The sequence below is a fragment of the Podarcis liolepis genome (genome assembly GCF_965112155.1).
Source record: "Podarcis liolepis genome assembly, chromosome: 14".
NCBI classification, from domain to species: Eukaryota; Metazoa; Chordata; class Lepidosauria; order Squamata; family Lacertidae; genus Podarcis; species Podarcis liolepis.
Genome location: NC_139569.1, coordinates 45,209,990 through 45,282,078, shown reverse-complemented (window position 1 = coordinate 45,282,078; position 72,089 = coordinate 45,209,990). Strand labels below are relative to the sequence as shown.

General features: G+C 45.5%; 1 protein-coding gene and 1 long non-coding RNA gene across 2 annotated transcripts; both read left to right on the top strand.

The window, feature by feature from the left end:
- The first annotated feature begins 26,864 nt into the window (after positions 1 to 26,864).
- Positions 26,865 to 65,571, top strand: TBC1D21 (TBC1 domain family member 21). Its single transcript, XM_083475973.1, has 11 exons — positions 26,865 to 27,132; positions 32,322 to 32,429; positions 40,727 to 40,830; positions 42,373 to 42,467; positions 49,321 to 49,431; positions 50,418 to 50,518; positions 52,311 to 52,407; positions 54,304 to 54,401; positions 62,928 to 63,044; positions 65,051 to 65,140; positions 65,502 to 65,571. Exons 1-11 carry the CDS (start codon positions 27,040 to 27,042, stop codon positions 65,541 to 65,543), a joined length of 1,056 nt encoding a protein of 351 aa, XP_083332099.1. The 5' UTR covers positions 26,865 to 27,039; the 3' UTR covers positions 65,544 to 65,571.
- A 4,431-nt stretch (positions 65,572 to 70,002) lies between these two features.
- LOC310693766 lies at positions 70,003 to 71,192 on the top strand. The gene is made up of 2 exons (XR_014519380.1): positions 70,003 to 70,320; positions 70,635 to 71,192. It is a non-coding gene; the product is annotated as an uncharacterized lncRNA (long non-coding RNA).
- Positions 71,193 to 72,089: the final 897 nt, after the last annotated feature.

Here is a 72,089-nt window from a genome sequence, read left to right as displayed (position 1 = left end):
AGGGGAACTGGCCTCTATTTATGTCTATTTTTCCTTGCCTCCAATAGATCTCTGCAAGAGATGTTTCTACATTTAAAGCAGCTATATTTGATGAGGCAAATAAGATAAAGGGCAGTGCCAGAATTGTGCTCCTTAAGGTCCACAGGATCCACAGAGGCCTCTGTTGTTTCATCCTTTCAGAAACTAACTGGCGGGTCCTTCACCAGTTAGACCTGGGTGCCCTTCTCATAACAGGACCTGCAACATTGCTTCCCATACTGTAACACTTCCTACACACAGCCGCTAAGGTTTTCTCCGTGGCAGTCATCTCCTTCCTCCAGGGCTGGCCCAAGACATTTTGGCACCTAAAGTGAACCACAAAATGGCTCCCTCCTTCCTGCCAGGGAAGAAGGAGTGAGTGAAGATCTACATCAGGAACAGGATCTGCTGCTGCTGTGGATCTTGCCACCTGAGGCTGTTGCCTCATGTTGCCTTATGGGTGGGCCGGCCTTTCCTTCCCCCAGCCTTACACTTTAACTCTCCTAGCTCACCTTTGGGCTTACTAACCCAAGTCTGTTTCCTTAGCTTTCCCTGTACCTTGATCTCATCTCATAACCTGACTGCTCTCCTAATTTCTCTGTTTTGCTTTCCTTTCTCTGTAACCTGTCCACTGTCCTTGTTTGATAAATGCCTGAAATATCCACTTATCATGGATGGATGGGTAGATAGACAGTCCATTCCTGGGACCTCTCCCTGAAGTTCCCAACTCCTGCTTCTTAAGCAGCTGCTGTGAGTGTCTGGAAGATGCTTCACAGCTTTTGCCATCACATCACATCAACTCTGGCTCAACTGTTTCATCAACTGAGCTAGCAGGGAGATAAATAGCTCTGAAAGCAGCAGCTACTACGGTGCCCTCCTAACTGGAAGCCTTTGCCAATCAGGTGCCCTCCAGATGTGCTGGTTGGGGCTGATGGGAGCGACAGCCAAAAACAATGGCTCCGGACTGATGCAGGGAGATGCAGTTATTAGCAAGCAACACTCATGATCCAAATCAACCACTCCTTGTCAGGCTGTTTCATAAGGTTGCTGGTCTTTCTAGATTGCTGTTATTTGTCCAGCAGGAACAGGGACTACAGTTTTCCCATCCATGTGCAGGGTCCCTAACTGAACCCTGAGTAGTGTGCAAGACTCTCAAGAGTTCCACCTTGGCCAATACGCTGAGCACGTATTTCACACATCCTCCTGCAGAATTAATTCATTAAAAAAATTATTGATTGTCCTTCCACCTCTTACCAGCTCTTCAAAATTAGCTAAAACCTTCAACCGATTTTCATGTTGCATTTTTATATTGGATCTTCTCTGTTTATGAACAAAAAGCCTTGGAATCATTTCGGCACCAGGCAGACATTTAGGCTTTCCTCAGCATTTAGGCAGCACCAGTGATAACATATTATATAGTCAAATCTGTGACGCAGGTGGCACTGTAGTCTAAACCACTGAGCCTCTTTGTGCTTGCCGATCAGAAGGTCAACAGTTTGAATCCCTGCAACAGGGTGAGCTCCTGTTGCTCTGTCCCAGCTCCTGCCAACCTAGCAGTTTGAAAGCACACCAGTGCAAGTAGATAAATAGGTACCGCTGTGGCAGGAAGGTAAACGGCGTTTCCGTGCACTCTGGTTTCCATCACGGTGTTTTGTTGCGCCAGAAGTGGTTTAGTCATGCTGGCCACATGACCCAGAAAGCTGTCTGTGGACAAACACCAGCTCCCTCAACCTGAAGCGAGATGAGCGCCACACCCCATAGTCGTCTTTGACTGGACTTAACCATCCAAGAGTCCTTTACCTTTTTCACCTATCATCTGTTTTTACAATGTTGTTATTATATTATTATTTTTTGCCTGCTGGTACATTACTTTGGAACTTTTTAGTGGGAAGCTATAAACAAACTTAATAAACTGAACCTTACCTAAATCTATAACACCTAGTATTAATGGGATAGAATGATAATAGATTCATCAAATTGTAAAATTGATAAAATTGATGGGGATGCCAAGGATCATCTAGTCCAACCCTCTACAATCACAGCTGAAGAATTCCTGACAGATGCCCATCCAACCTCTGTTTTAAACCTCCAGTGAAGGAGAACCCACCACCTTCTGATAAATAGACCTTGCGTTGGCACAGTGTTCAAGTCAGTTCTTTGGCACTGGTGTTGCATAAGCATCCAATGAATTATTGTCAGAATAACAATGATGAACAAGAGCTTATTTACAGTCTAAGAAAGCAGGGGAGTATTGATGGTTGTCACCACTATCACATAGTATCATTGTCAAACCCTTCCTTTTGTGGAACACTCTGCAGTCAAAGCTGAGCATTAACGCTAAACACATAATTAATGTCAGAAGAGCCCTTTGAACCAACCACACATAAATATCACAAAGATGTTCATGTAGGAAACCACGATGGGGGCGGGGGGTGCTTTTGTTTTGACTGTCCATTGCAGGTGATAAATGTTAGGAGGAGGGATGCGGGGGAAATTCAATTCTCATTTAAAGGCAAACTTTGCACTTTCTGAAACAATACGTGAAGCAAAATGCTGTCATCCTTCAAATTGCCCGCTTCTCTGAATTTTGCAGTGCTGTTCTGCTGCCAAGTAATGTTTGCAAAAGTGCATATACTTGGGGAAAACGGGAATAAAAATGTATGTATTAGAGAAAATAACACGAAACTCAGTATATTAAGGGAAATTGCCTTTAAAAATGGCATTTTTGTTAAAACTGCATAGAAAAAATGAGCTTATAAATTTGCACTCAAATGCAGATAATTTTTATAAGGGTTTTTTAAAAAAAAGAATGCAGATTGCTGCAGAAATATTCAGAACTAAATTTAAGACTGGGAAAATGAGTTTCTCAAGTTTTCAATCTTACCTTCATTTCTCCATCCTAACCTAAATCTATAATGTGATTTTTGTGATTTTTTTTTAATCCTCCTGAAAATTCACCAGCATTTTAGTGTATCTTTTCCTTAACATGCACTTTTCTCAAACCAGTTTTTCCCAGTGCAATGCATTTTTGTATGCCGTTTTCTCTAATGAATGCATTTCCACGAACCATTTCACTCAACATATGCATTTTTGTGCAGATTACCTGGTTGGACAACTGCGCTGCAAAATCTGGGGGAGCAAGAATTTCAAAGGATGGCTGTGTTTCAGTTCTCATATTCCTTCAGAAAGTTCAAATCGGCTAGATTCACCTTTAAATGCAAACTGAATTGAATTTCTCTCCCCCATCCCTAGCTACCAACCATTATCTAGAAATGTGAGAGGAAGATTCAGCGCAGCATTTAATTCCTACTGATGCCAACAAGCAACTTCCTTCACTTCACCCGACTTGACTGGAGGAGCATCTGCTATAGAGGGAGTGATGAGTGAGAAGTCCCAGCCTGCAAAAGAATAGAAGGATGGGGTGGGGAGAGAAATAACTTTAAGATCCTTGAGAAGTTTTGTCTGCGTCACTTTGCTGCTGCTGCAGCCGTCCCACATCTTTCTGAACGACAATCTAAGGGACCTTGATGTTGACAGCGCACACCGAGAGACGTCCCTCAACCGTCCCTGCGCACACAGCTCTGATCAGCATCTGATAGGAAGATCACATTTGAGATGACGATAAAGGAGGTAGAACTGAGAACACGCCACTCAGCACGGCAGCTGAAAGGGAAAGCAAGATCAGTTTCGTTGCACCGTCGAGCTTTGGAAAAGAAACTTACGAGGAAAAGACAAACAAGACTCCGTTTCAGTGCAGGTGGGAGTAAGAAGGGATAAAACGGTAAAGGAATGGAACTATGTCTGATGGGCTTTGGCCTCTACAGGAAGGATGCTTTGATAGCATCCGTGCTACAAGTGTGCTTTCCTTCTCTCCCTTCCAACAAAGGGGGCCTTGAAGCACAGTTTGTTTGTTTGTTTGTTTTCATTTAGGGATAATGGGACCTGGAGTCCAATGGCATCAGAAGAACCACAGGTGACCCATCCCTGTGATCAGGAACACTGTGTTTTCTCATCCACACTTCAGTTAGCGTATGGTTACCAGATTTTTTTCAATGAATCCGGGGACATATTTTATTTTATTTTATTTTATTTTATTTTATTTTATTTTATTTTATTTTATTATTTCATTTCATTTCATTTTATTTTATTTTGAAGCTGAGTAGCAACAGGGAGTCAGTAGTGGTGATGATGAAGCAAAAGACCCTGACCCCAAGCATACATGCATATTGTATAAAGGCACAAAGCCCTTCTTTCGCACCCTGTGAAACATAAATACGCAGAGTTTTTTAAAAACTGGGCAACGGCCACCCACCAGTGACTCCCGAGCCTCCCCCAATCAGTCAAAACAAAGGGGGAAGGGGGCAGAAGACACATCATATGCGCACAAGACACATCATATGGGGACTTCCGGCGAGGAAAAATGGCGGGCGCCACGGCAGAGAGCAGCTCCTGAAGCCAGCCATCTGTATCTATTCACTGTTCATACAGGGAGCTTTGTCCACAATAAGGATAGAACCTATTAGGACTGGAGATGGTTCACATTTTTTACATGATCTTCTAAAATATAATGTCTTAAATCAACACAAGAAAAGAATAGACCAATGCCTTATTATACAAAAAGAAGTCAGGTAGAAATTTGGTCCAGTTCACGTTTTAATGTGAATTTACCCAGTTGTCACTTTTTGAAACAATACAGGAACCAAAATGCAGATATCATGTCAAATTCACATTTCTCTGAAATTTGCAATAAAATTCTTCAATCAAAAAAAAGTGTGCAGAACTTTGAGGGGAGCGGATATGTTTAAAAAAATGCTCATGTTACTGAAAGTATTGTACAAAATTGCATTATATTCAAGAAAGTTGCTTGTAAAAAATTGTGTATTAGGAGAACTGCCCACTAAAAGGCTTGTGTTTAAAAATAAATAAATGTGAAAGTAATGGAGGAATGTGGTGAGCTGAACTTATGACTGGAAAGAAAATGAGAAACGGACAAACCAAAATTGGCAGCTTCTTTCATCCCTAGAGACAACCTTACCCTTTGCGTGGCAATACTCCCCCCCCCCATTGTGAAATGAAGACACGGGACACAATATTTTAGGTTAATGGGCATAAAAAGGCCACAACTTTATTGATTACAGAATTGAAAGGTATTGGCTTTAGGCATTGGCTCCTATCGACTACCCGGCATGGTGACCGGGGAGGGTTGTCCACAAACCGTGGGGGGTCCTGTTGAAGTACGCCAACTAGGATCCCACGGGTGTCACCGCTCGGGGGCGTGCCGGAGGCCCTTACCTCCGTAGGTTTCAGACAAGGCAACGCCCCCCGGAGTCCTCTACCGGACTACCCCTTTATTTGGGGGAAGGTGATGGCGCTTCCTTCCCCCCCTCTCATTTGCATAACAATTCCCCCTGCCAATGCCTAACCGCCAACACCGGGGAAGTTGTGACGTTTGCTACGAGGTAGGCGAAAAAACCAAAAGGCACAAAGTGCGCCAACTTGGAAAAATTCCTACCAGGCTCCTTGCGGCGACCAACCAAAGTCCATAGCAAGGCCAAGACTAGCTAAAACCTAAGGGTGGGTGGGATGGGAAAACCTCTCTGGCACCCAGGTGTAAAGAGGGCGGTCCCCGGGCGTGCCTGGCCTTAAGTAGGCCAGGTCCCTCCTCCCCGGCCAGCTGATAGGCTGGCCGGTTCGGTGACACGCCCAGGGATTCCCTGTTCTCGCGCGGGGGAAAAGGCCAGCCCCCCGCGCGGGTGTGGGTGGAGCATGCCCGCAACCCCATCTCCTCCGAGTCGGAAATGGCTTTGGCAAAGTGTAAGCGTTTGCATTCTTGCACACATAATTTGCACTCTTGGTCAATGTTGCCATGATGTGCCAACATATCAGAAGGACACAAGTTACCATATAAACATCTGAAGGCAGCCCTGTATAGGGAAGCTTTTTAATACTTAATGTCTTATTACGTTTTTGTATATGCTAGAAGCCGCCCAGAGTGGCTGGGGCAACCAGGTCAGACGGGTGGGGTACAAATATTAAAAGTATTATTATTATTCCTGTTCCAGGGCAACTATTTCTCCCCCTGAAAGAGGCAGGGACTCCAAACCCAAACGTCCCATTCTTTGGCACTGTCAATAACACAGCTTGGCTCCCTAGGCAAATCATTTCAGCCTTCTGTGCTTCAGTTTCTTCCTTAGAAGGTAGATATGAAAATACTTTTGAGATACTCCAGATGAAAAGTGCTGTCAAAATGTACATGAATTATTATTGTTATTTACTCATTAATCTTGGATGAAAAGCAAGCTGCCCCGTTTCTAGGAAAACGTGTCCCTGGGTTTAGGAATCAAAGATCTGAAGAAGTAGATCAAGACAAAGTCTGTTTCTTTCACCACCAGGTTGTCCCCAATGGCATGAAAGCAAGAGAGTGCTCAAACTCTGCTTGTGGGCTTCCCAGAGGCATCTGTTTGGCCATCGTAAGAACAGGATGCTACACTAAATGGACCATTGGTCTGATCCAACAGGACTTGGAGGAATGGGTTTCTGTGCAGTCAGTTTGAAACTGACCCAAAATCCCCATTTTCCCTGTTCCAAGGGAGCATTTCTAAAATGCTCTAACTTGAGCTCTTGAGCCAAAACCCAGCTGTATAAACAAGTGCTCAAAGCTCTCTCCCTTATCAGTCCGTGACGGCAATGAGTGGCCTTGCCAGTTCCAGTAGAGCAGGGATGACGCGTATAGGAACAGGAACAACCTTTTATGGTCAAGAGTACAGAAAGAGGAAAACCCTTTTATGGTTAAGAGTACCGGAGCAGGAACATATGTGATGTCAACCTGCATGTATAAGCTGACGTGGCTGGATTCCTGGGGAAGGGGGAGAGGGTGCCTGGAGGATATATATACTGCATGAAATTTCTCATTTCTTTGGACTTGCTGTGGACTGACCATGCAAATGCCTTCTGCTATCCAGAGAGCAGAATAAACTCTTTCTCTGAATCAACCTCGGTGTCATTTGACTTCCTTCCTCCCTCCCGGGAGCAACGCAGACCCCACCAGTCGGTAAAGTCTAAGAAGGCTAGAGACTCTTCTCATGTTCTTGGTATGGTCAGAGTGTTGGATTGAGACCAGAGAGGCAGTGGTGCAGAATTTTGCTCTGCTGAAAAGCTTATGGATAAAGAACCTGAGAAGAACCCGCTGGGTCAGGCCAATGGCACTACTAGTCCAGCATGCTTTCCCACAGACGCCAACCAGATGATGTCAGGGACTGGGCAGAAGATGAATGGTGGAGACCACCTCCCCAGCCTGACCCTTCCAGAGAAGACAGTTCAGAATTACAACAGGGGTTGGAGGGAGGTCACAGCTCAGAGGAAGATGAGGAGAAAAGCTGGGAAATAATGGGAGAGGAGGAGGAGGAGGAAGAAGAAGGGGAACCACCAGTAGGGCAACAGCTGACAGACACAGTGTCTTTAGAAAGCATTCCAGACTCCCCCCCCCCCCAGAACCTGGCGAGCCTTGAAAGTAGTAGAGCAAAGGGCTCAGAAGCAAAGGGCCCTCAGCACCACCCATAGGGGAGATTATGACCAATGAGGAAGTGGGAGAAAAAGGGGAGTCACTCAAGACAATGCCATTATTCCAAGAGGCTGTGTTCCAACCCTCTCTCTGTAAATATTGAATAAAAAGCAGGTGGTAAGGACTTTTCCTTATCTTATCCGTTCCTGGCATCCTGCTGTGGGAGCTGCTTCCTCTGCTGGCTGACAGATGCCTGTGGGAAGCCCACAAGCGGAACAGGAACACAAGAGCACTCTCCACTGCTGCGATTTCCAGCAACTGTCATCCAGAAAGATACTGCCTCCAACAGTGCGTAGCCATCATGACTTGAAGCCATTGACAGCCGTATCTCCCATCAATCTGTCTAATCCTCTTTTGATGATGGTGGCCAAGTTGGTGGCCATCATGGCCTTGTGCAGCAGTGAGTTCCATAGCTTAACTATGTACTAGGACAGGATAGTAGCCTCAGGTGAGCCCCTCTCTCCTTCCCCCTAAATGACATCACAGGTGTGTTGGTAAAGTTCCTGGAGGAAGAACTGTGAGGGGAGAGACTCCATCAGGCAAGGCCTTCTTCCACCTGCCTTACTCCACCCTCTAGTCTCTGCTTCCCAATTTGTATTGTATTATTTTATGTACAGTGGCTTGCCATTGTTTTATTGATTATAGTTTAGAAATTATTTATTGTAGCTGTTGAGAGAATTTCCATTTAAATTTTATATGTTGATATTATTATTATTTTATACTATCCTAATGATTCTAGAATGTTACTTTTGTGATGTAGGTTGCTTATTTTAAAGTTATATTTTGTGTTGTTTTTATGTTAGCCGCTCTGAGCCCAGCCTCGGCTGGGGAGGGTGGGATACAAATAAAAAATTATTATTATTATTATTATTATTATTATTATTATTATTATTATTAAAGATGCGAGTTGATCTACAGTGGCTATCCATGAAACTAAATAGGAATGCGGCCTTTATTCAAAACCCGCCAATGAATCATATCAATGGGGGGGGGGTTAGACTACAGTTGATTAACCTCTTGCTTGAATAATAATTTTTTTAAAAGCTTGCTGCACAAAGAGCAGTATTTCAAATGTTATTTTTGGTGCAGCCTCCGGAGATAAATGTACAGCCATCTCAACGTCCAGCTCGATGCAAAAGCAAGTTTCTTGATGCTACAGCATTGGGGAAAAAGTAGGTTGCTGATGTCAGGAAGAAAAGGTCTCATTTAGAGCTTCCTCTCGGAGCCTTGGCTCAATCTGGCCACTAGACCCCTTCAAGTCTTTCAACATGACTGATGCCGAAGCAGCAATTTGAGAAGCTCCACGTTTATTATTTTTGTAAAAAAAGAAAAAAGAATTCAATGGGGGGAAAATCATCCTCCCTCTTGATTTTCATCACTTGTGTTTCTTAACTTTTTGGGCCACATCCAACAGCTCCCTTAGAAGGTTAACTGAGGGCGACCTTCTTCTTTTAACTACAGGAATTTTATGGAAATGAAGCCCACATTGATGGGAACTGCTACAAAAATGAAGAAAAACATAGAGGATAATTTAGAGATTATAATCTGACTATGCGAAGGTGGTGGCTGGGGGTTATTGGAAATGCAGGTGGAGCCAGAGCTGATGATTATTGGCACTGTTGACTACCGTATTTTTTGCTCTATAAGATACACTTTTTCCCGCCTAAAAAGTAAGGGGAAATGTGTATGCGTCTTATGGATCGAATGCAGGCTGTGCAGCTATCCCCGAAGCCAGAAGAGCAAGAGGGATCGGTGCGCACTGATCCCTCTTGCTCTTCTGGCTTCGGGGATAGCCATGCAAAGCCTCTTGAGCGCAGCGGGAGCGCTCCTGCCTCTTCACTCAAGAAGCTTTGCGTTGCTTTCTTGTTTCTTGTTTTCCTCCTTTAAAAACTAGGTGCATCTTATGGTCGGGCGCGTCTTATAGAGCGAAAAGTACAGTAATTCTAGCTTTGTCTCCATCCTCCTCCCTGGTGTAGCCTACGAGGGCAAAGATGAGACTATGGAGGATGGAGCTGATCTCTCCACTCCTTGGACTGGTAGTAAGAAAGCAGACAGAGGCAGGCACACCAACTCTACATTTGTTTGAAGGGGGCCCAGCCCAATATTGAGGTGTCCTGGTGCAACATCATGTGTCCCCTGACACTGGGGTACTGGCGCAGGTAGCTGAAGGTTGCACCACATCTCCCATCACCTCACAGGCCTTTGCAGCCTTCCAGTGGACTGCACCAGTCCCCGCTGCATTTCCCAACACTGCTGAGACTGGTGCGGCCTCACAGAAGGCTGCACCAGCCTGCATGATGCCGGGCGACATGACACGTCACTCACTTTCTGTCTGATGTCACATACGTGCGCCATGCACCAACCCCTCCAGTCTTGGGGGCAACCCAGAGCCACTGGACAGAGATTGGTGGACTAGTGCCTCATTCACTTGAATGGGCAAGCCTCCACAGCTATTTGATAATTGAATTCTACCAAATACTGGGAAAGGGCAAAAACTATATTTATTACACCATCCTTTTCTGTCTCTAGCCCTCTCTGTGACTGGCATGCAGCCCCCAGAAGCTTGCCCAGAAGGAAATATGGCCCTTAGGATGAAAAGAGTTTCCCCACCCCAGTTTTAGCAATATAAGAAGATGCGGGGAGACATAATCACTGCTCTCGCATCCCACATCCCATCAAGTCTGCCCCCGATTCTAGGAGGTTATCAGTGTACATCCTCCAAGCAGAAGCGAACCTCAAGAAATGACAAAACTTCAGCAAACTCACTCCCCGCCCATTTTTGGCTCTTGCACAAGGTTCCCTGCTGCTGCATCTCTCACCGTGGTCAAAACTGCTCGGAAAAGCAAGTTTCTTCAAGGCTTAATGTGCCAAATCAGCAACAGGGAAAGTGGAAAAACTTAAAATTCTGGAACAGCCTAATTTCCAGTCTTTGGACACAAAGCTCCATTAATCTTTCATATTCTCTCTCAAACTTGCCACCAGCTTGTTCAGGTGTTACTAGGAAATGTGCAAAAAGGGGGAGTGAGGGAGGCTGGGAGAGAGTATAGACTAGAGGAACAAACTTAGCAAGAGTAGATAAAGCTGATCTGCCCCTACAACACCCGCTCCACTTTAGATAGTGATAGCAAAAAGGTTTTTGTGGTTTTTTTTTAAAATTAAAATAACCTTTGTTGTTGTTGTTGTTGTTTAGTCGTTTAGTCGTGTCCGACTCTTCGTGACCCCATGGACCAGAGCACACCAGGCACTCCTGTCTTCCACTGCCTCCCGCAGTTTGGTCAGACTCATGTTAGTAGCTTCAAGAACACTATCCAACCATCTCGTCCTCTGTCGTCCCCTTCTCCTTGTGCCCTCCATCTTTCCCAACATCAGGGTCTTTTCCAAGGAGTCTTCTCTTCTCATGAGGTGGCCAAAGTATTGAAGCCTCAGCTTCACGATCTGTCCTTCCAGTGAGCACTCAGGGCTGATTTCCTTCAGAATGAATACATTTGATCTTCTTGCAGTCCAGGGGACTCTCAAGAGTCTCCTCCAGCACCGTAATTCAAAAGCATCCATTCTTCTGCGATCAACCTTCTTTATGGTTCAGCTCTCACTTCTATACATCTCTCCTGGGAAAACCATAGCTTTATCTATATGAAAATAACCTTAATGTGGACCTAAGGGCCAAAATGCCTTGGTGTGGGGGAGGCAAGGATCCAGCCCCAAACCAAGACCTCTCTTTGTGCAGTAGGCTGGCTTCTGCACACACATTCACACACCCCTCTCTAGCCTCTACCCTGGCAGGCAAGTGTTATTATCAGAGTTCAAAGATACCTTCCAGTCAACCAAAATACTCAAGGAGATTTTGAAGCAGCTCTGATGGGGGGCGAGGTTCCTTGAGGAGAGGAGGTAAGGAGTGGGTGGGGAGTTTTGAGGGCCAGAGAGAGAAAGAGGGGCAAATCAGCACCGTGCTTTAACCAACTGAGCTATCCCTGGTCTTAGAGAGGAACACTTTTGGCTCCCATGTCCAGGGCCAGATTTAGGTCTGATGAGGGCCTAAGCTACTGAAGGTAATGGGGCCCTTTATATGTCCAGCTGTCCTTTGTCAACAACAAATTGTCACTGTTTTTTTGTGTTGAATATATGCTATATGGTAATTGATGGACCTAAGAGCCATTTGCACATAACAAAATATATATTTTATCAAAGTCATTGTTGAACTGAAATACAATTAAGAAGAAGTATATTAATAGTAAAGTACAATTAAGAAGAAGTACTGTATTTTTCGCCCCATAGGACGCACTTTTTCCCCTCCAAAAATGAAGGGGAAATGTGTGTGCGTCCTATGGGGCGAATGCAGGCTTTCGCTGAAGCCTGGAGAGCAAGAGGCATCGGTGCGCGCCGACCCCTCTCGCTCTCCAGGCTTCAGGAAGCTATTCGCAAGCCTTGCAAGCCCGGTGGGAGTTCCCACGGGCTCACAAGGCTTGCGGGCAGCAGCCTGCAGCCCCCGCGAGTGTCCGCAAGCCTTGCGTGCCCGGCAGGAGGTCCTGCCGGGTGCGCGAGGCTTGGGGTGGAAGCCTGTCGCCCGAAGCACAGGGAGCCCTCCGGAGGGCTCCCCGTGCTTTGGGCGAGTGTCTGCAAGCCTTGCGCGCCAGCAGGAGGTCCCGCCAAGCACGCGAGGCTTGGGGCAGCAGCCTGTCGCCCGAAGCACGGGAGCCGTCCGGAGGGCTCCCCGTGCTTTGGGCGAGTGTCTGCAAGCCTCGCGCGCCCGGCAGGAGGTCCCGCCGGGTGCGAGAGGCTTGGGGTGGCAGCCTGTCGCCCGAAGCACGGGGAGCCCTCCGGAGGGTGCCCCGTGCTTCGGGCAGGTGAGCGCAAGGCTTGGGGCGGCAGCCAGGGCGGGGGGGGGAATAAATTTTTTAAATTCATTTCCCCCCAAAAAAACGAGGCGCGTCCTATGGGCCGGTGCGCCCTATAGGACGAAAAATACGGTACATTAAATATTAAGTTAAAAGTATTATTAAATGTTGCTGTATGTAGGTTTTATTTTATTTGTTTTTCATCTTATATTTTGGAAATGTACATGCAGGTGTTTTTTCCTTTAAACTTTCTTGGGGCCCCCAAGAGAGTGGGAGCCTAAGCTATAGCTTTTTTAACTTACCGGTATATGTAAATCCGGCACTGCCCATGTCTGAGGCTCCCCTGCACTTAAAAAAAGCTTTGTGAAACCCTAACTGGTATCAGAGCTATGATCCCAAATAAGAGGGGTTCCAACACTCTTCTCCATCTAGCATTGCAATCCAAAACCGTTCCGCTGGCGACAATCTTAGGTGCCAATAGTAAAACTCAGTGTGCCTGTATGCTTTCCCATCTAGGGAGGTGATTCAGACTAGGGCCAAATTGCAAAGGGGAAAGTTTAGACCTCCCCCCCCCAAACACTATGGTCTTGATCCAAATAGGGACCCCTATCAATTGAGCCCCCTACCTGGCCATGAGACTGCTTTCAGCAGGTGCAAAGTACATCAGAAGATGCTATCAGAGAGGTCTTATGTCTGCCACATCACCTAACAGGAAATATTAGCATTCTTTACTTCATAAATGTATGGCTATTCCTTTGCCATTCATCCTGCTGTTCAGTAACCCAGTTGGTAGTTAATAGGCCAAATTTTAATCAATGGAGGCTAGTTAGTAACCTGGTCTCCTGATTGTTGGGAATCTCTTTATGTGTTTGAATAAGATACCCATCAGGGTATGGACCAGGAGATGCCCCTTCTTGCTGGAGGAAATGGGAAGAGGGATGCATGTGTTATTTTAGAGTTCTGATTTATCTGAACTTTCTGCCCAAGCAGAACCTATGCATTAATAACTCTCTGCACCTGAATTTTGCAAACAGCGCTGAGCAAGTGCCCTTTGCTTGAGTTCATTGGCATCTCTCATTTCCCCCGTGCCACTGGTGTGTCGTGTGCATTCCTAAATGCATCAGAAAAGCAGTCTCACTGTGACCACCCATACAATGACAGCAACATTATGTGTGGTGCTTTACTAATGTGTCTGGGAAGGCATGCGCACAAGCCACACGCCGCAGAAATAGCCATGCTGTCCTTGCGCGTTCCATTACATTGACTGCTTTTGTGCAGTGTTGTATCCATGCACATGTGTGCACTGGTAACACAGAGGGGGTTCAGGAGATGCAAAGGAATCAGGAGAACAGAAAGCTGTGGCTAAGTGTGCATGCTCTAGTTTTGGAAATTCTCAGAACCAAACAAGAACTCACTAAGGCAGAACTCAGTAAGCAATGCCATGAAACCAGGCATGGGTGCCCTCAGACACTCCAGATGTTGTCAAACTACAACTCCCATCATCCTTGACCAATGGCCATGCAGGGTGTTATGTACTAAGCTTGGATCCTAAAACAATAGGCAAGTAGGATCCTAGAATGCAACAACTGGTTGGCTTGCAGGAAAAGACCAATCAGGCTCCAGGAGGGAAGCAGAACCAGCCAGTCAGACGGACTCATTGTGTAAATAATGTATATAAAAGCCTGGGGCTTGGGGGGCATTTCATTGTTTTACAAGCTGCAATAAAGAGCATGAAATCACTCCAAGTATATTTCACTGGCAATGAGGATGGGATACGACCACTCTGCTTCCCCATAACAGGCACCCCTTGTGGCTGATATTCGGTGAAATCCAACATATGGAGGGCTACTGTTTCCCTATTCCTGCAAGAAATAACATGGCACTCTGCCTTGTGCTGAGTCATACCATTGCTCAGCATAATCTACACTGACCAGCAGGGTTTCAGACTGGAGTCTTTCCCGGGCTTGCTTGGAGATGCTGAGGATTGAACTTAGGACCTTCTGCAGGCAAAGCAAGTTGTCTGCCACTGAACTGCAGCCCTTCCTTCAAATGGAAGATCCACACATTCCTATGTGTGAAAAGAAACAATTTGGAAGGTCCAGTGGAAGACGGAGATAAAATGTTCTAGCTGGAATCAGCTAGAACCAGGAGTGCAATCTTAGAGGGCAAATACGTCTTCTGCCTGCTGAATGTGTGCCTCTTTGCTGCTACCCATGCTTTGCAAATACTGCAAAGTCTCCAGCAGTCCCTCGTCCAAAGAATGGTAATCCCCATAATCACTGCTCCAGAATCTTTTCAGCGCACAGGGAAATGTGGAATGTAACCCCAGCTAGGCTCGCCAAGATTGTGGACTACATGTGCACAAGTGAATCAAAATATAGAATAGGAAAAAAATAGCATCCAAGTAACCCAGTTACACAGGACGCAGGTGGTGCTGTGGTCTAAACCACGGAGCCTAGGACTTGCAGATCAGAAGGTTGGCGGTTCGAATCCCCGCGACGGGGTGAGCTCCCGTTGTTTGGTCCCAGCTCCTGCCAACCTGGCAGTTTGAAAGCACGTCAAGTGCAAGTAGATAAATAGGTACCGCTCCGGAGGGAAGGTAAACGGTGTTTCCGTGTGCTGCTTAGAAGCGGCTTAGTCATGCTGGCTACATGACCCGGAAGCTGTCTGCGGACAATCACCAGCTCCCTCGGCCTATAGAGCGAGATGACTGCACAACCCCAGAGTCGTCCACAACTGGACCTAACGGTCAGGGGTACCTTTACCTTTAACCCAGTTCCACAAGCTGCAGGGACAGATGTGAGGCATTTCCAAGTGCTTGCTTGCTTTGCACAGTTCAGGCAGGATCTGCAACAAAACAGTGCAGGGTGGAGAGCATCCATTCAAGGTTCAGGCCAGCGAAACAGCCATGTTCTTTTCCAGCATCCCATGCTGGCTGGAGCTGATGGAAACAGGAACACCATGGGAAGGACCCCAGTTTTCCCAATCCTGAAGATGGTCCACGCGGACACAAAGGACACCAGGAAATCTGCATTTTAGTAGCTACATTGGAACGTATTAATATAATATGTTATATCATATTATTCATTTTAACAGCAGGGTAATATGGGGCTCTCTAGGTGCTGCTGGAACTCCAACTCACAGCATAACCAATAGCCAGCAAAAGATGGGAGCTGTAGACCAGAAACATATCTATTTGGGCCACAAGTTAGCCATATGCATTCTACAAAGACTCCTGGGCTATAGACCGAACAAAGGTCCACAGCAATGTTGCCCACTGTTTATTGACTTTCATCCCTAGCAACCTGAAAATTTAAGACACTTTCTCCGGCGTAATCACATTGATAGAACCATAATTACTCTAAAGGAGCTTCCATTTTTGTTCCTGGAAAGCTTGCGTGTGTCCCCAGCCAAAACAAAACGAAACAAAACAAAACAGCCCCCCAAACTGAAAGGTGTGAAGAATTCACTTGGATTTGACTTTTACTGCACGGATATAAAAAAGGCTTTACCTTTGCTTCTTTTATAAATGTAAGGAAATTGACTTGGGTGCTGATGGAGAAATAACTAAATAAAAAGGCTTTTAAACAATTTATGGGCCCATAAAAGGGTATGACAAAGGAGCAGAGATATCTCAGGGAAGGCTCGCTTTGTGCTTGGGCTAAAGGTGACCAATGGGATTCAGAAGCCAAGGACACAGATAAGAATGTAAGAAGAACTCTGCCAAGTCAGCTCCAAGGTCCATCAAGTCTAGCATCTTGTTCTCATAGGGGCTAAACCAGTTGCCCTGTATGGGAAACCTGCAGGCAGGACCATCAGGCAACAGTGTTCTCTCCACCTGAGATTCCCAGCCACAGATATTCAGGGAGATGCTGCTGGCCAGTCAAAATCCTGGTAAGGACGGGCTTCCCTATTCTCCGCAATGACAAGGAGAGGAGTGTTGTTTAAAATTAATGCACAGTCGAGTTGAAAAGATAAAGCTTTTCCTGTCAATAAAGTGAGTGGAACAACTCTCTGCACCACCACCTCCCTCTCTTTCTCTTCCCAATCCCACTTTGTTTTCTGTCTTAGTTTTGACTGAGAGTTGACATGAAAAAAAGAGGAGCATGCGTTTTGAAAAACTGCACCTGCTGAGAGATGAAAACTTCTTTCCCCACTATGGAGGTAGTTTGGCAGTCTCACAAAATGATGTGAAACCCTTCACCCTTTCAGAGTGAAGGCAGGAAGCATTGGCCACACTCCAGTTTGGTTTTGGGACAATAATCTGATATCATCATGGTAGCTTTGTGATCTGTGATTAGATGGCTTATATGATCAACAAAAAGAAGAGGCGAGGTGCCAAGAAGCACAGTGAACTGGTGTGAAGTAAGAAGTGTGCATGCACACGAAAGCTCATACCAATAACAAACTTAGTTGGTCTCTAAGGTGCTACTGGAAGGATTTTTTTAAAAAAATTGGTGTGAAATAGTTCACTCCTTAAAAATCACCTCTGCCCTAACTAATCCTTTCTCATTCATTCATAAGGTGGGGTCCTGAGAGAACCCCTTGACAACAAGGGATATAATAATAATAATAATAATAATAATAATAATAATAATAATAATAATAATATATTATTTATTATTATTTATACCCCACCCATCTGGCTGGGTTTCCCCAGCCACTCTGGGCCGCTTCCAACCGAATATTAAAACCAATACAGCATCAAACATTAAAAACTTCCCTAAACAGGGCCACCTTCAGATGTCTTTTAAAGATAGGATAGCTGCTTATTTCCTTCACATCTGAAGGGAGGGTGTTCCACAGGGTGGGAGCCACTACCAAGAAGGCCCTCTGCCTGGTTCCCTGTAACCTGACTTCTCACAGCGAGGGAACTGCCAGAAGGCCCTCGGTGCTGGATCTCAGTTTCTGGGCTGAACGATGGGGGTGGAGACGCTCCTTCAGGTATATAGGACCGAGGCCGTTGAGGGCTTTAAAGGTCAGCACCAACACTTTGAATTGTGCTCAGAAACGTACTGGGAGCCAATGCAGATCTCTCAGGACCGGTGTTATGTGGCCCCGGCAGCCGCCCCCAGTCACCAGTCTAGCTGCCGCATTCTGGATTAATTGCAGTTTCCGGGTCACCTTCAAAGGTAGCCCCACGTAGAGCGCATTGCAGTAGTCCAAGTGAGAGATAACCAGAGCATACACCACTCTGGTGAGACAGTCCATGGGCAGGTAGGGTCTAAAACTGCGTACCAGATGGAGCTGGTAGACAGCTGCCCTGGACACGGTACTGACCTGTGCCTCCATGGACAGCTGTGAGTCCAAAATGACTCCCAGGCTGCGCACCTGGTCCTTCAGGGGCACAGTTACCCCATTCAGGACCAGGGAGTCCTCCACACCAGCCCACCCCCTGTCCTGGGACTGCTAGAAAATAGTTAATGGGAAGATAAATGACACTTGCACCTCAACTGTTATGTTAGTGAACATTCCATGACATAGCAGCAGTCAAGCCAATGAGGTCGCAGGTAACAGGCAATGAGAACATAGCATATATTACAGACAAAATATGCTTTCTGTGATTCTCCCACATCTGATCTTTCTGAACTGTTCTCTGGTAAACCACACCAGAAGTGCAGGCCCATTCTGCCATTGTTTGTGGATGACACATCAACTGCATTATAATCACTTTGACACGATTAGAGCATCTCTCCACTACAAATGATTTGGGGGTTTTCAGGACTTGGGATTGCCCCCTGTTCCTTTGTCATAGGCAGCGGTGGGGAAACGTTTTCATCTCAAAGACCACATTCCAATATGGACAACCTTCGGGGGGTGGGTAGGCACATAACATTGGTGTGTGAGGCCAGAGGCAAAAGCAGGAAGAGCAATGGATGTGAATCAGATTTCATGTAAAGGGCTGCAGCTCCTCCAAACACATTTCACTATTGTTGATCCAGAAGCATCACAGCCCTTCAAGGACACATTCCAGCCAGGTGGAGCAGACACAGTGAGGGGGGTGGCCTGGAGAGAGTGGGTGCATCTTCTGGGATGGGGATGTAGCTAGGCAGAGTCCTGAGGGCCATGCCTGGAGGGTTGCATTCAGCCTCTAGACCTGAGGTCCTTCAGGCCCACAATAAAGAACAGCCTTGTTCTTCTTTACACATGTTAAGAGGATGCTTGGCGTTCCCATCTGTCTTGTCTCATCTGCTGCGATCACTACCGTTGGTGTCTACTGCTGCAGGTGTTGCAGCTGTTGTTTCTTATGGATCCTCCTCCTCCTTTTCCTTTTCTGTACCTTACATCAGAAATGAGATGTAACAGGCATGGGCACATCCCTTCTGAAGAGCATGCCCGTCCCTCGACAGCTGCAGCATCAGTAGGCACCTGTGATGCATTTGCTGGTCTGGTGACTGAAGGGATTTCCCTTTGGATTCCTCCGCCGTGGATGGCAAATGAGCAAGCAGTTGGGGGCTTTGCAAGAGTTGGGGATAGGAAAGGGGGGACACAAAGAATCCATCGGAGAACATTCACCCGGAGAGACTGCATGTCAGCCTTTGTAACAATGACAGCTTTATTACAAAGAAAAAGTGGGCTCCCCCCCCCACTCTTCATATTCCTTCAAGTCTGCTTCGAAGAAATAAGCTCAATGACTCACTGCCAGCATTTGCAACTCAACAGAACCCCAACCAACAGCAAAGCCTCTGGTCTCACCCACACCGTACATTTATTTGTTATATTTTTAAAAAATATTTTGATTGACTTTTACGTAACAAATTTAAATTCAAACACATCATTCACCTCTTCATCTGGGATTCTCTGAATCTTTTGGCTTCCCTCCGCCCTTCCATGTTTACCGTTATCAATCTTTTTTTTTCAACTGCTTTTCTTCTTTTCTGTACAGTGGTGCCTCGCAAGACGAAATTAATCCATTCCACGAGTCTCTTCGATTTGCGGTTTTTTCGTCTTGCGAAGCACAGCTATTAGCGGCTTAGCGGCTATTAACGGCTTAGCGGCTTAGCGGCTATTAATGGCTTAGCGGCTTAGCGGCTTTAAGAAAAAGGAAACAAACTTGCAAGAACGCGCAAGACGTTTCGTCTTGCGAAGCAAGCCCATAGGGAAATTCATCTTGCAGAATGACTCAAAAAACGGAAAACTCTTTTGTCTTGCACGTTTTTCGTCTTGCGAGGCATTCGTCTTGCGAGGTACCACTGTAATTTGTTAAAGAAATACAGTCATACCTCAGGTTGAATATGCTTCAGGTTGAGCATTTGCAGGTTACACTCCGCGGCAACCTGGAAGTAACAGAACACATTACTTCCAGGTTTCACCGCTTGCGCATGCGCAGACTCTCAAAATGACGTCGCGTGCATGTGCAGAAGCAGCAAAACATGACCCGCACATGTACAGACACGCAGTCACGTGTTACGTTCTACTCAGGATGTGAACAGGGCTCCAGAATGGATCCTGTTAGCATCCAGAGGTACCATTGTAAAAATCCATTTTTCCATAGTTTTTCGTACATTACAAGCATTACTCAAATCCTGCCAAAGTTTTTAGTTGTTTACAGTGTTCTCTTAAGTACATTGTAATTTTCCCCCATTCCTTCTTGAAATTCTTCTCTTCCTGGTTTCTGATTTTCCCAGTCAGTTTCGCCATTTCGGCATAATCCATCATCTTCATCGGTCATTCCTGTCTGGTTGGAACTTTGTCTTCTTTCCATCTCTGGGCCAGTAATAGCCTCGCTGCTGTCGTCACTTACATGAATATTCATTTCTGCTCCCTCGGAATCTCTGAACTTAAAATGCCTAGCAAAAAAGCCTCTGTTTCCCCCCACAAATGCCATTTTAAACATTTTTTTCAACTCCTTGTAAATCATTCCCCAGAATGCTTTAGTTGTCTTGCACGTCTACCACATATGGTAGAATGTGCCTTCTTTCTCCTTACATTTCCAGCAAACATTGGAAGCAGTTCTATACATTTTTGTTAGTTTTACAGGTATCAAATACCACTGATACATCATTTTCATATAGTTTTCCTTCAACGTACAGCAGGCTGTAAATTTTAAGTCTTCCCTCCATAATTTTTCCCAAGATGAAAATTGAATAATAATATAATAATAATAATAAATTTTATTTATATCCCGCCCTCCCCAGCCGAAGCCAGGCTCAGGGCGGCTAACAACAATAAAACAGTACAAAAGTACAGCATAAACAACACTCTAAAATCATTCATTATAAAATTAATTAATTCAAGTCACTGGCAACCATTGGGCCAGAGCTCCGTGAAGATTGCCGAGGGAGGGAGTCAGGCTGTGCCCTGGCCAAAGGCCTGGTGGAACAGCTCTGTCTTGCAGGCCCTGCGGAAAGATGTCAAGTCCCGCAGGGCCCTGGTCTCTTGTGACAGAGTGTTCCACCAGATTGGAGCCACAGCCGAAAAAGCCCTGGCTCTAGTTGAGGCCAGCCTAACTTCTCTGTGGCCTGGGACCTTCAAGATGTTTTTATAATGTCTTGTGCCCATTTTATCATTACTGATTTGACTTCTTCGTCCTTAGTATGCACACCGTACATTTAAAGCACATGGCACCCCCACCCAAGAACCATTGGAACCGTTGCTTGTTAAAGGTGCGGAGAATTGGGTTGCTGTGATGGGGCAAACTACAGTTCCCATAATTCTTTGGAGGGAGCCATATGCATTAAATGTGTTTCAAGTGGATGTGACTTCAATGGGAATCATATTAATGTGATGAGTTTCAGTGGTTTTGCTAGAACTGAATAAGACCAGCGGACAAACATGGCACAAAAATGCCATCTCTCTCTGAGCCACATTGAGGCCAAAGTTAGGGAGTAGTGAATTTGTCAAGTCTTGGTTCTCTCCATTTTTCATTTTCCCAGTCTTCAGTTCAGTTAGCCATATCTCTGTCATTTTTCTGAAAAAGGAAATCCCTCATGAAAATTTGTTATAATAATAATTTATTACTTATACCCCACCCATCTGGCTGAGTTTCCCCAGCCACTCTGGGTGGCTTCCAACAAAACACTAAAATACAAAAACCTATTAGACATTAAAAGCTTCCCTAAACAGGGCTGCCTTCAGATGTCTTCTAAAAGTTTGGTAGTTATTTTTCTCTTTGACATCTGGTGGGAGGGCGTTCCACAGGGCGGGTGCCACTACCGAGAAGCCCCTCTGCCTGGTTGGGATTTTAGTGCATATTCTCTCAGCCAGTGGTCTCAGGGTTGCCCGGAGACATCAAACGCCCAGGTAAACAGGGGTGTTTTCAAATTCCTCCTGAAAGTCATTAATAATAGAGACACACGACTCACCAGGGAGGGCATGCCAACAAACAAGGGACCACCACTGAAAAGACCCCGTCATGAGTCAACGCCAACCAGGCACGTCCATTAATTTCCATGGGTTTAATCTGAGTAGGATTAACACCGGCTACAATCTGAATGTCAGTGTTAGGCTTCAAAATAAATATTGAGAGGAACCTGGAACTCTATTTACAATGCTTGAACCAAAAGCAGAGCATCGCTTGGGAAGAACATTAGGATAAAAAAACGGTCAAAACAGAAGGAAATCAGATTTGTGCCAAATCCTTCGGTGGGCTTTTCTTTAGCACACTTTTTGCAGGCAGGCAGCAAATGAATTGCTTATCAGTTTTGCAGCAGCAAAGCTGTGCATTGATAGCAGCGGTTAGCTGCTTGGCCCTCAGTGCTGGATGAAGCGCACAAGTCCCTCCCCATTCCACTCGCCTCTTGCCGGCACTAAATAACCAAACAATTCTCTCAAGCATTTAAAAGTCGAAGGAGAAGAATTACGAGAGAACATTAAATTTTGTTAACTGGGGAACATTAAACTTTGATGGCTCCGTGTTCGTTCTGTGCAAACCTGTGGGCAGAGACTTCTTTGGCAATTTCCCATTAATGCATCTTCCAGAGTGTTGCCGGGTGTGTAAACTTTAAATAGATGGCTCAGCAGCTGAGAACGGAGCCTTTCATAGATCTCTTTGATAGAGCAGTTTTTTGCTTTGTTTTTTAAGGATAAGAGGTTTTTGAAAATACAGGCAGGGAAAGGAATACTCACCGCCTTCCATCCATTCAAGATGGACGAGGCTGACAGAGAAGCTAAAAGAGTTATTGTGAATATGCTGGATCCATGAACTTGCAATAAGAAACTCGCCAGCACCACCTTCCCTTTTACCTGGTGGCTTGGTCCATGGCTTCTTTGTTTTCATGACATCTGGGCAGCTAGTTCCTTTGCAAGCTGTTTTCTTTGGTCAGACATTGAATCCTGCAAGACTGGGAGCTGGGAACATTGGAAGCTGCCTTATATTGGCCCATTTTGCTCATTATTGACTGAGACTGGCAGCAGCTCTTCATGAATTCAGACAAGGGATATTCCCAACCATACTTGATGTCAGGGAAGCACAATTTGCACCATCATATGTGATGTATGTCCCCATATCTATTTCACTGTACAGTGGTACCTCGGGTTACATACACTTCAGGTTACATACACTTCAGGTTACAGACTCTGCTAACCCAGAAATAGTGCTTCAGGTTAAGCACTTTGCTTCAGGATGAGAACAGAAATCGCTCTCCGGCGGTGCGGCAGCAGCAGGGGGCCCCATTAGCTAAAGTGGTGCTTCAGGTTAAGAACAGTTTCAGGTTAAGTATGGACCTCCGGAACGAATTAAGTACTTAACCTGAGGTACCACTGTACCTACATTAGGAAGTCATAGCCAATTGCAAGCCGCCATAAGTTTATTAATCTCTATGATTTTTCCCCTTGTCCCAACAGGTCTCTCCAAAGATGATTTGGAAAGTCTTAAATGAAGTGCTTTGAATTTAGCTGACAGCTGTCTACTCTGATTTTGTCAGGTGCTGTTTATGAAGTCTAACATGCCACCAACCATCAAATAGTGTCCATACCATTGCGTGGATCAAACCTGAGCATTAAATGCTATTTCATGTCTGCTATCAAAGACAGGCAGGTCCTAATTGCCCTTTGAGTCATATATCAATCTCAAATGAAAGCTCGTTGTACATCTGATATTGAGCATTTGGGATATATTCACGTCAAATATTTGAATACAGTGGTACCTCTGGTTAAGAACTTAATTCGTTCTGGAGGTCTGTTCTTAACGTGAAACTGTTCTTAACCTGAGACACCACTTTAGCTAATGGGGCCTCCTGCTGCTGCTGCACCGCTGGAGCACGATTTCTGTTCTCATCCTGAAGCAAAGTTCTTAACCCGAGGTACTATTTCTGGGTTAGCGGAGTCTGTAACCTGAAGTGTCTGTAACCTGAAGCGTCTGTAACCCGAGGTACCAGAGAATTCCCAGTGACTATATGACATCAGTGTTGCTGGTGGAAAACTGAAGGGAGACCTTTGTGAGCAAATTGGGTGTTTAGTTTTAGAAAGAAGACTGAAGCCCTATTGGAAAGGATAGAGCATGTGTTTGGGGTGAAGATGGCCCCAAATTCAATCCCTGGTATCTCCAGGCAGGACTGAAAACCCTAGAGTGCTGCTGTTAGTCAAATGAATAGAGTACAGAGCTAGATGGACAAATGATCCAACTCAATTAGAGGACAATGAGCTATCACCATGATTTCCTTGAAATTTTCCCTTGCCTAAATCAGCAAACATATCGCTATTTCTGTTTCATCATCATCGTCCCCCCCCCCCATATTGTTTGTAACCCAGTGATTGAAGCGCCAGCGGAGCCTGTGGAGGTCTAGTATCCTCTCCCATTTTGCTTTCTTGAAATGAACATTACTAGCAAAGTGCATTATTTTTCCATTAAAAATTCATTTTCTAGTGTATCACTTTCAGGGCAGGTAATTAACCAACAAGCAACACTGCCGTCTCCATTAACTGTCTCCAGAGTTTAAAGAGGTCCTCTGCTTCTGCTGTTTTCCCTCTTTTCTTCTTCATTTCCTCTTCATTTCATACTCTTCCAACCCATTTGCAATTTCTTTCAGCTTCTATGGCAAGGGTATCAGCAAGACTTCACCACTGAAGCTTCCTGAAGCCCTAAAAGCTTCACTGGTGATGGCATCATCATCTAATCTGATGGGTTTGGGGCCCATCAGACGCATCCATAAGCATCAATGAACCATTATCAACCTCCTTTTAGGGCTCCCTCAAATGAACCACTTATTATTTATTTCATTTATGAGCATTTATTGAGCAATCATCCTAATTTGCTTCCACAAAGTTTATGCACAAGTTACATTATATCTTGCCTTTATTGAGCATTCATTCTGCTTCATTATACACTCATCCTGATGTGCTTGTGAGGTATTTATGCATCTACCTGTATAAATACCTATCATTCCTTCCGTACACCTCGAAACATTTCCCCATGGCTTCCCTAACCACAGTGTCAGGCAGCAGAGGATCCAACCCCTGCAGCAGGTGGCCAGGAGCAGATAAGACAAGGAAAAGCCCTTGGCATCTGCTCTTTATTCAATATTCACAGAGAGAGGCTTGGGAATGCAGCCTCTTGGAATAATGGCATTGTCCTGAGTGAGTCTCCACCATCCAGTCTCTCCCACTTCCTCATGCGTCATTGATATGGATGCTGAAAAGTTCCTTCTGCCTTTGAGCTCTTTGCTCTCCTTCAGTGCTTGTTGGGTTCTGGGAGATGGAGGGTCTGGAATGCTTTCTAAAGACACTGTGTCTATCAGCTGTTGCCCTCCAGGTACTTCCTCCTCCTCCTGTCCCATTATTTCCCTGCTTTCCCCGCCATCTGCCTCTGAGCTGTGATCTCCCTCAAACCCCTGCTGTAATTCTGAACTATCTTTTTCTTCTCTGGAAGGGTCAGGCTGGGGAGGTGGTCTCCACCATTTCTCCTCTGCCCAGTCCCTGACACACAAAAAGTAGGTTGTGCTTGGATGACGTAAAGGTAAAGGGACCCCTGACCATTAGGTCCAGTTGTGGCCGAATCTGGGGTTGTGGCGCTCATCTCGCTTTATTGGCTGAGGGAGCCGGCGTACAGCTTCCGGGTCATGTGGCCAGCATGACTAAGCGGCTTCTGGCGAACCACAGCAGTGCACGGAAACGCCATTTACCTTCCCGCCAGAGCGGTACCTATTTATCTACTTGCACTTTGACATGCTTTCAAACCGCTAGGTTGGCAGGAGCTGGGACCGAGCAACGGGAGCTCACCCCGTCACAGTGATTCGAACCGCGACCTTCTGATCAGCAAGTCCTAGGCTCTGTGGTTTAACCCACAGCGCCAACAAGACTTCAATTGCACAAATCTAAATTTCCTGCTTTGTACTTGATTCCCTTTTGCAAAGTATTAACTTATTTGCCTTTGTGTCAATATCCTCAATAGACGTGGCAACCAAAGGGCACACAAATAGGGATGTGTGGACCACAACTCACGCACAATTTGCACTTATCCATGTTGCCATTTTTACCAGTTTCCAAAGGAAGCGAGTCACTATAGACTATTCTATGATCCATAAGAACATAAGATGACTCTGCTGGATTAAGCCAATGGCCCATCTAGTAGCCAACCAAGTGCTAGTGGGAGGCATGTGATCAGGACCTGAGTGCAGTGGCTGCTATTCTCAGCAACTGATATTCAGCAGCATACTGCCTCTCACACGTGCATATATGCCAGAATATCTATTGATATCTACATCCAGGAGACTCGCAAGGATCCAGCAGCAATGAACCTGATCTCAGAGCAAAGACAGGATTCTAAAATATACTCAGGCGGAGAGTGGCAAGAGGATTGTGGGTGAAACTGAAAAACAAAAGGCTACAAACCAAATCTGTGTGATTGTAGGGTGTGGAGCCTCACTGTTTGCAGAAGTATGGGAGCAATTTTAGGAGATAAAACCTAAAGGGCACTCCATTAAAAGAAAAGAAAGAAAGCAGATTCATGAAGACTGAGCATTCTTGGTTGCCATGCAATGCTGTGTGTGTGTTGGGGGGAGGGAATCTTGGAAGATGACATGGCAAGCTGGGACAGGAACCCTCTAACATTTTGTTGCAGGGCCCACTTGTACAACTCAACATGCCCAAGATACACACTCTCTGTATGTGCAAGAGCATCAGTCACCACCAACCAAGTAAAGCAAGCCTGCAGAAGACTTTGTCCCTGGTGGAGGTAGGGTTGATGTTACACCAGCTAGTTTGTCTACAGTGACCCACCTCATCCCACCAGTAAGCCACTTCTGCCCATTTTCTAGAGCAGAGATGGATAACCTGTGGCCATCCAGGTGTTATTGGACTCCATTTCCCATCAGCCCCAGCTAACATAGTGGTCAGGGATGATGAGAGTTGAAGTCAAGCAACATGAGGAGGCCACAGGTTTCCCAACCCTATTCTAGAAATATAGAAACATCTCTCACACTAAGTATCTCCAAATGCCCTTGCCCCTTGAGAGAACATCCATTCTGCAAATCCTTTCTTCATCCAGTGACCTCATGCCTCTGTGACCTCATGCTACTATGGTAACCACTTTCAGTTCTACAGGGGAGAACAGTTGACTTCATCTCCATGAGTCTCATTCATTTGATGGAAAGACAAAGGAAAAGATCAAGGGAGCCTTTGGCTTCTCTAAGAAGTGTAAAGGGAATTCAGATCTGATCAGAGTGATATAAGACTATTTTTTGTGGGACAATGCAGAAAGGGATTTCTGCAGAAAAGGTTGAAGGCCCAACGTCCTCTGAAGAAAATATTGTAGGACTCAGGGCTTCTATCTCAACTCTACTGGTGAGTTCCCCTCCATTAGCATAATGAGGACCAATTGGAAGAGCTGGTGAAGGGAAAATCATGATAAGGCATGATAAATGTCTTCAAATATCTGAAGGGGTGTCATGCAAGAAGATGGATCGAGCTGTGTTCTGTGGTGCTGCAGATGGAACCAAGGGGTGGGAATGGCATGGAAGCATATTTTGGGTAAACATCAAGAGAAACTTCCCTGACAATTGGCCAGAGATGCCCAGCAAGATGTTGTCTACCCATGGTGTAAACCATAATAAGCCAAATGGACCAGCAGTCCGACTCAGTGCAAGTATATGTAATGGTGATGGTGCCAGCAAGGGCTTCCTGTTTGGTGTTGACACCCCCCCCTTCCTATTTGTGTGTTCACCTGTTGAATTTGCATTGTCATCATGGGAAGCCTTGCAAATATCCAAGGCTATCAATTTATCAGTAGGTATAAATGTAGCATTCTCTCCTAGCAGACTTTGGCCAGCTCTCAATTTCCCCGTCAATGATTTTTCGACCCAAAGAGATTCCTGTGCCTTGAAAATCCCATAATTTCTTTTTCAATTCCATAGGCCACAGAGCTTCTGTGATTCTGATGAGATTTGCTTAAATGGCCCCCTCTGCCCGATGCCATTGATTTTATTTCCTCAGTCCCTCTCATCAGGTTGTTTGTAACTAATTACACATTCAGTCTTGAAGCTCCTTTGTAACTAAACCTAAGTACAAATATCCCAGCTCAGGTTTCCCAATTGGGAAATGTACCATTTGAGAAGGAAGTGAGAAGAGATATATATGCACACAACGTTTATATACTATTTGATTGTAATAAAACCTCAGAGCAGTCATATAAACATTTAGTTTGTTTGTTTGTTTGATATACCACCCTTTATCCAAACATCCCAGCAGAGTGTACAAAATTAGGATCATAATTTACACAGCATAATAAAAACATAATACACCCAATACAGCATAATAAAATAATAATAATAACAGGCCCTCCACACCACATTTAACAAGCCATAGATTATTGTGTTAACATACTTTAGAATGTATATAATTTATTATATTTATTATCTATGGATTGAAGCACCTTGATCTATCTTGACATATTTTTTGATATTACCAGCTGAAGAAGGTGTGTACTCCGAAACAGGGCCCTGTCCTGGTTACCACCACTGAGCCGTACATCTGATTCACACTCCGGATACTCCTTTTTGGCCCCATTTGATCCTTCATTCTTTATTCTTTATTCTAATTTTATATAATGTGGACTCTTTTTGACTGCTATTGAGACTTGTATAAAACAATTGTTGTGCACTGGTATTCCATGTACCTTTGTACTATATCACTGTATATTTGAAACGACATTATTTCTGCACTTAAACGTTGTATCCAAACTTACCATTACTTTAAAACTATCATACTTATACGTTGTGTTTAAATCTACTACTAGCTTCAAACTGTTATTCTTAGCAGAATACACACGTTTTTCATTTCAACTCTTGAGTAGGAATTATTCCTTATATTGAAACTTTTGGCCAGAGTTCTTGATATATCCTTTTCAGTATAGATTATTTAATGGCTGAAGACCTGGGTAAACAGGAATGCTTTCACCCGGCACCTAAAGAGAGGTAATTATGGCACCAGAACAGCCTTTCTGGGGAGAGCCTTCCATAGACAGGCAGCTACCACAGAAAAGGCCCATTTTCGTGTTGTCACCCTCCAAACCTTGGATGACAAGCGCAGGGTCCTGGTTAGTTCATATAGGAAGAGGCAGTCCTTAAGGTATTGAGGTCCTGAGCCATGTAAGCCTTTATAGGTCAGCACCGGCTCTTTGAACTGGGCCTGGAAACCTATTGGCAGCCAATGCAGTCAGGCCAGGTTCAGTGTGATATGTTCAAACCATGTTGCTCTGTTGAGCAACCTGGCTGTCAAATTTTGCAGCAGCTGCAGTTTCTGAACCATCCTCAGAGGCAGCCCCAAATATAACACACTGCAGTAATCCAACCTAGAAGTTACCAGAGCGTAGGCCACAGAAGTTAGGCTATCTCTGTCCGGATAGCGGCGTGGCTGGGCCACCAGCTGAAGCTGACAGAATGCACTCCATGCCACTGAGGCCACGTGGGCCTCTAGTGACAGTAATAGATCCAGGAACACACTCAAGCTATGTACCTTCTCCTTAAGAGGGAGTGTAACCCCCCTCAAGGGTGGGCAACCTACCTTCCATCCTGTCAGGATGCTGTCAGCGGCTCCCGGCTGGTTGCCCAGGAAAGTGTAAAGACAAGGAAAATTTTCTTACCACCCTTTTTTATTTCAATTTACAGGGAGAGGCTATAGAACCCAGCCTCTTGGATAATGGCATTGTCCCGGGTGAATTTCCACCCCTGTCTCTCCCACTTCCTCATTCATCTCCTCTACAGTTGCTGCTATGTGCTCTCTGTCTTTGAGCTCTTTGCTCTCCTACTTTTAAGGCTCGCCAGGTTCTGGGAGATGGAGGGTCTGGGATGCTTTCTAATGACAACGTGTGAGCTGGGTTTTGTTCTGGCTCTCCCATGATTTCCCAACTTTCCCCCTTATCTCCCTCTGAGCTACCTCAAACCCCTGTTGTCAATCTATACTGTCTTCCTCTTTCTCCTCCCTGGAAGGGTCAGGATGGGGAGGCGGTCTCTGCCATTCCTCCTCTGCCCAGTCCCTGACAATCTGGTCTAAGGAGCCACCTACTAACAGTGCCTCTGTCTTATTTGATTTAAGTTTCAGTTTGTTGGTTCTCATTCAGTCCATTACCTGAGGCAAGACAGCAGTCCAGCACATCTACTGCCTCACCTGCAGATGTAAAGGAGAAGCAGAGTTGTGTGTCATCAGCACACTGCTGACAACATACTCCCAAACTCTGGATAACTCCACTCAGAGGCTTCATATAGACATTAAACCACATGGGGAATAAAATATATTTGAGGCTATTATATGACTCCACAGCAAACTTTTTCTTTGACAGTTTTGCAGTGCACTGTAGAAAATGACACGGCCCATTTGGAACGCTGAAAGCTTTTGCAATACCAATAGATTGGTCAATAATTGGTGAGGATCACCCTGTGGAAGAATTTAAAGCAATGCTCAAGGCAAGAATGGTTTGTGTGGCCACGTATGAATTGCCACAAAAAGTGGACACAAATTGGCATACAATTTGTATTTGTGAATTTTATATGCCTCTACACAAGTTATAGCTGAATAAGTACAATAAGTCCCCTGTCAGGTTTTACACTGTAGGTTTTAAATTTGTATTTTACCTGCCCTAATTTGATATGTTTTTTATTTAACAGAAGCCATATGCCACATACTCCACAGAAAGCCTCTAAGCAGTTTACAAAGAACAATTCAAATATTCATTTAAAAAAAAATACTGATAAAAGCAAGCGCTAAAAACAAATGGGCATAAAAAGCCCGTGTGTGTTTGGATATTTGTTAATTTAACAGATTCCTTCTGAAAAGGATATAAATGCCAGGTAATGTCTTTTAATTGTGTTTATCTCAGTCTGCTAGAAACCATTTATTTATCATTTCTTTATTTATATTTTGGTTTTAATGCACTGAATCGAGAATTTAAAAAATTGCAATACAACATCTGCAAAACAGATAGAGAACTCTTTCACACAGATAACTGTCCTCTGTTAAGTAGGACACATGGCCACCTATGCAGCACACCTTCTAATACTTCACACTCTCTTAACATCCTTCTCATCCTAAGAATTTTTGTCCAAACCCTTCTTTCCGTGACATATAATTGCTGTCTTCAGTGCCAGTTCCTCCCAGCAACATCCTCAGGCAATGGCAACACTAGGGACCATGAATTAACCCTGGGTGGTGAAATACCATTTTAATTCTGCAGTGTCCCCAATGTAGCATTGCTCCAAGGCACTGTGAGAAATTGAAATGCTAGGAACAATGGGGAGCTGCCATTTTAATTTCCCACAATGACCCCTATTCCCCACACAGAGCTACCTCTGGCATTGCTCACCCACTCTGGGAACTGTAGCTCTGTGCAAGACTATGGGGAGTCTCCTAGCGACTCTCAACACCCTCTCAGATTTATTTGTCGGAAGCTGTGACTTTTTACAGTGGCATCATAGCACTTTAATTGTATGATTAGAAGGTGGATGTACAACCCAGGGGGAGGTGAGCCTTTTTTATTCTCTTTTGATATATATGTATTTGCTGTTTTACTGGGTAAACCTCCCCCAAAAGGCAACGATTTGAAACACGCAAGTGGGTTTGAAAAGAACATTGCTGCTGTTTCCTCAGTGGAAGGAAGGAAAAAAATCTTGGATTGGAGTTACCGTATTTTTCGCTCTATAAGACGCACCAGACCACAAGACGCACCTAGTTTTTGGAGGAGGAAAACAAGAAAAAAAATATTCTGAATCTCAGATGCCAGAACAGCAAGAGGGATCGCTGCGCAGTGAAAGCAGTGATCCCTTTTGCTGTTCTGGCTTCTGGGATAGCTGCACAGCCTGCATTAGCTCCATAAGACACACACACATTTCCCCTTACTTTTTAGGAGGGAAAAAGTGAGTTATAGAGCAAAAAATACGGTACTTTGTCCTTGGGAGTTGGGAGATGGTGCAAGACTATGGAGGGGTATTCTGGACAGCTGCCCGGAGCAAATGGTGTCTTTTTGTCTGGGATCTGGCGTATTATGGCTCATGTTGGCAGAAACCAAAAATGGAATTGCTGGAAGTGGACAATATTAGGGGGAAATGTTTCACCAGAACTATGAAGGCCAGTGGTTGCACACTTAAATGAAAACTAAGTGAGGGATTGACATCAGAATGGTTTATTGACTAATTAAGACTAATTAAGAAATGCAATGTGATATTAGATTATTAGCATTCCGTGAAATTCAGGGCATGGGAAGTCACCTAAAGATATATAATTTGGCAATATATTTGGCTTTTCTTTTCTTTTCTTTTTTGGTTGTATTGTATTTTGGAATGTTATAGTCTTGTTTTTATTGTATTATTAAATTGGAAAACTCAATAAAATATTATTTTTTTAAAAGAAAGAATATGGCTGTACACACCTTCCCCCAATATTGGCATCCCTACCTGTTTGGTATCCACACCATGGAGTGGGATAGCCTGACGTCCTTTTGCATTGCATCCTGGTTAACGGCAATCCCTTGACTTTGTTTCCAGAGTATGAAGAAGTTGCCCATTGACAGTTCAGAATGGCAAAGTTATTTTGATGAGAGCGGCCAGTTACTCAAGTCAAAAGAGTTCATTTCAGCCAAAATCCTGGAGAGGGTGAGTGGTAGCTGGGAACCTCTGCTTGTAGTGTGTGTGTGTGTGTGTGTGCATGCATAGTGTTTTTTATTTGCACTGTGGGCTTAGTTGTATTTCATTTCTCATTTTATTTGCACACCACTTGGAGAGCTTTTTTTATCAAGTAAGTGGACGCGGGTGGCGCTGTGGGTTAAACCACAGAGCCTAGGACTTGCCGATCAGAAGGTCGGCAGTTCGAATCCCCACGACAGGGTGAGCTCCCATTGCTCGGTCCCTGCTCCTGCCAACCTAGCAGTTCGAAAGCATGTCAAAGTGCAAGTAGATAAATAGGTACCGCTCCGGTGGGAAGGTAAACGGCGTTTCCGTGCGCTGCTCTGGTTCGCCAGAAGCGGCTTAGTCATGCTGGCCACATGACCCGGAAGCTGTACGCTGGCTCCCTCAGTCAATAAAGCGAGATGAGCACCGCAACCCCAGAGTCGGCCATGACTGGACCTAATGGTCAGGGGTCCCCCTTTACCTAAGTAGTTTATAAATCTTCTAAATAAATAAAGATACAAGACGGCAGTTTCATATGCGCAATGTATACAGACTGGAGGTGATGAGGCAGTTTCCATTCTCATGTTTGTTGCTATCATTTGCCATTTTTTACATGCAATATTAGATCTAACCTTTAAATGTTCCCTTGCAATGCTGATGGTGTGCCCTTTCTCTTGGAAGCTGCTGTTTTTACTCTGGGCCAATATGGGGCATCGGTTAGCATGCTGAATAGCAGCTGGGAAGGCCTGGGTTGAAATTCCCACTTAGCAATGAAGCTCTCACTGGGTGACATTGGGCCCGTCACATTCTCTCAGCCAAACCTACCTCACAGGGCTCTTAGGAAGATAAAGGGGGGAACCATGTACACAGTGTTGAATTTCTTGAAGGAAAGGTAGGATAAAAAAAAGCCACACTCCCCATTGCATCCAGCCAAACAGCATCAAAAGTTTTTAATCATGGAGAGAAAAGAATAAAATTAATTTAATTCAGGGGAGGGTTCTGGAAGAGACCTGAGAGGACAAACTCTAGAGTGGCCACTTATGTATCACTCAAGATGGGTGGGGTATTAATTAATTAATTAATTAATTGTATTCTAATAATAATAATAATAATACAAAAACAAACAATGATACATCCAAATAGTGGTATAATATCATGTGCATATCTAGCACAGGTTCATTTTCTTACAAATTTGAAATAACTCCAAACAGACCTAAAATCAAAGGTCTATCTCTCCACCCAACCTCCATTAGCCTGGAGCTGTTTTGCCTTCAGGAGAGACTTCATTAGCACACCTTTGTCTTCGGTGGCTTTCAGAGAAAGAAACACTCTTTAAAATGACAATTTGCAACTGAAGAACCCTCTCACATGATCTAAAGTTAAGCACCACGAGAGAGGTAGCAGAGCAGATACATTAACAGTTTATTAGTAACTGATAAGGTTCCCAGAGAGCTCTTCTTAGATTCAATGGAATTTTCCATGTTAAACTTTCAGCAATACACATTCAAACACATTTCCCATTTCAGTGTCAATTAAACAATTACTCTTAAGATTTAAGACTGGGAAAATGTGAACCGCAGAGAACTGAAACTGTCAGATTTCTCCATCTCTACCTGTTGGACTGCTCAGTCACCCTCAAGGCCTGTACTACTCTGTCTTCTTCAGGTTCTTGATCTTTAAACCAGACTTGGACCAACCAACCAAGTTGTGCTCAGTAAAGCAGACTCCCAAAGCACACACAAATATCCCCATAGCCTGCTACAGCCCTGCATTTATTTATTTATTTTATTTTGCAAACATTCAGAATAATACTCAGAAGGAAGGTAAAACATATAATGAAGCTGACATGGGAGAGTGGAGTGGTTTCCTGGGAGTATTGTTACATGATTCATCGCTTCAGATTTTTTCTGTAAGGAGGGGAAATAAGCCTTTTAGAGGCATCACTGGGGCAAGGACACGATGGCCTTGTTTCTACATCCCTGAATGGCCGAGTGGGACTAAGCTGTCTATGAGCATCTAATACATGTGAAAGATTTGTGACTTTCCTTCTGCTAGCTCATTTAGCACATCTCCAGAGCCAAGGTGAGGTTGCCATGGTAATCAGAAGCCCCGGCAGCTTCGGGAAAGGATTCTTCTCCAGGGAAGTTTCTTTTCATGGCAATGGAAGCGGTCTTGCCCAGCAGATGTAGGTTTGGGGTCAGAAGGATTTTCCGTTCACTGGCGTTCCAGCAGAACCTAGAGAGAACTGGAGAAATCCACCTTGGGGTATGATAATCATCAGCGTTGCAGAGCTGCCAACCAATTAAACTTGGATTAAACAGCTACATTTTAAACCAACTAAACAACATGTGGGAGTTGCAGCAAAATGTTGTAGTGTAGAGTGCTCCTTTTTTAGGATTCCTGCCATTCACTTCCATTTCCCCCCCACCACATTTTCTTCCCCATCCCAACAGTCAGTCAACATTCCTTGCCCACTGAGTATACTCATTCCTCATTAGACTTGGGTTTTGGGCGGAGGGGTTCCCCTCCCCTTATGTTCCCCCGGCACAGTAATGTTTCTTTCTACTTCAAAAAAGCTTTTGTTTCCTGAAGCCCTCTTGTTTATGGGTCATTTCCCTCTTGTTCATGGGTGATACTGTTTTGCCTACATAAACTATGGCACTCATAGTCTAACCCATGGGTATGCAAACTAAGGCCTGGGGGCCAGATTCGGCCCAATTGCCTTCTAAATCCGGCCCACAGACAGTCCGGGAATCAGTGTATTTTTACATGAGTAGAATGTGTCCTTTTATTTAGAATGCATCTCTGGGTTATTTGTGGGGCCTGCCTGGTGTTTTTACATGAGTAGAATGTGTGGGTTATTTGTGGGGCATAGGAATTCATTCATTATTATTTTTTCAAAATATAGTCCAGCCCCCCACAAGGTCTGAGGGACAGTGGACCAGCCCCCTGCTGAAAAAGTTTGCTGTCCCCTGGTCTAAACTTTGGAAATATGAGAAATCATCATGCAGATGCTCCACAAACGTTTTAAGCAGCATGAGTCTTGTCCACGGGCACACAGTGTAAACCATAGATGGTTCTTTCACATGTGGTGGACTTGTAAAAGTGTAAAAGAGTATTGGGAAATAATCCATAATGAATTGAAAAAAAATGTTTAAAAGTACATTTCCAAAAAAAAAAAAAACCCCAAAAAAGAAAACAGAGTCCTTTTTGTGGGGACAATCCAGACGGAAATTCACAGGAGCCAAAAAAGATTATTTATGTATGCCACTACTGTGGCCCATGTTTTGTTAGCCCAAAAATGAAAATCGAGCGGGGTCCCAACCAAAGAAGAGTAGCAACTGAAGCTGACAGAATATGCACAACTTGCAAACTTAACATAAAGAATAAGAGAACAAGAAGAACATAGGTTTAGAGAAGATTAGAAAATGTTTATTGAATACATGGGGGGAAATGTTGGCAGCATTAAGATAATTTAATGTAAATGTAAATAAGTTTTGGTGAATGTAATACAGTGGTACCTTAGGTTACAGACGCTTCAGGTTACAGATGCTTCAGGTTACAGACTCCGCTAACCCAGAAATAGTATCTCGGGTTAAGAACTTTGCTTCAGGATGAGAACAGAAATCGTGCAGCGGCAGCGCAGCGGCAGCGGGAGGCCCCATTAGCTTAAGTGGTACCTCAGGTTAAGAACAGTTTCAGGTTAAGAATGGACCTCCAGAACTAATTAAGTTCTTAACCAGAGGTACCACTGTAATGGAATATTGAATGGTTTAGTTTTTGTAAAATATGCAGGGATTTAAGATATGTAAAATGAACCATGGAAAGAGAAGAAGGGAAGCCAATGATATTTTAAGGATGTTTAAATGGGTATTTTAAATTGTAAAACAGAAAATATAATAAAAATGAGAGAGAGAGAGAGAGAGAGAGAGAGAGAGAGAGAGAGAGAGATATGGATGGTTGTTGAACTCCTTCAGCTCCTCTCATCTCTGCCCGTGACCCCTGGTTGTGGCTCATGGGGCTGAATTCCAACGGCATCTGGAGAACCCTAGGTGTGGTCAAAACCTTTGCAATCCAACCCTCTACACATTGCCTTGAAATAATTCACATTAAAGACAGTGAGATGTGCTTCCAAGTAAGTGCTTTCTACATGTTGTTGGACTTCAGCTCCCATAAAGCCCAGCCAGCATAAGCCAATGGCCAGAACGATGGGAGATCCAACAGTGTAATCTCCAACCAATCCATCTGCCAATTAATCCAATGAAAAGCTTGAACATTTTGCATCTCCCTATCACGTCTTTGGCAAATTAGTTTCACCCATCATGCAAGGGGTTTTTCAAGCAGTCTACGTGTTCTAAAGTTGTTTCTTCAGTCGGTGAGAAGTGCTTTTCCACCTTCATTGGAGGGAAAGAGACAGCCACCAAAGCCCAGATGAACCCAAGGAAACCTAGCACTTCCGAGGAGAGCTGTGAAAATGTTCTCTCTCCCCCCTCAAGAGCTCCACAGTCTGTCATAAATGTTAGTCTTTGCCTTGATAAATTTAGCCAGTGCCATGACCTTGGCAGATCCCATTTGTCTCTCGTGTAATTTTATCAAAATTGCCAAGTTATTCCGCATCTGCATCCTTTCCCCTTCTCATCTAAACCACAGCATCTGTCTTTGGGACTTGGAGAGTGCTTATTCTCAACCTCTGAACTTGTTGCTTTTCTACCTGGAAAAGCAGTTTGATTGCCACTGATTGCTTACTCAAGTTTAATTATTCTCTAGCGCTTTTAATTTGGCTTCGGGTGAAAGTACTCTATTGGTTAGTTTCTGCCGGCATCAAAACACAGCTAAGCTGCTGAGGGTATGGATGCAAGAAGGCATCATTTTCCATTCCACCCTTTATTCAGCACATGCAGCACTGTTTCCATTCCACTGCAGTTCACCTTTCACTGGAAAGGACGTTATTTTTTCACCGTCTGCTATGGTGCAATTTACACAACATAATTTACATTGTTATTTTATTATTCCAACTCATTCATTCCAGTGCAAAGGAAACACAATGCAAAGGGTGGTGAAATATACTCAGAGTCGCAAAGTGATTTCATGCTCTTTATTCAGCTCATAGTGGTGAGGAGGAATGAATGAAAGTCCCCTCACAGTATCTGCTTTATATACATTATTTACACAATGGGCTGCACATGATTGGCTAATTCCGGAATTCTACTGTAAGCCAATCAGGTTGTGGATTCACTTCTATCTGGAGCAGGATTGGGTGGTTCCTGCCAACCAATCATACTGCTGCATTGTTCTAGGACCAATCAGACTGCTGCATTCTGAATCCTATTGTTCTAGGACTAATCAGACTGCTGCAATTTGGATCCTATTGTTCTAGGACCAATCAGACTGCTGCATTTTGGATCCTATTCAACTCAGTACATAACACCCCTCCCCTCTAAGTTCCAGTCCTGCCCGGGAGGTCGCATTCATAGTCCTCAAGGTATGCAGGCGGCCTACGTATGCGTTGCGGCCTGGGGTGTTCCCTGGTCCGGGCTCCAGGTTCTGGCTCGTGTTCCAAGGATGCTGGCTGTGATGGGGCTGTTTGGTCTGGTGCAACCAGCTTGCTCAGTCGTGGTTCTGGTTCCGGTGTCCTTTCGGCCTCACGGGTCCTCTCTGTATTTACTGATTCTGCCTCTCCTGCTGGCCCCTCCTGCTCTATGGGCCTCACTGCCCCGCTGTTCCCTTGGGACTCCTCTGACCTGTCCTGCTCCTGGGTTTCTCCCGGGAATCGTCGCCGTATCTGGTCGCAGTGGCGGCGCCAGCATTGCCCCCCATCCGTTAGCACCTCGTACGACACTGGGCCAGTGACCCTGGTGACTGTGGCGGGTACCCATGCTGGGCCTGCCCCAAAATTCTTTGCGTACACTGGGTCCTGGGCCTCGAAGGTCCGGGGGTTCCTGCCTTCCCCCACCACTACCTCATCCTGAGCTCTATCGGGGTGAAGGCGGTCCAATCTGATTGCAAGGCGCCGACCCATTAGTAGTTCAGCGGGGCTCCGGCCAGTCGTTGAGCTGGGGGTGCTGTGCTGTGCTAGAAGGAATGTGGCAAGGCGGTACTCCCAGTCCCCTTGCGTCATGTGGCGAAGGGTGTCCTTGGTGGTCCGCACCATGCGTTCTGCTTGGCCATTGGTGGCAGGGTGGAACGGCGCCGAACAGATGTGGCGGATGGCGTTCTGTGCTGTGAAGGTTTGGAATTCTCCTGACGTAAATGCAGTCCCGTTGTCTGAGACGAGAGTGTCAGGGAGCCCGTGGGTTGCAAACAGCCTGCGTAGTACCCGGATGGCTGCAGACGTGGAAGTGGACGGTACCAGTGCGACTTCCAGCCATTTGGTGTAGGAGTCCACCACTATGAAGAATGTTTTCCCCTGAAAGGGGCCAGCGAAATCCACATGCAGGCGTGACCATGGTGCTCGGGCGGACTCCCAGGACTGGACTGGGGCCCTTGGGGGATCTGGGCGGGATTCTTGGCAGGCCTGGCAGTGTTTGACCCAGGCCTCTATCTCTCCATCGATCCCCGGCCACCACACATAACTCCTGGCAAGGGCCTTCATTCTTACTACCCCTGGATGTGTCTCATGTAGGGCTGTGAGGACCCTTTTGCGGAGGGGCTGGGGAACAACGACTCTGCTTCCCCATAACAGGCACCCCTTGTGGGCAGACAGTTCATGTTTGCGGGTTGTGTAGCCGGCGAATTCTGGCCCGGGGCTGCTGCTGGGCCATCCCCTCCACACCCAGTCCAGGACCCGGGAGATGACCCTATCTTTCTTGGAATGGTGGGCAACTTCTTGTGCCTGAATGGGGCGGTCGGGAAGCAGCTCCAGGCTCATAACCTCTTGTGCAGGTGCTGGGTCAGGGCCTGTTTCCGGTAGTGGTAGCCTGCTGAGGGCGTCCGCATGGCCCATCGCCTTCCCAGGTCGGTGAATCAGTGCATACTGGTAGCTGGCAAGGAAAATTGACCACCTGAGGACGCGAGGAGACAGCACTTGGGGGGTCTGCTTTTCGGGGGCAAACAAGCCAAGCAACGGCTTGTGGTCAGTCACCACGGTGAAGGGCCGCCCGTACAAGAAATCATGGAATTTTTTTACTCCCTTCACGATTGCCAGACCCTCCTTGTCGATTTGCGAGTAGTTCCGCTCGGTTGCGTTGAGTGTCTGGGAAAAGTACGCCACCGGTACCTCTCTTCCATCCGGGAGTTGGTGCCCCAGGACAGCGCCAATGCCATAGGGTGAGGCGTCGCATGCTAGCACCACCGGCAGCCTCTCGTCGAAGTGTGCCAAGACAGAGTTTGAGACAGTGAAATATACTCAGAGTCGCAAAGTGATTTCATGCTCTTTATTCAGCTCATAGTGGTGAGGAGGAATGAATGAAAGTCCCCTCACAGTATCTGCTTTATATACATTATTTACACAATGGGCTGCACATGATTGGCTAATTCCGGAATTCTACTGTAAGCCAATCAGGTTGTGGATTCACTTCTATCTGGAGCAGGATTGGGTGGTTCCTGCCAACCAATCATACTGCTGCATTGTTCTAGGACCAATCAGACTGCTGCATTCTGAATCCTATTGTTCTAGGACTAATCAGACTGCTGCAATTTGGATCCTATTGTTCTAGGACCAATCAGACTGCTGCATTTTGGATCCTATTCAACTCAGTACATAACAGGTGGGCAGGATGTAATCATTTCCAGACTGAACGCAATAACAGTAAATACCCAATGTATTGGCTGGGTTGATTTATATTCCAAATAAAGGACAAATAAATGAACATTTGACAATTTCTCCTCTTGTTTCTGTTTTTGTTGGAATTCTCTGACATTTCATCCCGGTGAAATGGGGGGATCCAGCTGTTGTCTCAGACTATGAAGCTGTTCCTTCAGGGGGAATGCAAGCCCTCCCAGGATAGGACATCCATCTAATTTTTGGAGCTACCTCAACCACAGCACCTCTGTCTTATCAGGATTCAGCCTCTTACATAGCCTTTCACTTCTTGCCTAGACTATAGACCAGGCACCCCCAAACTCAGCCCTCCAGATGTTTGGGGACTACAATTCCCACCATCCCTGACCACTGGTCCTGCTAGCTAGGGATGATGGGAGTTGTAGTCCCAAAAAACTTGGAGGGCCGAGTTTGGGGATGCCTGCTATAGACCCTTGTGATGGTGGGGGGTGAGAGAGATGGATGAGTAAGCTACCTGATTCACCTTTTTTGGCCTCACCCCCTCCTTTTGTTGTTGTTGCAGGGTTTGGATCCCTCTGTGAGATCAGAAGCATGGAAGTTTCTCACAGGCTATTACTCCTGGAGGAGTTCCTGTGACGAGAGACTGACAGTTGACAGCATGAGGCGGTGTGTGGATAATGTCAATATACAGTTTAGTCACTAAATGGCACTAGGCTTAGTTGTCGCTGGGTGGAGGCAGGAGCTTCCTGTGGCTGTTGTCTCCTCCCTGGAAGGAGACTATAAAGTTCTTGTACAGAGTCCTGTCTTAGATGACAGTAAGAACATGAAACAGGTCTGTTCTTCTCCCACCACATACACACACAAATGCACACATACACACACACATGTAGCACAGATTGGTCCATTAGGGCAAATGGAGCAATGTTTCACTCTTCCCTCAGCCACGCCCACCAGCCTGTCTTCTTAGCTTCAGCCAATCAGGGTGTGGCTCTGCCTGTCCTTGGCTCTGGCTCCACTTACCATTGGTCTCCCTGCCTTCTGCCCCACCAATCAATGGCCACCAGCCACTGCTGCACATATGAGCTTGGGGCAGTCCTCAAAAAAACTTCATATCAACAAAAATCCAAAATATCCCATGAGCAATAAAATCAGAGAGCATGCTAAGTTAGAATCACAGAATCATACAATTGTGGAGTTGGAAGGGCCCCTGCAATACAATTGCCTGCAATGCAGCGATCTCAACTAAAGCATCCAGATCGACTCCTTTCCTAAGGAGTGTTGCATTCAGTTTGACAGACCTTTGTACAGGGGAGGAATTTGTCTGCTTTTAAAAGTTTTAAGGCACTGGGGGAAAGAGATGCACCTATGATGATCGTCCAGCCTCCTGTTCTGCCCATAGCTGTCAACCGTCCCTTATTTGGCGGGAAAGTCCCATATCCCAGCACCGTGTCCCGCTGCTGTCCCTTATTGATGATGTCCCTTAAATTTCCCGGGTTTCAAAGGAAGCAGCTCCTCTCCCTCCCTCCCTGCTGGCCAGGGAGGGGGGAGGCTCCAACTGTCTTGCTTGTCTGCATTGCTCACCCAATAAGGAGTCTAAGAACGACTGGGGGGTTGGAGCTTGCATGCCTTGAGCCGATCAAATCGGCCACGTTGCCTGGGGACTCGCCTTTGCTCAGCGCTTCCCAGCAGAGAGGTGATGGTGGTTTTCGTTGCTGCATCCCCTTTGCCAGGTTGCTGTGCTGTGGGAACCACCGCCTGAGGCTTTGTTTGGCTGCTGGCTGGGCTTTCTGCCTTTGGCTTGGAGGGGCTCAGAAGTTGAACATACCTGTGCTCCGAAAATCCCTTATTTTGGCTGCTGGTCCCTTATTTTTGAGGCTGCTGGTCCCTTATTTTCAAATCTGTAAGTTGACAGCTATGGTTCTGTCCCTGTTGCTGCCTTTGCCCACAGGAGGCCAAAGAAGTGTGTCTTGGGAAAACAGATGAAGGAACAAGCAAACCCAGTGGCAGCACTTAATTCACCAAGGCGGTGGCAGAAGTCCCAGCTGCAGGTCTGGCTGATAGTGGCAGCCTTTTTAATATCCCCACAATGCCCCCACAACATCACTTCAATCTGGGCAGTGTAGGAAATTCAAACAGAGGAGGGGTCCACCAGAGGGCACTGGCTTATATTCTGTTCTGTGCAGTGACTATTTCCTCCCTTCCTTGCAGGAAAAGTTACGAATCTTTGTGCAACATGTGTGAAAAGATCCAACCTCTCCTGGAGACGGAGCACAGGGATTTCATGGAGGTGCGAAACATCATCAGTGAGTAGTCAGGAAGGCAGCGGTCAAAATGAAGGGAGCTTTCACAATAAATGGTATCTGGGTTTTAACTAGGTGGCTTAAATGCAATCAATGGGCATTAGGAAACTGACTGATCCTAGGTTTCACCATTGCTCCATCTAGGCTGGGGGTAATGAACATGATGCTCTACAATCCAGATGTTGTTGAACTCCAAATCCCATCAGCCTCAGCCAATAGTCAGGGATGATGGGAGTTGTGGTCAGCAAGATATGGCAGGCATCCTTTGCCTACCCCAAATTTAGCCCAATGCTTTATCGTGTTTTTAATATTCTGTTGGGAGTTGCCCAGAGTGGCTGGGGAAACCCAGCCAGATGGGCGGGGTATAGATAATAAATTGATGATGATGATGATGATGTTATTTGACTGGCAGCAACTCTTTGGCAGAGGTCTTTCTCATGACCTGCTATCTGAACCTTTCTAACTGGAGTTGCTGGAGACTGACCCCTAGACAAAGTACAGATTCTACCACTGAACTATGGCCCTTCCCCAGCCACATCTCTTGTAGGTCTAGCATAAACATGCTTTTATTTACCCTTGTCTTTGTTTTGAAAGCTTTCTAAGAAAGGTCTGTTAAATTGGAAAGTATCTCTGGCCACCTCCAACCACCTAATCCTGGGGCAGCTGCCATGGGGCCATCTCAACGTTTTGCAGGGCAACTCACATCCCTAACCATTGGCCATGCTGGCTGGGACTGGCGGGTTTGGAGTCTAACAACATCTGGAGAGCCACAGGCTCACCACCACCACCATGATCGGTCGTCTCTGGCTTGAAAAGAGACCTCGTTTCTACAGGATTACAGCCCTATTAGTAATGAAGAATTGTATTGCGGAATATACCATTAACTCTGAGTGGTCTGATAATTCTTTTCACCATCAGCACACCTCTGCTAAACTATGGAGAGAAGACAATCCTTTCTGCCTTCATGGTGAAGTCATCTTCATTGCAGATTCAGTGGTTTCTATCACCACAGGAACACACGTTGTCTTAGTTTTCCAGGCCTTAGTACAAATGTGTGGTCTCCCAGAGTTATGACTAAGTTGCTGTTTCTCGAGTCCTCCTATTGCCTTTTTGTGAGCTAACCCAGTTTGGCTTAGCACATTGTCCAAACGGCCATGGCTTAGCCATTGTTTGGCTTAGCCACTCCTCTGGACTGGGTTATTGAAATGAAATTTTGAAATAAAAATCTGTTTAGATAAAAACAATTTTTAAAAATTGTGAATAAGTTTGAGAATACAAGAAGTAAGGTCACAGGAATCTCAAAAAGCAATTGATAAGCATAAAAAGTGATTTACAAGGAACAGTTTAAGACTACATATGACATGAACATATACACACACACACACACGAATGATGGTTTCAAACACTTCAAATATTACATGAGATCTGCTGGATTGCATCCAATTTCATACTTCATCAGAAACAAAATGGATAATTTCTTGTAGCTGGCAGCTGTAGATCCCCCTAAAGCCAATTGTTTGATTTTTCCAAAGTGTATCTTGTTCATCCAGTATGGTTCTTCTAAAACAGGTATGTTCAACCTTTTCAGACCCAGGACTCCTTTCTGAAACCTTCACCCTATATTTGCCTGGTGGTTGAGCTCCTGATGTGACCCACCTTTGATCAGACGTGACCAACTAGTTGAAGACCAGTGTTCCCCAATACCTTAAATCATTGGAGCTCTGCTACAAATACTTTAATACAAATATAGTATTGCCAAATTTGCAAAGGAGTGATTGTGTCTTGCAGAAGGTCCCAGGGTCAATCTCAGTGGGGCTGAGAGAGACCCCTGCTACCAGTTGCTGTAGTCATTACTGAGCTAGATGGAGCAATGATCTGACTCAGTATAACACAACTTGCTGTGTTCCTACAGTGTTCAAAACATGTGGCTGCTGCTCAAATGATATTTCACACATGAGTATCAGCAGTGTGGCTTTGTCTTTTTTCTCCGTCACTCTTGGGCTACTTCTCCTTCATTGTTTTGTGTGCATAAGGTTGTTTCGCTTGCCCATACCTGAAATAGAGCACCCTGAGCTTGTTAAGTGGCAGGAAAGGGTTAACAAAATGTAATTATACAAATGTAATGCACACATAAGGAACGCGGGTGGCACTGTGGTCTAAAGCACTGATCCTAGGGCTTGCCGATTGATGGGGTGAGCTCCCGTTGCTCGGTCCCTGCTCCTGCCCATCTAGCAGTTCAAAAGCATGTCAAAGTGCAAGTAGATAAATAGGTACCACTCCGGCAGGAAGGTAAACGGTGTTTCTGTTCGCTGCTCTGGTTCGCCAGAAGCGGCTTAGTCATGCTGGCCACATGACCCAGAAGCTGTATGCTGGCTCCCTCGGCCAGTAAAGCAAGATGAGCACCGCAACCCCAGAGTCATCTATGACTGGACCTAATGGTCAGGGGATCCTTTTTAATGCACACATATGTGAGATAAGAGGGAGGCTCCGCCTACACTGTGCATTTAAAGCAGTATTATACCACTTTAAACAAGCATGACTCCCCCCCCCCGCCCCAATAAACCCTGGGAACTGCAGTTCGTTCAAGGTGCTGAGAGTGGTTAGGAGACTCCCTATAGTCTTCTCACAAAACCACAGTTCTCAGAGTTGTTTGACAGTCAATCCCCTCTTCCCAGGGAATTGTAGCTCTGTAAGGGACATAGGGGTCTCCTGACAACTCTCAGCTCCCAGGCTTCGTTGGGGTAAGCCATGACTGTTTAAATTGGTATGGTACTGCTTTGAATGCATAGTGCAGATGGGGTCAGAGTTAGAAAATGATGTTCCCGAAGTCCAAGGCCACAAAAGCACCAAAGAGTATATTTTCTCACAAATGACAGGAAGACAGCACGTAAGTGATTATTATGATTATATTCAGATTCCCATGCAAGCGTCTCCCAGTTGTATAACAAAAAGAATATTAAACGATACCGCAGAATTAATGTTACAAATCAATGTAATGGTCATAAATCTGGCCAAGGGAGCCTAGAGAAAGATTTATAGCTTAGGTGGGACCCAGGCGGGACCTTCAGAGGTAATAGATATTCCATCTCAGCAGAGGATTCCTTAAGCAGGTCACATACCCAGGGAAATGTTCCCCTTTATTACTGCCCTTTGTTCTCCCAGGAATTGGTCTAAAATGAAATCATTTCCCACTTTTATAGAAAAAGATAACGTGTTAGATAGCAGTTCCTCAACGATGCACACTTCAAGGGCACTTGGGGTTTCAAGACATCTCACCTTCACCATTAGATTTTTGAAATTTCCTGTCTTGTTTTAAATCGCCTCACTGCCTTTTATTTTAGATCTCCCCTTTTTTACAATCAGTTTCTTCACTTGACTATGAACTCTTTAACCTCTAGATGTGTGGATGAATTAGCATACATAAATGAGCGGTTTTCACTTCTCTTGCTCTTCTGAGAAAGACAGCAACTCTATTGGTTGCTAACATAAAAGGTAAAGGGACCCCTGACCATTAGGTCCAGTCAGGGGCGCCGACTTATAAAAAATATTGGGGGGGGTCCATACCGGGGTCCTGGGGGAGGGAGAACGCGAGAAGCAGCGCGAGCCTCTGAGAGAACGCGAGACCCCGCGCAGCTGCTGCTCCTGCCTCAAGGCAGCGGGTTGGCCGGGTAGGCGTCGGTTCCTTGCTTGAGCAGGACCCCCGTGCCTGCCCGCCTCCCTCCAGGTAGACTGGGTAGGAACCTGGCCTTTTGTATAGAAGCGACAGGCGGGCGGCAGGCAGGCAGGCAGGCAGCATGACCGTTCCCTGCCTGCCTGCCTGCCTGCTTCCAGGTAGACCGGGTAAGAACCTGTACCTTCGTATAGAAGCGCCAGGCGGCCGCAGGCAGGCAGGAAGGCAGCAGGCCAGGGTGCGTGGACGTCCCATGCCTGCCTGCCTGCCTGCCTGCCTGCCTGCCTGCCTTCTTCCAGGTAGACCGGGTAAGAACCTGGACCTTGGTATAGAAGGCAGGCTTGCAGGCAGGCAGGCAGGCAGGCAGGCAGGCGGCTGCTGCTGCTGTTCGGTCGGCGGCTCCTTTGCTTTGCTTGCTGCCGCCCAGGCCCCGGGAGCCACAGAGCCAGCGCCGCCTGAGGAGGAATATCCAGCCCATTCAGAGACGCTGCTGCTTCTCTCTCTCTCTCTCTCTCTCTCTCTCTCTCTCTCTCTCTTGTTGTTGTTCCGTTCGGATTCCCCCTCCCACCCGGCGGCAGCAGCTCCTCCTGCAAAACACTTTTCCCTCTCCCTCGGTGTGTTTGTATTTGCGTGTGTGTGCACGCGGCGAGCGAGTGCACCTCCTGCCTCTCTCTCCCTCTCTCCCCCGCCGTGCAATCTCCTCGGGACTCTCCAGTCCTTTTGATGTCGCCGCGGCCGCAGCGCTGGCCCGCCACTTTACACGAAGGTTCGCGCACTAATAATTTTCTTAAATTATTGGGGGGGCTCTGCCCCCCCAATCGAATTTTTGAGGGGGCTCGGGCCCCCTCAGGCCCCATGGAGACGGCGCCTATGGGTCCAGTCGTGGCCGACTCTGGGGTTGCGGCACTCATCTCGCTTTATTGGCCAAGGGAGCCAGCGTACAGCTCCCGGGTCATGTGGCCAGCATGACTAAGCCACTTCTGGCGAACCAGAGCAGCGCACGGAAACACCGTTTACCTTCCCGCCAGAGTGGTACCTATTTATCTACTTGCACTTTGACGTGCTTTCGACCTGCTAGGTTGGCAGGAGCAGGGACCCAGCAACGGGAGCTCCCCCTGTCGTGGGGATTCAAACCACCGACCTTCTGGTTGACAAGTCCTAGGTTCTGTGGTTTAACCCACAGCACCACCTGTGTCCCTAACATAGCCATGTGCTAATGTGTTTTTTAAAGCAAACTGACTAACTGGGAATCATGGTGAGGAAGGAATAGAGAGTTGCAACCCAGCTGGAATGGATTTGGAATGAATCTGCAGCTTTTGCCTGTGTCTGTCTCTGGAAGTGGCAGTAGGGCAATCAACTTCAGCCGTAGCAGTAAGGGAGAAGGACTTCTGGTTGCAGTAGCAGCAGGTCCATTCCAGCCCTTTTCTTCTCCCTACATCTATCTCTGTCTCATGGCTCTGTCTCTATCAGAGCTCTACTCAACACCTTTCATGTGGGGATGAGCAGTGCTGGATTTACGTATAAGCTAAACAAGCTATAGCTTAGGGCCCAACTCTCTTGGGGGCCCCAAAAAATGTAACGGGGGAAAAACCTTGATGTACATTTCCAAAATAAAAGATAAAAAACAAATAAAATAAAACCTACATGCAGCAACAGTGTTTTGTGTTGTGTAGGCGCCTGCGATGTAAGTAAAGGGCCCCGCCTGTTAGCCTGCTCCCTAAAATATCACTGCTTTGCTCATTTCTATATATAGGGTGCCTACATTCTGCATGGACTGGTTGCATGTGTTTGCATTATTAAGTTTGTTATGAATAAAAATCATTTTAAGTTAGAGCTTAATAATTATTTCACTATTAATATACTTCTTAATTGTATTCCACTATTAATACACTTCTTCTTAATTGTATTTCAGTTCAACCATTACTTTGATAAAATAGGTCCATCACTTACCATATAGCATATATTCAACACAAAAAAACAGAGGCAATTTGTTGTTGGCAAAGGACAGCTGGACATATAAAGGGCCCCATTACCTTCAGTAGCTTAGGACCTCATCAAACCTAAATCTGGCCCTGGACATGAGGGAATACTTTGTGGTGTGCAAGAAAGGAGGAGGAGGAGCTAGTTTGTATTTTTCAAAGTAAAGTTTATTTGTTAATTTCAAAAGGTAAGTTTTCGTTTCAGCTGAACATAAGTAGGCATGCCACTTGACTAAGATCTCTGCATGATCTTGTAGAACTCCTATGATTCTGCCTCTGACATTGTGCAGATGGGTCCAGAGTGGCCCATGTCGGCAGAGGCAGTGCCATCAGTTCTGCTGCTCCTTCTCAGTGCAACAGTCGAGAGGTGGGGTACCTAAGGCCAGATTCTCCCTGCAGCCCCTCAGCTGACTGAGACACAGATTATGCAGTGGGCTAGATGCAGTTTAGGGAGTACAAATTTCACACTTCTGAAGAAGAAATAGAAAAGGCCATGTTTCTTAGAGAGTGTGCATACTGGCTGAAGAGTGTGCACATTGCCCAGAGAATGCGCAAAATGCAGTTGAGATGTGTCATTCCCCAAAGCCTGTTGGAGGTCATGCATAATGGCCAGATGAGGAACAAAATTCAGTCAATATATGCATATTACCCCAAGCCCTGGTTGGGGATTGTGCATAATGACTGGAGAATGTACTAAAATCTAGTCAATATATGGGCATTTGGAGTTGGAGGTGTATGGAACCTACCAAGACCCACACCGCACTTGGGTCCATTGTCAATCTAGGAGCTTCCTGAGCAATTGCAACAGCAGGGAGGGCACTCAAAAAAAGGGGGCACTGAGAGAAGCTTGACTTACCCCACAAATAAAAAACAAAATACCCTGGGGCCATTACTGAACAGCACAGTAGGTGACATTCATGAAAAGATCCAAAGATTAAAAGGAGACTGTTGGAATGAATTAGAAGGAGAAAGAGGAGATACTAATGTGCAAATGAGATGTTTTAATGCATGCTGTGAGACCAATCAGCAAGTGAATGTACTGCCTGGCATCTACTACAGCATAAATTATAATGGTTGAGATCGAATCCAGGTCTTTTGCTTGCAGCAAGCTGGCAATATCACTCAGAGGGGTTGCAGCACCTTTCTCTTCTTGTACTCTGGCTTGGTTTGTGGCAATAGCTCCATGTGGCCATTTCTTTTTCCACAGAATCTGATGTTCAGCGGCTTTACATCAAAGATGCACAGGGCAACACACTTGTAGACAAGAGCCAGCTGGAAAAGATCCTTCTGCTGAACTATGTGTGCAATGTGAAAGCTGGTAAGTAGATGAACAGAAAATCCCCTCGTATCTGGCCTTTGTAGAGGTTAATTCTGATGCCATTGCCAACCCACACTATTTTAGTTTTTTCTGGTTTTCCTCCCATTTTCCCCAGACCAGATTTCTGGCATACATAGTTGTTGTTTAAATACAATTACATTGCCTACTTGTCTCATGGTAGACAGGCAAAGTGCTATTGAATTTTTTACAAAGGCTACTGTACCCTTAGTTTAGGGATGCAGGTGGTGCTGTGGGCTAAACCACAGAGCCCAGGACTTACTGATCAGAAGGTCGGCGGTTCGAATCCCCGCAATGGGGTGAGCTCCCGTTGCTCGGTCCCAGCTCCTGCCAACCTAGCAGTTCGAAAGCACGTCAAAGTGCAAGTAGATAAATAGGAATTGCTCCAGCGGGGAGGTAAACAGCATTTCCGTGTGCTGCTCTGGTTCGCCAGAAGCAGCTTAGTCATGCTGGCCACATGACCCGGAAGCTGTACGCCGGCTCCCTCGGCCAATAAAGCGAGATGAGCGCCGCAACCCCAGAGTCGGCCATGACTGGATCTAATGGTCAGGGGTCCCTTTACCTTTACCTTACCCTTAGCTTAAAACTTCCTGGTTGATCTGGGCTAAGTCTGGCAGGACAGCTTACTCTATGGTTTTAACCCCTTCATGCATTAATTAGACTTAAGCTTGTTTGGTTATATGAGGCTGGTTATCCCACACTTGTGGCATGGGAGTGATGTGGGCTCTCCTGGGGGAGGAAGTCTTCAGAATCAGAGGAGGCTGGTACAGCAGTGTCCTCTGGCCTGGAAGGACGATAAGAGACACCACATCAGTGGTGCTTGAGTGTAGGTTGTAACTGGGGACAAGTTGTAACAATGAATTATCTGGTTAGAAAAATTGGGAACTAGAATAATTATAGAACAAGAGTGATGGGCAGAAAGTTTCATCTCTATCTCACCATCCCATACTCTTTCTGCTCTCTGGCAGAATATCAGCAAGGCTTCCATGAGATGCTTTTGCTTTTCCGCCTACTTGTGGAGAAGGAGCATGAGATCTACTGGCTCTTCCAATTCTTTCTCCAAAAAACAGTAAGTTGGTTGGTTGGTTGATTTGCACCTTGCCTTTGCAAGAAGAAGTGTCCAAAGCAGGTTGCAATATTTTTAACTATTCAAGAAATTAGCAAAAATCAGAATGGAGCCAATAAAAGAACTCACCAGCAGAAGAAATCAAAATACAGCAGGGAGACTAAAGACTCAGAATGCTAAATGCTTGCTGAAAAGTACATTCTGTAAAGAATGATAGTGATAGTGCGCTTGGTGACAGAGTTCCGCAGTCTGTATGCTGTTGTGCAGAAGACCTTTCTCCTTGTTTCTCACCAACTGTACAACAGCTGGTAAGAACACAAGAAGAGTGCTGCTGGATCTAGTCCAGGATTCTGTTGTAACCTTCTGGAAAGCCCAAAAGCAGGGCCCAGGTGCAACAGGGCTTTCTCCACTTGTGATCCCCAACAACTGATATTCGGAGATATGGTTTCTATCAGGTACTGTTAGCCATTATGGGTCCACACAGTCTCCAGAGTCAAAACACTTTAGAGCTGGTAGGGACTTTGGAATTTGTACTCAACCCTCTGCTCAATGCATGGTCTGCAGTGTAGGATTCTACAGAATCCCCGAGAGATGACTCTCCAGCCTCTGTTTAAATGCTTGCACCAATGGGGAGCCCCCATCCCCACTTAATGCAATCCATTCCCCTGGTAGAAAGCTCTTACTATTAGGAAGATTTGCTGAAAACGACTTCCCAGCCAGTCCCACTTCTCAGTCCTGGAACAGCTGATAATAAGTCCATTCCATCTTCTACTGCATGCTGAAATATGAGAGGCCGCATCAGTATTGGCATTCCACCGGCTCTTGAATACACATGTTTACACAAGCATTCTTCTGACCTCCTGGCTGGAATTCCTCGCTTTGATTGTGGTTTTTGCTGTTACACTGTTTTAATAGGCTTCTTTACTATGTATTTTAATTGGCTTCTTTGTTAATGTATTTTAATTATAGATGTTTTAATGTGGTTGTTTTACTATTTATTTTAATTACAGGTAGCTGTATTTTTATAATTGGTTGATACTCATTATTTGGCTGTGTGCTTTTATTGCTTGTGAACAGCCTCTGTATATCAATTCTAATAACAACAACAGCCACCCTTCAGATATCTGAAGACAGTATACCACTGAATACCAGTAGGTTGATGAGCAGCAGGGCTATTATGCTTATCCCCTGCTTGTGGACTTCCACAAGCCCAGCCACTGTGTGAAACAGCAAGCTGGGTCCTATTGATAAACATGTATTCTGATACAACAAGGTTCATGTGCTCTAATTCATTTATATATTTGTTAAGCCATCTTGTGGGTCCTGATGGATGGGAAGCTTGGGGTGGAAGTCTTTTTAAAGAGTGCATTTGCTTGATGTAGGAAGGTCTCTGAACTCCAAAGAAATGCAGGGGATTTTCTTTATAAAACAAAATAGAAGACATGGGGCAGTGCACAGCTCCAGTTACAATCTCTTGGAGCAATGAGGCAAAGGACTTTCTGTTGAAGCAGAGGTGCAGGAGTGCCTGTTCTGCATTCTGTGCTGGGGAACAGAAGCTAGCACATCCAGCATTTTGCTAGAGATCCACAATAGGGACTCCTCCCATACAGGTCTGGACAGAGTACAAATGTGTCCCTGGAACAACTATATATTTCAGTTTCCTGGGTGTCTTGGGGAGGACTTATTCCCATCATGTGGACTGACCTATGCAAGATCAGGACGCAGCCAGCCTGTGCCATCTGGCCTCATCATGCTCCTTTGAATATTTTCACAGCCCAGGATTCTTGTTTTCCAGGAGAATAGCTGCATTATGAACGTTGGGGTGGAGAAAAACCTGATCATGCTTAGAGCCTTGATTGCATTTATGGATCCAACCTTTGCAAAGCATTTGGGTAAGTTCTGCCACCTGCCCAGTTTCTTCAGATATCACGCCACATCAACATGCCTGCAACAGTTTTGGGCTTGCCAACCACTCTAGCAGGCCACAGTATATGGGTAGTGAAAAGTATTGTTGGCTTAGAATCATAGAATCATAGAATCATAGAGTTGGAAGAGACCACAAGGGCCATCGAGTCCAACCCCCTGCCAAGCAGGAAACACCATCAGAGCACTCCTGACATATGGTTGTCAAGCCTCTGCTTAAAGACCTCCAAAGGAGGAGACTCCACCACACTCCTTGGCAGCAAATTCCACTGTCCAACAGCTCTTACTGTCAGGAAGTTCTTCCTAATGTTTAGGTGGAATCTTCTTTCTTGTAGTTTGGATCCATTGCTCCGTGTCCGCTTCTCTGGAGCAGCAGAAAAAAACCTCTCTCCCTCCTCTATGTGACATCCTTTTATATATTTGAACATGGCTATCATATCACCCCTTAACCTCCTCTTCTCCAGGCTAAACATGCCCAGCTCCCTTAGCCGTTCCTCATAAGGCATCGTTTCCAGGCCTTTGACTTTGACTTTAAGGGCCAGAAGTTATACAGGCCAAGATATGTGTGCAAAGAGTCCCTATTATTGATATTTAGTTACAGAGACAGATTCTTTTCCTGCTTTTCTTTTATTTGTTATTTTAAATTTTATACATTTCAATAATTTTACAATCATTTTAACATTTCAAAACTCAACTTCCTTGACCCTCTTTCTGTGGTTCCTTTATTTTTTTATATATATATTTTCTGCATATTCCAAATTAATTTAATTTACTCATTTATTCATCTACTTTAAATATATAAAACTGCAGGTTATTGCAACAATCCTGCCAACGTTCTTATCTGTTTACAGTTTATTTGTAGATACACAGTGGTACCTCAAGTTACAAACGTCTCAGGTTACAAACTCTTCAAGTTACAAACTCCGCTAACCTGGAGGAGTTACCTTGAGTTGAGAACTTTGCCCCAGAATGAGAACAGAAATCGTGTGCTGGTGGCACAGCAGCAGCAAGAGGCCCCATTAGCGAAAGAACGCCTCTAGTTAAGAAAAGTTTCAGGTTAAGAACAGACCTCCAGAATGAATTAAGTTCATAACTAGAGGTACCACTGTATTCCACAAACCATTTCCATTCTTTTTTAACAAGTTTGTTACCTTGATTTCTTATTTTTCCGGTGAGGTTCACCATTTCTGCATCTTCCATAAGTTTTTGTATCCATTCTTCTTTCGCTGGGACTTCTTCATCTTTCCATTTTTGGGCAAGTAACATTCTTGCCACTGTAGTTGCATACATGAATAAATTTCTATACAATTTGGGTATATAATTCCCTATAATTCCCCAAAAGGAAAGCTACAGACAGATGTGTTCATGGTAAGAGCAATTGGATCATGGAATAATTTGCCTAAAAGGTTGAAGGTCTTCAAGCCAAGGCTGGACAGCCATCTGTTGAGAATACTGTAGCTCTGGATTTCCTGCATAGAGCAGGAAGCTTAAGCAGATGACCTACATGATTCTATGTCTCTACCTTCTGTCCTCAACACAGAAGACAGCAGGACAGGAAGTCTTGTACCTCACTGTTCCAAGATGCCATCAGCTTCATTGATTCACAAAACAACAATAGAAAGGCATTCCCAGGGGTGGTGGGCTCTCCTTTGCTGTCAGTACTTAAGCAGACGCTGGCTGACAGGGCATCCTATCAGGGATATTGTTGTCGCATCCTGCACTGCACTGCGGATCCTACATGGATCAGGAAGTTGAACTAGATGAGCGCAAAGGTACCTATTTGTTCTGTTAGGGCAATCAGCCAGTCCCTCTGGGTTGAGATACAATTCATGGGTTCTAAACTTCCATTTCCTTAATATTTCTAGAAGAGAAAGGTCGAGTGGTACAGTCCTTGTTCCCTTGGTTCTGCCTGTTTTTCCAGCGAGTTTTCAAGTCTTTTGACGATGTCTGGAGACTTTGGGAGGTGAGTGGTTTTTGCTATTTACATGGCTGGAAGTTTATGCTCCTGAAGAGATGCTGGATATAAAACACCCCTCAGTACCTGTTTGGGTGACTAAATGGACAAATCGTCTCGGCTGGTATAAGGAAGCTTCATCTGTGCATCTTAATGCATTGGCATATTTTGCTTGCTACCATGCTGGCTAACTGGGTTTAGATTGCTTCCACATGTCATTCCTAAGAGCAACAGTGATACAGAGGCAGTTCCTAAAGCAAATGCATAATTAAATGAGAATATATATCTAGAGAGAAAGGGAGATTCTCAGCACAGTCCTGGAAACCTGCATTCAGATTCCAGTGAGCAAAATCTTCTCCGTGCAGCGGATGCCACAGTGGATTTTAAATGCAAAATCTGTTTCACTACGGCTGGCAGTTCTCTCCGTTTTGTTGACTCTCTGGGCAAAAATTAGGGGGCTTGGCAGCCTTGCCAGACGAGAAGCAGCCTCTCCATGGTACTGCGCCAGTTGCCTCCCTGATGCTGGCCAGTGATTCCTGCCAGCTACACAGCTGGTGCGCATTAGTGGTTGCGCCACAGCTCCTCTTAAAGCCGTTTTCTTTTCTTTTTTCTTTTTTTGCCTTTTTAAGTCGAATCCCAAATGGAGGCCAGGACTGCTGCTGTAGCAGGATGTTCTGACCCCGCCAAACAGCAGCCATTTGTTTAGCAGCCTCAGCCGCCCCTCCTGTACCCCGGCGCCTTTTATTATTTCAATTAATATGTGCAGAGAATTTTTCCCTTGTGTTTGTCCTTCCTGCTGAGTCGGCTTCTGCACACCAGCCGTTTGCCGGTAATTATGTGGAAGGGAGGTGAAAGGGCAAAGCTCCATCTGGGTTGGGAAAGGAAAGTTCTTCGCTATCTCCAAAGAAGCTCAATTAATCCAGGCCATTAGGATTTGCGTTGGTGTTATTGTTGTAGCAGGTCGGCCTCCTAGCCAGTTCCTCTAGGGGTCTTTGGGCTTCAAGCAGTTTATTGCAAATGCTGAATATCCTTCCTGGGGTTGCCAGACCTCAGAGTTTGACCTGATCTTTTAATGGTTCAGGGTTCTTCCATGGGTCTCTAGTAGAAGGAGTAAAATTTCAGGGTGAAGGGTCAAAATTAAAGGGACAAGCTCCTTTCCTTATGGCTTAAGAGGTTTCTTTTTTTCTTTTGTAACCCCCTCTTCTCATACGTCTATCAGTCTCTATCACCAAGAAGCCAAGCAAAGGAAGGACTGTGGACCAGTGGTGGGGCATCTGCTTTGTCAGTGTTTGAAAAGGAAAAGGTTCTGACCTCCTTTGTGAAATATACTTGGAGTCAAGAGTGGATTTCATGCTCTTTATTCAGCTCATAGTGGTGAGGAGGAATGGAAGTTCCCCCAGAATGTCTGCTTTATATACATTATTTACACAATTGGCTAATTGTGATTGGCTAATTCCGGGATTCACCTGTAGGCCAATCAGGTTGCAGATTCACTTCCACCTGGAACTGGATTGGGTGGCTCCCATGGACCAATTAGACTGCTGCATTCTGAATCCTATTGTTCTAGGACCAATCAGACTGCTGCCTTTTGGATCCTATTCAACTCAGTACATAACACTTTGCCTCCTTTGCCTGGTCCTTGAGAAAGAGTACTTTGCAGAATTCTGCTTTTATTCTTAAAAGTCGTCTTGTACAACCACGACCAACAGCTTTATACATATCAAACGCAACCAGCTTTCTACCATCTGACCAACACACAACCAATGACAACTCTATATATACAGGCATATGCAGGTGAAAGGTTGTATGAGTCATGCAGGCTTTGCCGATTCATGCTAACTCAGTTCCTTTTGTATTAAAGAAACAGCGGCTAATTTTTAGCCGTGACATGCTTTGCATGTAGAAAGTCTCACTGCCAATCAGTGCAGACAAATACTGAGCTTCCTACATACCTTAAGTCAGGCTTGTTCCAGCTATGTGCATTCCTTTGCCCACGTCATAGTCAGGGCCGTCTTTACCCGGGGGTGCGAGTGGTGCGAGGCACCCAGGCGCTGAATTCTGGGGGGGGTGCCAGGCGCCCATCGCTGAAGTTGCCTAAGCTCTTAACTGTCTACCTGTTATGAAATAATAAATCATTTTGATCAAGCTAGAAAAACAAAATACATCTATACCTAGGTATTACCAAAATGTACACCTACTGTTTCACTAAAGGACTTTAGACTTTCTGCACTCATTTACCAAAGACACGCGGCACTTGTCATTCGCAACGGCAGCGTTTGTCAGACTCAATGACGGCGCTTGTCATTGACAACAAGAGATAAGGCATAAGCGTGGTGTCTGACATAAGCATAATAAAAGTTAATTTGGGGGTGCTGGGTGGATCTTTGCACCCTGGCGGTGCATATGCTAAAGACAGGGCTGGTCATAGTTGGGTTACAAGCAGAAGTCTGGGATGAGCCAGGAACCTTGAATTAATAACCATGGAACATAGCTGTCAACGTTTCCCTTTTTTAAAGGGAAATTCCCTTATTCCCAATAGGATTCCTCGCAAGAAAAGGGGAAAGTTGACAGCTATGCCATGGAACCAGTCAGTAATCAGGGTTGAAGGACTCACTGGAAAGCAGAGTTGAGGAGCAAGCCAGAACCAAACAACCACCAAAGAAACATGGACATACTAGAGCACAAGAAAACATTCCTGCTCAAATAAAGCTCATCTGGAACAGGAGTCCTTTTATACTCTCTACTGCCCAAAATGATCCAATGACCAGCCTGAATGGGCAGAGTCAATCCAGAGCATGAAGAATCCAGTGAGAAGCTACCACCTGTAGTCCAGTAGTTCACCACACCAATCCAGATGTTCCTGAAAGTGTCACTAGGCTCCACCCCCTCCCCTAACAGCTTCCACCCCTTCTGCACCAGCTGAGACCACCCGTCCCCTGAGCCACAGGAGACCTTAGTACAGGCTTCCTCAAACTCGGCCCTCCAGATGTTTTGAGACTACAATTCCCATCATTCCTGACCACTGGTCCTGCCAGCTAGGGATCATGGGAGTTGTAGGCCACAAACATCTCGAGGGCCGAGTTTGAGGAAGCCTGCCTTAGAAGCAACCTTGTCCCTGCCCTCTTTCCTCCACCAAATAATGCCACATTCATTTTCCCTGCACTGGTTTAGCTTACCTCTGTCTTGCTTAAGAAATAACCAAAGGTCACCTTCTCTGTTGTACTGGCTATGTGGCAGAATTGGATTTAGCTAAGCTCTATTTAAAAATATGCATGCGGAAAAAACTTTTCAGCCCAGATCAGTCTGTGCTCCACAGGAAATCTGAGTTTTTCTGTTCATAAAGGGCTTTGCTTCATTTCCTGAAGGCTGCAGTGACTCAGTATCCTAATCTTGGGCAGGGCATGAAGTGGGAAAGGAAAATATAGGGAAGGGAAAGCACCTGAACAGTAAGTTATCTGGTCTCCTCCAAATCTTGAAGGTGGGCCTCGTTGTGGCAGGATAAACCCACAACAGTGACATCCACACCTAGGATTCTCATCTTCCAATTTTGTCCCTGCATTTTAGAGTTCTGGAATTGCCTGGCTTTGCTTCCAAAGTAGATTCAATGCATTAAGAATTCTCAATTTTTCTTGGTTTTTAAACTCTCCAAAGGTTGCATGTGCCACACACCGCATGCACATTCTGCTACAACTTTCGGCGACTCTGTTGCATTCACATCTTCCTCTCCAACCTTCATGGTTACCGGTAATTCACACGCAAGCCTAGATAAAAGATGGAACAAAAAAGCCTTATTAATAACAACAATAATAAATAAGCTGTCCTTCATCCTAAGGTCCTAGGGGAGGTTACAACAATTAAAACATAAAATGAAAAGCAGTTTAAAAGATATTGCATCCTAGAAATAAGGTGAGTTCTTAAAATATACATCCCACATGGCAAAAGTGTGGGTAAAGAGTTGCACCTTCCGCACCTAATTCTGTGTTCCAATGCAATAACTAATGAAGATTCTTTGGGTGTGGTGTTTTACTAATGCACAAGACCAAAGCCCCCCCCCCCCGGAAAAAAAACAACATTCTTGATGTGCAACCACACCAAGAGAGCCATTTTGCAGTGTTTTGTCAATGCACCTGTGCACAGCGGAGGGGTCTAAGAGATGCAAATTCTCTGAAGGAACGGAAAGCTGTGAATGAGGCATGCTCCAATTCTGAAATTGTTGCTTGCCATTTTCCTAATTAAACCAGAATCTGGGATGAGTGGCACGCAGAGCAAAACAAATCAGGAGATAAACAAAGGAAGTTACAGAGGAAATTGACTCATTTCTAAGGCTCTAGGTGCCTTGCGGTTCCTGCTGGCACCCAGCTATGTGTCAGACTAGACACTTCCTTGAATGGTGTGCTGAACTACTCCTTCTATACAGATCCTGAGAAGTCAGGGATAAGATTCTTTGCAGTGTGATCTTCTGGTGTTACAAAACAGGCATCTTCTATAATAACCAGGCATCGCAGTGTGGCTCATATCACCTTGTTGTCATCCTTTCCCCTTCAGACATAGTGCATGTCTGACACAAAACAACACTTGGGTGCACACATTGCTGTCGACCTAAAATGACTGATGGGGAAGAGAAAGTAGAATAAATGCTAAGCAGAGATTTCAAACGGTTCAACCCTCTCCCACTCCCGCTCCCCCATGACATCCACTGATTCTAGTGAGGTTCGCTGGAAGAATTCAGCTTCTGTGCATTCCGGTGCAAATTGATCTGATCTGCAGCAGCTCCCAGACCAATGTTCTGAGTGAGATGGAATAATCCTTCAGATCTTACACTTCTCTGAATCTTTCGGTACAATTTTCAGCTCAAAATGTAGCAAAGTGTGCCCCAAATTGCAGAAATGTGTTAAAATATGTACAGTGATAAAGAACACATACTTAGATAAAAACTTTTGTCCAGATCTTTTTTTAAAACAACAACCAGCAAGTGGCAAATATTTGGGTTGCAGGGAGCATTTTAGTAGCCACATATTTAGAAAAGTACAATCTAAATAATCCAGGGAATGCAGTGACTCCCCTACGAGAAGAGGTTAGAGCATTTGGGGCATTTGAGATTAGAGAACAGGCAAGGAAAAGGTGGCATGATAAGTTTATGGAATTATGCGTGGCAATGAGAAAGTGGATAGAGAAGGGTTTTCTCCCTCTCTCACAACACTAGAACTTGCGGGCATCTTACGAACCTGAAAGCTGGACCATAAAGAAGGCTGATCACTGAAGAATTGATGCTTTTGAATGATGGTGCTGGAGGAGACTCTTGAGAGTCCCATGGACTGCAAGAAGATCAAACCTCTCCATTCTGAAGGAAATCAGCCCTGAGTGCTCACTGGAAGGACAGATCGTGAAGCTGAGGCTCCAGTACTTAGGCCACCTCATGAGAAGAGAAGAGAAGACTCCCAGGAAAAGATCCTGATGCTGGGAAAGATGGAGGGCAAAAGGAGAAGGGGACGACAGAGGACGAGATGGTTGGACAGTGTTCTCGAAGCTACTAACATGAGTTTGACCAACCTGCGGGAGGAAGACAGGAGTGTCTGGCATGCTCTGGTCCATGGAGTCACGAAGAGTCGGACACAACTAAATGACTAAACAACAATAATAAACCTGAATGATGGAAGATTCAGGACAGAGAAAAGAAAGGACTTCTTCACACAGTGCAACACAGTTAAACTCTAGAACTTGCTCGCACAGGAGGCAGTGAGGCCACTAACTTGGATGGCTTTAAGAGAGGATTAGACAATTTCATGGAAGATCGGGCCAATCAATGCCTACTAGCCATAATGGATACGGGTGGTGCTGAGGTCTAAACCACTGAGGTGGCTCCTTACATGGGTCTCCCGCTCCTCATTTAACCCCTGCAAAAACCCTGTCATTGTCAAGAGCCGATACAGAACAACAACCCCCTGTGTTGCAAACTTAACACAACAAACAACACAAGCGACACGAAGACCAGTATACTAGATAGCACTACAATTCTTATTGCATAAAGGTAAAGGTAAAGGGACCCCTGACCATTAGGTCCAGTCGTGACCGACTTGGGGGTCATCTCACTTTATTGGCCGAGGGAGCCGGCGTACAGCTTCCGGATCATGTGGCCAGCATGACTAAGAGCAGCACACGGAAACGCCGTTTACCTTCCCACCGGAGCGGTACCTGTTTATCTACTTGCACTTTGACATGCTTTTGAACTGCTAGGTTGGAAGGAGCAGGGACCGAGCAACGGGAGCTCACCCCGTCGCGGGGATTCAAACCACCGACCTTCTGATCGGCAAGTCCTAGGCTCTGTGGTTTAACCCACAGTGCCACCTGAGTTGCATAATATACAATGAAAACAAAAACAAATTGTGTACACTTGTAATTTCTCTAATATATTTGAAATCAAATGAACACACATCTGTCAATCTTTGAAAGTTCGTAGAAGTATAATGGGTCTATAGTTGAAACAAAGTGATAAATGCTATCCTGTGGGCTAAGTGGTAAAACTTTTTAGGCGTTCATAGTGCCGAAATAGTAAGTGAATAACAACGTAAGACAGTGATCCTGGATAATCTGACTGTTTCGCTGGAATTTACAAGTGTACACAATTTGCTTTTGTTTTTGTTGTATATTATGCAATAAGAATTGCAGTGCTATCTAGTATACTGGTCTTTGTGTTGCTTGTGTTGTTTGTGGTGTCAGGAGCTGGCCAGCGGTAAATGACACAGAGTTAAGTGAAGCTAACTCTTCATTAGAAAAATCAGGATCGGCACAGGAGTGCCAGGCCTAATGAGCACACCAACTCTCTCTGGTAGGTCTTGCTCCTATGAGGCAGTTGTGGAGGCTGGAGGTCCCTGTCTTCACACAGCTGCCTAAGTGCCCTCCTCTCCCAGGGTTTCTGCAAGCAATCTGAGACTGCGTCAGCATGCCTGTCCTCTGCTCCTCCTGCTTCATGCCTCCGCGGGTTCTGGGAGACCAGCAAGGAGAGGAGGCTGTCGCAGCAGCAGCAGGAGACACCTGTGCCTCTTCACCAGCCAGACCCTCTGCCTCTTGGACTCCTTCCTCACCTGCTTCTGATTCTGGATTTCTCTCTGCCACAGACTCTCCCAACTCACCAAGCCCTTTTTATCTCTTTAGCTTTGTCGCTGTGGTCTAAACCACTGAGCCTCTTGGGCTTGCCGATCAGAAGGTCGGCGGTTCGAATCCCCCCGACGGGGTGAGCTCCTGTTGCTCTGCCCCAGCTCCTGCCAACCTAGCAGTTCGAAAGCACACCAGTGCAAGTAGATAAATAGGTACCGCTGTGGCGGGAAGGTAAATGGCGTTTCCGAGTGCTCTGGTTTCCGTCACGGGGTTCCGTTGTCCCAGAAGTGGTTTAGTCCTGCTGGCCACATGGCCTGGAAAGCTGTCTGTGGACCAACGCCGGCTTCCTCAGCCTGAAAGCGAGATGAGCACCGCAACCCCATAGTTGCCTTTGACAGGACTGAAGCGTCCAGGGGTCCTTAACCTTCTTTCTTTCTTTCTTTCTTTCTTTCTTTCTTTCTTTCTTTCTTTTTTCTTTTGCCCTCGCTCCAGGGTCGGAGGCCTTTCTGAATGCCAATTGCTGGAGACCACAGCAAGGGAGAGTGGTCTTGTACTCAGGTTCTGCCTATGGGATTCTCACAGGCATCTGGTTGGTCCCTGTGAGAACAGGATGTGGACTAGATGGGCCATTGACCTGATCCTGCAGGTTCTCCATATGTTCTTATTGGGGTGAGGGGACAAGCCAGTGTGGTGTAGTGGTTAAGAGCGGTAGACTCGTAATCTGGGGAACCGGGTTCGCGTCTCCACTTCTCCACGTGCAGCTGCTGGGTGACCTTGGGCCAGTCACACTTCTTTGAAGTCTCTCAGCCCCACTCACTTCACAGAGTGTTTGTTGTGGGGGAGGAAGGGAGAGGAGAATGTGAGCCGCTTTGAGACTCCTTCAGGTAGTGATAAAGCGGGAGATCAAATCCAAACTCCTCCTCTTCTTCTTCATCATCATCATCATCATCACCTTCTATAAAAGAATGGGAACCAGGAATTTGGCACAAGATTCTATATTCCCATTATATGAAAATATGGGAATGAATGTTAAATAAGTGCAAAGATTTGTTAAAACTGTGACATAAGCTAATTTTTAAATGTCATAATAAATACACAAACACAGGACAAGTTGTTTTAGAGGTTATATAACAACAAAATATGTTGGAGATAATATTCAAAATGTATAGTTCACACAAGAACAATAGATCATGTGCAAGCAACATTTGTTACAACACCCTCCAGAATATTTATAATGGTGGTATTTTACTTTTAACTTTTTGGGGGGGAAATCTTCTGTGTCTATACAAAATTAGAGTTCAGATTTTGTAATGGAAAAAAAATCACAGATGAATGCAGAGATGGAACAGACGTATGAATGGGCACAAATATAATTGGCACAGCCTGGGAATAGACTGATCCATTCACCCCTAATTCTAGCTTGTGTTGTTCTCCTCCAAGGTGTTTCTGACTGGGCTGCCTTGCAGAAACTTTCAAGTGATTGTAGCCTACACAATGTTGCAGACAGTGAGAGATCAGATCCTCAGAGAAGACATGAACGGAGACGACATTTTAATGGTGAGTCAGACTATCAGAACACCTAAAAGTTACATGAGATGCAATTTAAGCACCAAGACTATAATCCAGGGTACCCTGGAATTCCCACATAGGCAAGCTACCTACAAAAATCTTGGTGAACATTGTATGCTGCGCTGATATTTTATGATACAGCGGCATACACATACTCTTATAAATAAATAAATGTTGAATGGTGAAGTTGTAGGGTTGGAAGGAAAGCAACGGAGCATACCTAGGGAACTTCTAGATTTTTGCTGCTGCCTGCCACAAAGATTATAATGCATCAATACAACCTAACCATATTCAGCAACCATGCTATAAACAAGGGGTAGGAAACCTGTAACCCTCTGGATATTATTGACCTCTAACAACCATCAGCCCCAGCCAGCCTGGTCAATGGTTAGGGATGATGGGAATTGTTGTCCAGCTACATCTTGAGGGCCACAGATTTTTTATCTCTGCTGCCGCCAATTGGTTACTCTCCTGGTAAAGGTCACCTTCAAGATCATCTTCAAGTTTATTCTTTTACATGTGCTTTTTTACTCTTTAGACTCTTTGGTTCAAGCCCTATGGTGGGCAAAAAAGATTCCTGAATTGCACGGGGGGGGGGTTGAACTAGATGATACTCATGGTCTCTTCCAACTCTACAATTTTATTATTCTGAGAAGTTTGTAATAGTTGGGGAAAATTAACAGATCACATTCCACTGTGTGTACGTTTTAATGTTTTATTAATATTCTTAAGAAGGGGACGACAGAGGATGAGATGGTTGGACAGTGTTCTCGAAGCTACCAGCATGAGTTGGACTAAACTGTGGGAGGCAGTGGAAGACAGAAGTGCCTGACATGCTCTGGTCCAGGGGGTCACGAAGAGGCGGACACGACTAAACGGCTAAACAACAACAACAATATTCTTAAATATGCTTTATACATCAGCCCAGCAGATTGTAACAGCCTGGATCCTGGAAAAAAATGCCAAAGATCATTTGGATGAACTTGAATTGCACTGTGAACTGAATGTGAATGGACTAGTTCATTTTGTGAAGGAACCAGTATTAGTTCCTTTTTAAACATTTTGAAAACTAGTCCCTAAATAATAGCTTTCTAAGCTCTGAGTTTAATTCAGATATAACAATCAATGAGTGCACAGTCTGGGCACACAATAGTTGAGTATTACAAATCAACAAATCAACGTGTCCAGAGGAGGGCAACCAAAATGGTCAAAGGCCTGGAAACGATGCTTTATGAGGAACGGCTAAGGGAGCTGGGCATGTTTAGCCTGGAGAAGAGGAGGTGAAGGGGTGATATGATAGCCATGTTCAAATATATAAAAGGATGTCACATAGAGGAGGGAGGAAGGTTGTTTTCTGCTGCTCCAGAGAAGCGGACACGGAGCAATGGATCCAAACCACAAGAAAGAAGATTCCACCTAAACATTAGGAAGAACTTCCTGACAGTAAGAGCTGTTCGACAGTGGAATTTGCTGCCAAGGAGTGTGGTGGAGTCTCCTACTTTGGAGGTCTTTAAGCAGAGGCTTGACAAACATATGTCAGGAGTGCTCTGATGGTGTTTCCTGCTTGGCAGGGGGTTGGACTCGATGGCCCTTGTGGTCTCTTCCAATTCTATGATTCTATGATTCTATGATTCTATGATTCTATGATTCTATTCTATGAACAAGTCTAACCCTTTTATGCAAACACATGGACCTGTGTTTGGTGTAATGTGTGAACAAGACTCAATGAAAGCAAGGAAGAGTAATAGCAGAGTCGGGAGGCTCCCGGGCTTGGTGGTGCCATCCTGCAGGACTAGTGGGCATCACCAGTGATTCTTCCCACTGGTGCTGGAGCTGAGTGACTTTTAGTCTGATCCGTCCACATTCTTCTTATATTCTAATATTTTCATATCAGAGACTGCAATACATTTGCAACCAAACAGAAATGGCAATATAATCTGTGAAACAGCAAGCCCAGCTGACTGATAAGCTGTCACATTTCTTCTCTGTTACAGCTGTGCAATAACATCGTAGATCTGGATGCCGATGAATTGATCTCCAAATCCTGCAACACATATGAGGTTCTCCTGAAATATAAAGATAAGGTAAGGGGGGGTGGAACTGGAACTCTCCTTCCAATATAATATTTCTGGGTTCGGAGAAGGATTCCATTCACAGGCTTAAGCTTTTTCTAAAAAAAAAAAAAAAGTCTGTCCTCACAATAACAAACAAAGGCAACTCAAACTCAAACACAACTAAACTTTGTTACTAATCAGGCAAAAGCCTGAGAAATGTCACTGTTGGGGGTACAGCTGGTGCAAATACCCCTGTTCCCCTCTGTGAGGTCATTTGTTCCCTGCCACTTCAGGCAGTTTCCCTAGTTAAATAAAGGGTGGCGGGAGGTGAACAATGATTTATTCCCTTTGTTATATATATATTGCTGATGTGTCCTCCATTTGTCCTCAGGTTCCGAAGGAGTTCAAGGAGTTCTTTGGTCTGTCACTGTAATAAAGGTGCCTTGTTATAAAAGTCGAAAGAGTCATGTGGCCTGAGTGGTGTTAGTGACACAGAATGGAAGTCAACTGGGGGCAGATGTCCCCTCTCTGCCCCTATTGACGTGGGTCAGAGCAAGAAAGGTAGACTAACTGCATGCACTGTTGCCTTAGCACCAAATGGAGCATCAAGCTAGTTGAAGCCAGACCAGATCCACAGACAGTGGATCCTTAAGAGGATACCATGTTCATAAAGATGACTGAAGCTGTGATGTGGCTGGCTCCCCTGCTGCACATTACCGAGCATAAGGAATGGGCAGAGTTCAGAGGCAGAGTAACTCTGCACATGCAGAAGGCTCCAGATTCAATCCCCTTGCTTCTCTGGGTAGGATGGGTGACAGTCACAATGGACAACACTAAGGTGGCTGCTCCAAGGGTCTGGTAGAGCAGTTTCCTCTGTTCCTCTGAACCACTTTATTTAAGATTCTGTTTCACATTTCCCCATGGCAGGATTACCTGGAAATATGTTAACAGCCCTCCTTTTGAGAAAGGGATCAGGTGGTGGCAAGGACCCATCTCTGCCTGAGCCCCCAGAGAGCTGTTCCTGTCAATGTAGACCAGGGATGAGGAAACTGTGATTTTCCAGGTGTCATTGGACTCCAAGTCCCATCAGCCTCAGCCAGCATGGTTTATTGTCTGAGATGATGGGAGTTGGAATCCAACAATGCTTGGAGGGCCACAGGTGCCACACCTCCAATGCTGAGCCAATGGGTATAATAATAATAATAATAATAATAATAATAATAATAATAATAATAATAATAATAATAATAATAATAATTTATACCCCACCCATCTGGCTGAGTTTCCCCAGCCACTCTGGGTGGCTCCCAAGCAAGTGTTAAAAACAATACAGCATTAAATATTAAAAACTTCCCTAAACAGGGCTGCCTTCAGATGTCTTTTAAAGATAGGATAGCTGCTTATTTCCTTCACATCTGAAGGGAGGGTGTTCCACAGGGTGGGCGCCACTACCAAGAAGGCCCTCTGTCTGGTTCCCTGTAACCTCACTTCTCGCAATGAGGGAACCGCCAGAAGGTCCTCGGCGCTGGATCTCAGTTTCTGGGCTGAACGATGGGGGTGGAGATGCTCCTTCAGATATACTGGTTCGAAGCCCTTTAGGGCTTTAAAGGTCAGCACCAACACGTTCGGAAACGTACTGGGAGCCAATGCAGATCTCTCAGGACCAGTGTTATGTGGTCTCGGCGGCCGCCCCCAGTCACCAGTCTAGCTGCCGCATTCTGGATTAGTTGTAGTTTCCGAGTCACCTTCAAAGGTAGCCCCACGTAGAGCGCATTGCAGTAGTCCAAGCGGGAGATAACTAGAGCATGCAAGACTCTGGCAAGACAGTCCACAAGCAGGTAGGGTCTCAGCCTGCGTACCAGGTGGAGCTGGTAGACAGCTGCCCTGGACACAGAATTAACCTGCGCCTCCATGGACAGCTGTGAGTCCAAAATGACTCCCAGGCTGCTCACCTGGTCCTTCAGGAGCACAGTTACCCCATTCAGGACCAGGGAGTCCTCCACACCCACCTGCCCCCTGTCCCCCAAAAATGGTGCAGCATGGCAAAAAGCGGCTTCCCAATTCAAGCTGCTTCCGTCCTCTGGACAAAAACTTCAGCACTTCTTTTGAGACTTTTCGGCTCTCAAGAAGCACGAAACACCAACAGACTCCATCACGTGCACTTTCATTTGAAGGGAGACGGGGAGATGGGAGCAGGTCCTTGCCGAGTAAATGTTTCCATTGGCCTCCTCACCCCCAGCCCGCTCTTTCCTCCTGCCCTGCTAGCCTCTCCTGGAGCTGGAAGCGCAGGCATCGGTTTCCGTGGGCGCCTGGCTACTTAAAAGCCAAATAAACAAACACGAAAGGAAGAAAATTGCAAACGAAGTGGAGCGAGGCTGCCCGCCGAACTGTGACATGTTGAAAGTGACCTTGACAGACTCGGTAGAACCTTGATTTGACACTTATCAAATGCGACAGAGGGAGACGCAGCGGGAGGGAAGGGAGGGGCACCTTCTCAACATTCCCCCCAGGACTTGCTGAGCTCTAGAGCCAGAGTAACTCAGTGTGTCTTAGGATGCTGGTGGGATTTCTGGTTACAGAAATGGGCTGTGGCTTTGCTTGTTGTTGCTGCTTTGCTTACAATGAGGACGCATCTTGCTTTTCAGGAGACAGCCCTCTGTTTCAGAGGTGAGCAATTAGATTTGGTCAGCAGGGTGGATCCAGATACCCCCAACCTCTATGGACCACTTTGACAGGTGATCAGGCCTGCCCACCTATCAATTACCTGATATCATTATGGCATCAGGTGGCAACTTCAAAGGGGCTCACTGCCAGCACCAATCAGCTGATTGGCGCTGACATTGAGCCCTTCTTTGTCCTTTTGCAGGCATGGTTGGGATTCACACAATGCCTAGAAGTGGGAGTTTTCTATCTGCAAGCTGGCAAAGCTATCAGCAGAGGGGAAATGTCCATTCACAGGCTTAGTTTGAAGTGTGGTTCACTGTCATCGTCAATCAGCTGATCAGCACTGTCAGTGAACCCAGCTTGCAGATGAATAATCAAGAGCAGGCTCCAAACTCCCAGTTGTTCCTTTGTAGCTGCACCTTTACCTGCTGCATGCCAGGTGTCATAGATGATGCCAGGTGTGCAGCAGGGGGACATGGTTTGGGGGAAATGGCCTTTCAGGTCAATTAGGATCCCTGCTGGGCCCAGTTAGAACCTCAAGCTGGAAGTTCCCCGCCATTTGTCAAGCAGTGGGTTCTCTCTATTTGAAGGACTATCTGATCCAAGTCTGGTTTGACAATAAGCAACTGCAAAAGGTGAGATCAGAGTCCTTGAAGTTGCCAGTCCACAGTTAGAACCTGGACAGCGAATGGAGGAGGCAGGCAAACAGGCCAGTCTTCTGCACTACAGTGAGATACACTGAATTCCTAAATGAATTATAACAATTGCTTCTAAATTTGTAGCTATACATATGAATTAACTTGTGCAAATTTTATGCAAATCTCTTTCCTCTTTGGTGGTGTTTTCCCCCCTATGCATTCCCTGTTTTTTAGTGATGTGTCAGCAGCTAAGGTACTCCTGCTGATGTCTGTTTTTGTGCAAAGCAGACATTACTCAGTGACGGAGTGCATGTTTTGCATGTAGAGGATACACCCAGTTTAATCCTTGGCTTATTTGGTTAACAGTTCTCAGCTGGAGTCAGGAGTAGGTCAATAAAAAACACCGGTGTCAGTGAAGTTAACACTTTATTCAAAGAAATCAAAACAGCACAGGCCTACTGAGCACAGCAACTCTTCCCAGTAGGTCTTGCCTATTAATGAAGCAGTTGCGAGGACTGAAGGTCCCTGCCCTCCCAACCACTCTCAACCCGGTTCCTTCCCCAGCAGTCTAAGGCTCTACAGGAGAGGGGTGCAAAGCAGACTCTGGGCAGGGGGGCATTTTGGCAGGTGGGTTGGGTCACCGTTTTTTGGAGTTTGGGGAGTTTTTTGGGTTTGATATCCTGCTTTATCACTACCCTAAGGAGTCTCAAAGCGGCTAACAATCTCCTTTCCCTTCTTCCCCCACAACAAACACTCTATGAGGTTGAGTGAGGCTGAGACTTCAGAGAAGTGTGACTGGCCCAAGGTCATCCAGCAGCTGCATGTGGAGAAGCAGGGAAGCGAACCCGGTTGACCAGATTACGACTCCACCGCTCTTAACCACTACACCACACTGGCTCTCACCATGACACTATGTGACCCAAGCTTATTTTCTATGTAGCTGAAGATCCTTTGGATTGCCAACAGCAATTCCAGCTTACAGCAAGGGAAGTTGGGGAATTCTGATGAAAAAAGAAACCGGAGTGGAAAGTGACAATGTTCCCTTATTCGCCCCTTCTCCAGAAGAGAATTCAATCTGGCGAATCCAATTAGTATTTCCTGCTGTTGCTGCTTTCAATCAGCAAACGATACTTAATGGGATGTGGTGGGTTCCCCCCCTCCCTCAAATTGCATCATTTCCCCTTTGCACTGAAAGTCCTGGGGTCGAAGGAGGTGATCACAATGTAACTTACATAATATATGTGATTAATTACGTATGTAAAAGTAAAGGGTAAAGTGACCCCTGACCATTAGGTCCAGTCGTGGCCAACTCTGGGGTTGCGGTGCTCATCTCACTTTATTGGCCGAGGGAGCTGGAGTACAGCTTCTGGGTCATGTGGCCAGCATGACTAAGCCGCTTCTGGCGAACCAGATCAGCGCACAGAAACGCCGTTCACCTTCCCGCCAGAATGGTACCTATTTATCTACTTGCACTTTGACGTGCTTTCGAACTACTAGGTTGGCAGGAGCAGGGACCGAGCAACGGGAGCTCACCCCGTCTCGGGGGTTCAAACCCCCGACCTTCTGATTGGCAAGTCCCAGGCTCTGTGGTTTAACCCACAGTGCCACCCGCGTCCCAATTACGTATGTAAGTTGCTGTAATTTTGCCACCACAGACAGTGAGACGAATAATGTTGTTTTGGGCAGAGGGCAGACTGCAGCAGAATGGAAATGGTGCTGCATGCGACGAATACAGGGCAGGGCAGGAAACAAGGCCTTCTTACATCACAACTTACCCCAAGCCACGCTTTGAGCAGGCTTCAGTGAGGAACTCTGTGGGTTTGACATAACAGCCAATCAACATTGGCATTTCGCACCAGTCCTACTTTAGGCAGGCACTAGCTGTGCTATGGAGTACCCAATGTTGTTGTTGTTGTTTAGTCATTTAGTCGTGTCCAACTCTTCGTGACCCCATGGAACAGAGCACGCCAGGCACTCCTGTCTTCCACTGCCTCCTGCAGTTTGGTCAAACTCATGCTGGTAGCTTCGAGAACACTGTCCAACCATCTCGTCCTCTGTCGTCCCCTTCTCCTTGTGCCCTCCATCTTTCCCAACATCAGGGTCTTTTCCAGGGAGTCTTCTCTTCTCATGAGGTGGCCAAAGTCTTGGAGCCTCAGCTTCACAATCTGTCCTTCCAGTGAGCACTCAGGGCTGATTTCCTTAAGAATGGAGACAATAGGGAGCACCAATCCCAAGGAGCTTGCTAGAAGTGTTGACCAGCTGGCTATAAAAGTGCAGGGCCAGCCCTCTCATTAGGCAGAATAAAGGAACTATCTCAGGTGGCAGATGTCAAGTAGCAATGGCGCATTGGACAACAGACCTGTGTGCCCCACCTACATTAAGCCAGATCCCCTCAAGAAGACACAGCACTGTGGCTGGCGTCAAAAAGTAAGATTCAACTGACATTCTGGTCAGCTTCTGTAAGTAGAAGGTGAGGGAAACAGCTCCATCTTGTCTTTAGCCTCAGACAGAAAATTGCCTTGGGCCAGTCCTGGAACCAGTAAAGCAGAGAGGGAGCCCCTTCATAATTAAAATGACTTTTTGAGACATGTAGGCAGGTGTTCTGAATCCTATATCCTGGTGCATCGTACATGAAAGACCACCTCTATGAACAAACAGCTGGCGGCTGTGCCATTGCCTATTAGTGAAGCTGTTCATCTTACGTGATTCTGCAAGCATGGAATTCCATGTGGAATCGAGTATCTGGTACAGAATTTTAATTGGTGAGATTCTTAACTTTACTGCTTGTTTATCCATTTGTTTGTTGAAAAATGTTTCCTCGTAGTTGTGGAGGGATGTTTGAACATGTGCTGGGGGATGCTCTTCAAAGGGAGATGCTGCACTGAACAGAGCTAATTTATCTTTCTTCATGATCTCCAGCCATATTTTCTGACCCTTGTGTGAATTTAGCACATCTATTGCATACATGTCTTCTCCAGATGCTCCAGTGCTCCTTATGTACACATACAAGCATCTCAGCTGAGATCCTGGGTTCAATGTGTACCTGCGATGGGGAGCCTGTGGCCTTTGAGATGTTCTTGGACTCCAGCTCCCATCATCTTTGACAATTGGCTGTGCTTGCTGAGGCTGATGGGATTCGGAACCCAACAATAATTGGAGAGGCGCCATATTACCTACCACTGTTCTATGTGGTACATTCCAGGCAGCCCCAGGATCCTTCACACATTTGAACCAACCTCATTGAGCAACATATTAGTCCCAAGGAGGCACCAAAAGAGGGGAGTAGGGGAGGCGATGAGTAGCCATTACAAGCTGCCTTGTGTACCCAAGCTGAAAATAAGTGCATAAGTGAAATAAGCCCATTCAAAGAGCTGGACTGGGCTGCTATTTCTGTTCCTGCAATCCTTAAGACCCTTCTTTAAAGGAGGGAGGGAGGATGAAATATACTCAGAGTGCTTAGTACATAATAGAGGAAAAGCTTCCACTTCTCTCCATTGATTAACACTGTGTTTTTAAAAGGGGTTGTGTATGGTTTCTTTCCCCTTTGCTGACTGCTGTTATTTTAATTTGCCATTCAGCAGTTTTAAGAGTTTTCTGTTTTAATGGATGCTTTTAAAAATTTCCAGGGGAAAAAGTTACTTTGAGCACTCTTAAGCAAGCTGGGAAAGTGGTCCAAG

Excerpts from the sequence above, each read along its gene's own strand:
- TBC1D21 (XM_083475973.1), top strand. The coding sequence starts at position 27,040 with ATGCAGAAAGGGATTTCTGCAGAAAAGGTTGAAGGCCCAACGTCCTCT. Across the intron at positions 42,468-49,320 it reads GGAGGTGCGAAACATCATCA|AATCTGATGTTCAGCGGCTT; the intron begins GTGAGTAGTCAG and ends CTTTTTCCACAG. Across the intron at positions 63,045-65,050 it reads ACGGAGACGACATTTTAATG|CTGTGCAATAACATCGTAGA; the intron begins GTGAGTCAGACT and ends TCTCTGTTACAG.